This window comes from Ammospiza caudacuta, chromosome 4 (genome assembly GCF_027887145.1).
Source record: "Ammospiza caudacuta isolate bAmmCau1 chromosome 4, bAmmCau1.pri, whole genome shotgun sequence".
Classification (NCBI taxonomy): Eukaryota; Metazoa; Chordata; class Aves; order Passeriformes; family Passerellidae; genus Ammospiza; species Ammospiza caudacuta.
This window is the reverse complement of record NC_080596.1, coordinates 54,946,269-55,018,357: the sequence shown is the minus strand read 5'-3', so window position 1 is coordinate 55,018,357 and position 72,089 is coordinate 54,946,269. Positions and strand designations below refer to the sequence as shown.

The following is a 72,089-nucleotide window of genomic DNA, read 5'->3' as shown; positions in this document are numbered from 1 at the left end:
TTTATGAACCCAAAATAGAGCTAGAAAGATGTTAGGCAGACTTCTCCTTGGGCAGAATTGAAGTACTACAGGTTTTGCATTCCAGAAATTTCACCTAGGTCTCTGAACTTCATGGATTTTAATATTTGTTTTCAAATAGTCTTTAGTTGATATTGAAAAGCACTGTTTTATGTATACCATTAGTGTGATCTACAATATCAGAACTTGTTGTAATCTTGTAGTCACAAGATTTTTTTTTTCACAAACTGACACCATCGTTACTTAGAATTGTTTATACAGTGGGTTGTGAAGTAGGACTAAGAACGTAATTGTCAAGGGCTACTCTCCCACAACTTGCTTTTAGTCTAAGTTAAAGACAAACACAGTGCAAAGCCTCTAGGATGCGCTTCTAATCACTTTTATTTTTCATCAGAGAATAAGATAAAGTCTTGCATTATAAGGAATATTACATTGAAGGTTGATGTCATCTTAAAGCTCCCATACCTTCTCAGTAATGTCTCACAGGCAGCTCCTCACAGCACTGACCCCTTCTTCTAAACACAGCCAACAAACTCCAACTCTCTCCTCACCCAGCTACCCCACTCTTTTGCAGCACTCGTCGTCTTATTGGACACAGCTGTGGCCTGTTAAGGGCAGGCCTGTTCCTAATCTTTGGTGATTGGTACAGCTGCAACTCCTCAGGTGTGAGATTACCTTCTGCACTATCTTTATTTTCTTACATCCTATCCCTCCACAGAAGGTAGCATGTAGACAAGGCAATTCAAAGATTTGACTTGAGCGTGTCAAGCAAGGTTTGCTCATTCAATTAAAATTCTGTTTCAATTTATGCAAGTTCTTTGTGAATCCCCACACTGAAGTACTCTTGGTTGTGGACCAAGACCTCTCTGTCTTCTTGCAGATTTCAGATAAATAGTGAAGTTAGAATAACACAGAAAGTCTTGAAAGGCATCAGTGTAAGGTTGACTATCAAGGAGTTCACACAAGATTCCTGCTTTTACAGGTAATGAGTGATTAGTCAGCAGTATGTTAGCCAGATACGTAGATTTTTGAGTGAGTCTTGGACAAATCATATCAGCAAAGTGGCTGAGAGGAGTAGGTGCAAATTCTGTAATCATGGGCTGATTAGGCAATGGTTCTATCTTTTCTCAGAAGAGAAGCAGTGGGATTTGTACTTCTGCACCGTTAGAAATTCTAAAGTGCTGAAACAGAGCATGTAGTTCTGGTATCACACCCAATTAAGGGACGTATGAATGAACACTTAACTGCCAATTAGCTTGAATATATGCATGGCGTTTTCAGAATGTAAAAGCGTAAAAGCTTCAGATAATCTGACCTGTGGTACTCCTTAATCTGAATAGTCCTGAAATCTGCTCTTATCAGATACAATTACAGCTGCTAGTGTCTGGTTTGTTGCTTTTGCTTGTTTGACCTTCACCCTTCTAATTTCAGCAAGCAGCTGAGATCTGACTTGGACTGTGCTTGTACAGCTGTAGCCAGGTTCACATGATCCCTTGGGTTTTACTGAATGGCTCTGTCTAATAATATGACTGAGTCCTTTAGTCTTTACCCAGATTTTACTGTTTGCATCAGAATTTTATTACCTTCATTCACTTTACTTTTATTGGAATGTATTTGCTCTCGTTTGTTTTGATTGTATTTTAGACTATGTTTGCAAGTGTTATTCATAAACAAACTGAAATAAAGGGTGCCAAACACCTGTGGGGCAACCTTGTGAATTGCTTCTTTCTTTGTATTGTGATAGGACAGGTTCAAGGAAAGGATCAAGAAAGGAAAAATGTGTTTTTACTGGTAGGGAAAATAATGCAGCACAGGGTTTTCAGAACAAAACAGTTTTTGGGTGAAACAGAAGAGAGTACGGGGTGATTACTTCAAGCACAGAAAATCCTTTAATTCACGTTGATTAAATTAAGCTATGCTCACATGTTTCCAGGAACTGCTTAGTGGTTCTCCTCAGGTCTTTATTAATGCAGTAAACATGGATAGTAACAATGACTAAGAAGTAAACAGTGACATTAAGACGTGACACTGTGTTGTGAACTGCAATAAATAATATCTGTCATTGCAGTATAACTTATCTTTGAAAACACCACCTAATTGTTATAACTACCTATTTTTATTATTGATATATTTTACATCTGCTGTAAATTGAGGTGGGTCAGAGGTGAGTTTCTTGACAATGTGCATTGCTGTAATGAAAAAGCTCCAAAAGGTGTTCCATTTCAGGGGGTATTTACAGTGAAATTACTCTTAGAATAGCCTAGGAAGTGAGCTTTGTTAGAAAACCAGGGACTTGTGTGTCTCCCATTTTCTACATTGACAAGATAAAAATCTATAAAAGGGGGCAGGAGGACTTATGTGTATTATATTGTAAAGACAAATCAAATGGAGACAAAAAGTGCTCCTGTGGAAGAGTCCCACAGCTCACTGAGTCTTCATTGAGTAGTACCAGTTCTGAATAAAGGGAAGGACCAAATACTGTATGGATGATAAACTCTTTTAAAACTGATCCCTAGCCATGATTTGTCTAAATGTTATTTTTACTCTGGTTTTGGTAAGGAAGGCTTCTCCATGTGCTGCCTAAAAATGCCTTTATTATGAATCATGCTTGGAAATAGGGCAGTTATCATAGAATTATAGAATAGTTAGAGTAGAAAGGGACTTTAAAGGTCATCTAGTCAGTCCAGCCCTCCTGCAGTAAGCAGGGACATCTCCAACTAGATCAGGTTGCTCCAAGCCCTGTCCAGAGTGACCTTGAATGTTACCACGGATGAGACATTCATAACCTTTCTGGAACCTAACTGTTCCAGTGTTTCAGCACCCTCCTGGTAAAAAATATTTTCCCTATATCTAGACTAAATCTACACTCTTTTGGTTTAAAACCATCACCCCTTGTCTTATCACAACAGGTTCTGCTAAAAAGTCTGTCACCATCATTCTTTTAAGTCCCCTTTAGGTACTGTGAGGCTGTTACAAGGTTACCCTGGAGTCTTCTTCCAGGCTGAATAATCCCAGCTCTCAGCCTTTCCTCACAGGAAAGATGCTCCAGCCCTCTGATCATCATCATGGCCTTTCTCTGGACCGGTTCCAAGAGATCCATGTTCTTCCTGTGCTGTGGCCCCAGAGCTGGCTGCAGCCCTGCAGGTGGGGTCTCACCAGAGCAGAGCAGAGCAGAGGGGCAGAATCCCCTCCCTGCCCTGCTGCCCACGGGGCTCTGGATGCAGCCCAGGACACCTTTGGCTCTCTGGGCTGTGAGTGCCCATGGCTGGGTCATGTCCAGCCTCTCATCCACCAGCATCACCAAATGGTTTTTGCACAGGGCTGCTCTGGATTCGTTCGTTCCCCAGCATATAAATACACACACACACACACACACATATATATATATGATATATATATCATACTATATATTTATATATATATCTCAAGACTATATATTCATTCAGAAATAGTGAGGATTGTCACTGTACATAACATTTAAGCCATTGTGAAAAAGTATATATTTATGAATACATTTTTAATTTACAAACCACTCTATTGACAGAATGATTGCGCTTCATTTGCTTGCAAGTAAAGTAAAAGCAATTTATTGGCAGCTGCAGATTGGTGATTTCACAGGAGAATTTTTAGAAGCCTCCATGATCTACTGCTAGTTTTGAACATTCAGAAACTGAAGTTACAGCAGCCTACTGCATGTCATCTATCCACCTCCTTTCTAGCTGCTCTCAATTATGATGACTTGTCACCATTCACTCCATAATTACATTCTCAAGGTTATTTCCATCTCTGCTCCTGATGTGTCCAAAGCACATACATTTACACCTATTCATTTCTGACAACCAAATCTACTTTTCTCCAATAATATATTTAATATGTGCATTTATCATCCTTTCTGTCCAGAAGATGTCTTTGCTTGCACCATATCACAAAAGCTTCAATTTTCTTTGTCACAGTCAATAATTTCTCAAAAGTCACATTGATAAGTTGCTATGGCAAAAAATTAGGCATTTCACCAGTCAAATGTTTCTACTTCCACGGTGATTTTTTTTCCAGGCTTTTATAAGCAAAGCCAAGAATGGATCAACTATTCTTCAAAATTTTCTAGTTTCTATTGGACAGGTTCTGATTGGGTAAATTTGATCCCAGGTAAACTGAATTTATGAACAGTCTTTATAGCTAGACCACTAATAATGTAGCTAATACACTATTTTTATTAAGTAAGGTTATTTTATTTATGGCATACTCCAGAATACCCTGTGTTTTTCATTAGCCTTTTATTGTCTTTCTAATACTAGGTGGACAACAGATGTGGTTGTGACAGTGCTATGTCATCAGCTGAAGGTCATTTAAAAGAAGTCCATTTCAAACTCAACTTTTCCATTCTGTGAAGTCTTTCTAAGGTATTTTTTTTTGTCCCAGCCAGGCTACAAGGAAATTTGCAGTTGCCTTCATTTTAATAGTAACAGGCAGTAACAAGGCAGATTTGGGGAAATTCTGAGTGAATGGGACTGCTTAGAAGAAATACTACTGGAAAAATTGGGAAAGTTTGGCAGTATATTTAGCCCATGGCAGCTGTTTTCTGGAGGTGAAACAATGAGTTTCTCCCCCTGCCCCATTAAATAAGAACTGTCCTATGACCTATTAAAAAATGAGAACATGTGTGGTACTAACAAGTTCTGATTAAGAGGCTCTTTTGTGAAAAGTATTGATTGTTTTCATGATGCTGCTGTTGCTAATTCTTCCAACAGATAATGTCTGCTGCTCGCAGTAAAGAATGATATGAAATTTTACAAATGAATATGAACTTGGAATTTACCATTATGGCCAAAGAAAGACATTTGATGAATGGATGTGCAGCCTCAGAGCTGTGCTCTAATGACGGGGTCATTTCACGTTGATGGATAGGTTATGTGGTGTATTCAGAGGCTTAAAAAAGGGTTGCATTTGTCAAACACAGGGAAGCATCAAAGTGTGTGTGTGTGACTGTGTGAGCAATAGAATCATTATAGTTTGCCTTTGAACAAAGTCAGGAAATATATTGATCATATAGGTTTATGCACTAGGGGAGCAACTAATGATGATCCAGTCAATGTGTTCTGTGAATGGCTCAAGGGGATAATCATTAAAACATTACACCACTATGCCATTTTGGAACCTAAATATGAAACCTGGAATTTCAAACCCTCATAAAGAACAATTGGCATTTGAATTTATGAAATAGAATTACTTCTTTGGTTTGTGCTGCTTCAGTCACTTCATCCTTACAATTCTACTTCAGTTAATGCACTGGATGTTTGCATCCAGATCATCAGCCAGCGTGACAGTAGCAGCACACTGACAACATAGTGATCCAGCAGCAGGGAATACTGACTATGAGTGGAAGAAAATTTTCCTAAATTCAGGATATGTGGCAGCAGAGATGCTAAATAAGGTTGTTTGAGCCAGTACTTGTGTGGGTGCTTGACAAAGCAGACATTGAATTGGTGTCTGAAGAGAGCACAGAATTTCAAGTATTGAGTAGACAAAGCCAGAAGTAACCTAGACAAAGGATGAGTAAATAGAAAAGTGAGAAAAGTATAGTCTTAACAAAAATGCTTAGTAATATAAAAACTGTGTTAATGACATAGAGATTTTTAGCCAAAAATTCTTGATGATGCAATATAAAAAAGTCCATGATGATGGAGTGATCAATGAAGGTGATACTAATGCCAGCAGAGGGATTACTGTTTGTAAAGTAGACTGGTATGTATCCACCTAGGATTTCACCAGCATCTAATACCACTATTTATAGGCTATCTGAATTTGGCAAGGTAGATCATGTGTACTCTGTATAATATACTGTAACTACACTGTATCAAGCACATAAACACTTGCTTTCTTAAGTATATCTCTGTACTGTGCTTTTTATCTTCCAGACACTGCATACTTATACCTAATCATTTCTATTTTCAGGGAAGCACTTGCTAAAATTTGAAACTTCCTTATCGAAATCCTTTAATAAGCCAGAAAAAGACTTTTAGCCACCATGTGAACATTTAAGTCACTATTTGAGATGTAGTTAGGTTTTGTTTATGAAATGCCATTGACCTATGTTTAATCAATTTTTAAACCTTCAAGATCTGCTCAGCAACCACCTCTAATCCAGAAGAAAACTGGAGTGAACCATTTTTCATCCATTTTCAGTATCATTCAGCTGCCTGAATGCACTGTTAAGCATGAATTTTTTGATTTAAATGAAAAAACATGTTGATAAGTCTATCAGATTCTGAATATAGCAAGAACAGAATAATGTTACTTCTAAGGGAGGAAAGAAATAGATCCTTAAATACCCTAAAGGAAGCTCCTTCATATAGCAGGTACAAAATAACACTAAAAGAAGTGCACAAATGCTGACAAAATCTATGAGCAAAAAAAACCCCAAAGCCTCTATATTTTCCCGAATTTAAGCAAGCTTGCAGTAATATTTTTTCTGTCTTACCAATGCCTTATTTTGGTGTTTGTCTCTCTGTTCCTTTCTAAGAGATTTGTCCACTGACCTGCTGCTGGGTGCAGGAAATGGGACCTCAGGAAAAGGTGTGAATGAGCAGGAGAAATGGAATGAGCAAAGATGAACACATGTAGTAGAAAATCTGCAGCTGGCTGGGCAGTAGGAGTTTCATATAAGCAAACAAAAAATGCAGAGATAGAAGCTGAAATAAGTAGCGCTGAGTGAATTGTAAGTATCTTTTAAATATAATTATTTCTCTGTAAGTACAATTTTGCCAAATTCAAGATGAACTGGAGAAGCCAAATTCTAAGAACAATATAATTAAATGTTCTGTTATATATCTTAAAACAAGTCACACGTACAGTTCTATTTATTTAATAAAAAGGCTCCTTTCAGTTTTGATTTTGGCTCTCCATATGTAACAGCCACTATAATAATCTCTTTGGAAACTAGCTGAACAAACTTGCAAGAAGATTTTAAAAATCAGAGGATACTATTAAATTTCATAGTTAAAATGAATATTCTTGTGGATTTCTTTTGCCCCCTGTCTACATATGAAGGGGACTTTCAAGTCAACTAGAGAGCTACATCAAAGTATATTGGGAGCTTTTATTTCTGTATGCAAATGTACTGTTTGCTGTTCTGATGCTGCATGGTTTGTCTTCTTGCTGAGACCTGGGAAGAACATATGTGTGATAGTGGCTGCAGTCACTAAAACAGTGTAAAGTTTTGAAAAATAGATTAAACAAGCTTAAATTATGGAAATATTTGTTTTCTATTTCATCTCATTAATGGGTTTAAAGATAATTTAGATACATTTATTTGTATGTGCCTTTTATAACAGCTGAATTTGAAAAGTACATGTATAATCAGAAATAACTAGGAAAGTCCAAAAACATGTGTCTTTAAGAGTTGTAAGAGTCACAAACTGCATAATGCTGCTGAGGAAAATAATTACCAACATGTATATGGATGTTGTGGTTTAACCCCAGCCAGCAACAAGTCCCAGGCAGCTGCTCAATCATTCTCTCACAGCTAATGGGAAAGAGAATTGGATGGGTAAAAGTGAGAAAACTCATGGGCTGGGATAAAGACAGTTTACTAGGTAAAGCAAAAGCCTCACACATGAGCAAAGAAAAGGAATCCATTTACTGCTTCCCATGGGCATGCAGGTGTTCAGCCATCCCTAGGAAATCAAGGCTTCACCACGTGTATTTGGGAAGTACAAACACCATCACTCAAAATGTGCCCCCCCTTTCTTGTTCTTCCCCCTGCTTTAAATACTGATGATGTCACTGTACAGTCTGGAAAATCCCTTTGGCCAGTTGGGGTCAGCTGCTCCCCCTGTGTCCTTTCCCAACACCTTGTGCACCTCCAGCCTCCTCACAGAAGGTATCTTGACGCTGTGTAAGGGCTGCTCAGCAGTAACAAAATCAGTTGTATTATCAACCTGTTGTATTATCAACCCTGCTTTCAGGACAAATCCAAAACACAGCCCCATACCAGCCACTGTAGAGAAAATTAACTCTACCCCACCCAAACCCAGCACAATTGATGAGGGGGAAGTTGCAATTTGTTCTGCTGAATGTGTAATATAGAGTACACCTTTTCCTTTTCTACTCTTCTACCGTGTAGTATATTTAATTTATTTTTTGTACATAGAAAATATGCAAGTTCATAATAAAAACTGAGACAAAGACAAAACTCTCATTGAAGTTTTAAGGTACACATTTTTGTCTCCTAACCATCACCACTCTACAGAAGAACAAATGCCCAACTCAGAAATTGAAGAACTACACAGAAAATATGAACTACTCCTCTTTCAATGTTCTTTTAAGTTAGCTTGTTCATTCTTCCAGGTCTTGGGGAATGCAATCAGAGGAATAAAGCAGTTGAAAGAGTTCAGTGTTTGATTGTCTACTTGAAAAAAGCTTAAACATGTTTTCATGCTGGTTGTATCAACTGTTTTTGTTTGGGATTGGTTTGTTTGTTTGCCTGGGTTTTTAATAAGTTGTCTATTACAGATGGGCCCAGATCCAAATGACACCACTTCTGCTCCATCCTGAATTGTGTGTATCAGGTTGCAGATACCAATCTGAATGTCATAAGCTAGAGCAGGGTGGTGTGGAGCTTGTCTTAGGATATGGATTCCCTCAGTCTTTCAACTTGGAATTGTCATGATTTTGACAGGTACAAGCTAATTTTTGCCTAGTCCTTAAATAAACTGGAAACTGTAGACCGTCCTGTTAGAAGGAGCAACTGTCCTTTTATGTTGCTGAAACTGTAAGATGGCCTGTGGCTTTCTAAATTTGAGTTTCTTTTGTTGCTGGTGTTATTCACTGGGAAAGAATGTGGCCCCGTTTCCAGTGAGAGAGGGTATGAAATGTTAAAAAATAGAAGTGATAGGTGGATTTTAAAGGGACTAAAAAAAAAACCCAATGGGGTCAGAATTTACAGGAAAGCAAAAGGCGGCCTTCCCCATTCACCAGCACCCAAACAGCTATCTGTTCATTTCCTAGCAAAATAATTAGATTCTGTCATGTGACAGTTACAAAGAGGCACATAATAAACAAAGAATTTTCTTTAAAAATGGTAGTCTACACAGCTGTTTTTAAATGCACATCACTGACTTGCTGTTCCCTTCCCCCATCTCCTTGGCTTCTTGTTTCAGCATAAGACATCTGGCATACAAGTTATTCAAGTTCAGAAACTAGTTACTGAAATCTAATTAATAAATAAGTGCTAGTGGTTTTAGACCATAACAAGTTCCCTAATTCATTTTTACAAGCAGTTGGAGTAATCCACAGATGTTTGTAACAGATGTCAAGCACAAGGATTGCTGTAACTAGCAGCTTTTGTGTAACAAGTGATGAGCTAAACTGACACTAAGCAGGATACCTGCAAGATATATATTGTAGAATTTTGAAGCCATTGGGTTGTGGTATCAGAAAATTTTGTAAAATATTCATGTCTCAATAGGACATGTATTGTACATATCTGTACTTGAGCATAAGGCCTCTATGAAGCTATTTTGGGAAAGAAATAAAATACATTTTTATATTGTTTTAATTTTACATTAATTGAAGGTCAGTCACTGTGAAGAAAACAGGTCCTTAAATCACATGTGATTGGCAAGCAATTAACTTATGGTAAATGAATTGCATGGGCAATGGAATACAGTCTGTCTTGACAGGTAAAAGCATTTTTTCATTAGAGTAACATTAATAAATGATTGGATCTTGCCTAAGATTCAGGCTTGTACTGAATATTAGATCTACTTAGAAATTCTATCCTGCAACAAGGTCCAATATGTTAACATTTCAAATTTCTGAATCAGAGCAAACAAGACACCTCAAAATTTCCAGTAGAATGAAAGTACTAGTTTTTATTTAGAAGGGTTTTAATTACTTTTTCCCCAAAATTTAGTAATGTGAAATGGACTAATAACTTGATATCACAAAACCCATAAAATACAAAAATACATCAACTAAATTTTACTTATAGTATTACATAGTTGAAAGAAAATAATAACAGGGGTTTTTTTTCTTTTCTTTCAAATTGACATTTTAAATTGTTTGTTTCCAAATGTTTATTTCTGCATCTCAGGATGATGTGTACATTAAGTAAACTTGGGAATTAATATATTTGAGGAAATGCATCTTGTTTGCTCTAAGGAAAATATTTAATTTAGGAGATACAGAATACCTTAAAAGTGATAAAATCCTAATATGAACAAGGTATTTGTAGTTATTACATGCTATCTTGATGAAGGTAAACAGGTAGGAGCATAAGATTATTTTAACCATCTAATACATATAATGAGATATTGTTCTAACTAAATGAAATAAGTTTTTTTTCCTTTCTGCCTCTACCCTAAGTTTTCCTTAGTGAAGACAAAGTCCAACATGGAATTGCTTGGATTCAGTTGCTATCACTTATGCTAGGGATTTGGCTCTTATTTAGATATCCCAGGAGAAGCTCAGCTGCCCAAGAACATAAAATGCTGAGGCGTCACTGCAAATTCTTGAATTATCTTAGTTCTGTCTTAATATAGAATATTTTAGCCCAGTTCAAAATCGGTGACATTTCTTCTGCAGCTGTGCCTGTCCTCTTAATAACTGCCTGAAGGCAGACACCTTGTGGATTGGAAACCTGGAGATTTCCTGTCCTGGGGCAGTTTTGTTCTCACAACTCTGTCTTTAGGAATGAATGGAGGCCATTAATGATACTGTTCCGTGGAAGTGTCCTCTATCTTAATCAGCAGAAAACAACTGTTTTGTAAAAAACAATAAGTAAACTTTCAAATCCTGGTCAAATTCCACTTTAGATAACAGCACCCTGCTGACAAAGCTCCTACCATTTCAGATGGATAGTAACTGCCTATTAACTACTCTGTGTTATTGCATGGCATAGTTAAGCAGCTGTTGCATTTTGTTTGATGAAGATGTATTAAGTGAATCCCTCATGGCTTTGTTGTTTTGTTTTTTTAACAAAACATTTTGGGAATGGTAGAGGTTGCAGAAGCATCAATGATTATTCATTTTGTTCCTGTTAAGTCTAATTCCTGCAGTGATAGACATGAAATCAGTTTTAAAAAAATAACACAGAAATGCAATTTTACTGCTAATCTTGTTCTTAAGCCATTTAAATTTGCAGATCTCTAAGATATCTGATATTAAATTTACCATAGGATAGGATCAATGCAGTTTTTAAAAATAAAGTGGTATTCAACAAATAAAAATATGACAGTTACAATCAAAGTCAGCTTATTACTTTTTATCATATGCCAAGGTGGCATATTAAGGATTGTTTGTTCTCCATTTCTGCAGTTTAAACAGATTAAGGTGGATTTTTGGTATCTATTGAATTTGACATATCAGATTGATAAAAACAGCAGAGCAGAGAACATCCAATACAGGAATCAGATTCACCACAAATCAAATCTGTAGTGTGAGCTTATTCCAGATTCAGAAGGTCCTTGTAGCAGTGAGGATTTTGTCAGCCATATAAGCATGACCTCATTCTTTATGCCTGCAGAGAAGATACAATTCAGTATAATCCTTCAATTCTTGGATAATAGCTTTTATTCTCATTATCTCTCTGCACCTCCTTTCCCAAAATCCAAGCATCTTTATAGTTCATATATTCTGGAGATGTTTAGCATAACAGGCATAATGAGCAAATTTTATTTCTGTTCTGCAATATATCTGAAATACCTCCTTAAAGTGCAGGTACTTTAAATGAAGACTAGTAATATGCTGCTTTAGCATGCGTTTAAACAAGAATTTGAAAATTTGCAATTATTAACCTTCACTGGTAATGTTATAAATTCCTTTGATAGTTTACTGATGGATAGGTGAACCAAAGCACTGATTTGTTAAGTGACTTCTTTAGTATTCATTAATGGTAATACTGGAATAGGTGTGACCTGTTTACTTAAAAATGCAATTCTATTGATATCAGCAGAATTTTTGCTATTGTCTTCAGTGGGGCAAAAACTGCCTTAATGATCTAGATTTCTGCTGCTTCTAAATACTGTTTTTTCCTGTTTAAAATAATGCTGAAATATAATCCTGTATAGAGGGAATTGAGGCATTATTTTAATGTAGATATAATAAATCTGCACTATTTGGAATTAAAAAATTAATGTGTGAAATAACTAAGATTACTGCAGTGATACCTCCCTGTTTCTTCAGTTAACTCTGCAATTGATTGCTATATGGAACAGAAGATCAATATCCTGCAAGTATAGAAGCCAGATAGGGAGTTTCTTAATGGAAATAAAACACCAACATTCACTATGCATTTGATTTAAATCTAGAGATGGGTGGAGAAGAGACAGGTATGTGAGGTACTCTGCACACATTTCTTTTTATAAAACTTCTCCCTCTTTTTTTTTGTCCTTAAGGAATTAAATTTCTACCTTGGAAATCACTCTCTGGCAAAGGGGAAGAGTTACCTTTTGTAGGAACACGAAGTCTAAGATCATGGACAAAGTAATATTAACAGGAGACAGAGACATTCCAAGAAGCCAAGTGAAACATCTTAAATCAGCATTAAGGTAAATTGATTTTTAAAAAAAACAGGGAAGGATAACTTTAATTTTAACACTCTTTAGTTTCTGCAATGGTAAATGAAACCTAAAGCTGGCAATGGAATGTGGAAGGTTCCTTAGGAAGAGGATTACAGCATTGTGGGACTGGATCAACTGTTATGAAAATGGTTTCTGCAGGAACTAGATGAAGTCTCTTTTCATCTCTCCTTTCTGAAGGAAGGAAAAACCTATGATAGTTCAGGGCTTTGATATATTAATGGTCCAAAGCAAAGTTCTGAATAATGATAAAAACTGTACCTTAAGCTCCTGAAAAGATAACTTATTTCAGATTCACCACAGCTGGTATTAATTTTTAATGCACACTTATTCCTCAGGCCTTTTCCTACAGTATTTTTAACATGTTACTGTAAGTAATAACAAGTCTTTAAAACTTGCAAAGTTACATGTCTTTCTTGCCACACCAGTATGCTCTTCAAGCCAAAAGTTTAGCTGCAAATTTTTCTTGCAAATCAAAATCTAATTTTTTTTTTTAGTATAAAGACATTTTGAATGTAGAAGAAAGGAAATCACAATTTGCTGAGTAGATGTAAACTGTTATATAGTCAGAAACATTATAAGGGACTGACATTTCCTTGTTCTATGTCTCCACTCTGGTAATATTACTACTTTAATATGATTTATAACAAAAGCAAAAATATACTAAAGTGTTTTTACTTTAAGAAGACAGCACTAAAGAAACTAAAATGGAAATCTGTTGCTAAAGTATTCAGTGAAGACCAGACTAAACACTTTAGCCAAGCAGCACAGATTACATGTTGTATGTTCAAGCCGCTCCAAGTAAAAACAAGCCAAGTGCAGACATAAGGAGAGGCAAAGGAATGGAAAAAAAAACCCCAACCCAAACCAACAGCATATATAATAGGTGATTATGGTGTTGTTTGAAAAAGTTGTGTGAAAATTTGAAGGACACAAAACTTGAAAGAGCCTCTATTACGTGATTATAATTTTCTAATCAAAAATCTTTCCTATTTAAATCAAATCCCTCCTATTTACAGTGTTAACTGTGACAGTGAGAAATCCGCCAGTGCCCAAATTAGTCTGGTATTTTCATGGTGTCAAATACTGTAATATGTACAACTGGCAAAGAACAACATAGTTTCATGCATCAAGTGCCAGCAGCAACACCCCTCTAGCACTGCAGTTTAATGGAGGCTATCAGACTAGAGCATACTGAAAACCTCTCTCCCTCTTTTTTTGGCAACCTTAAAAATATAAAGACGCAGTCATTACACTGGAATTTACATGACCTATTTTTCCAAACGTATGATTAACACATTACCAGCATCACGCCCTTGAAGAAAAACGATTTTGTTTCTGGTACTTGTCCAGACACTGAACACATGAAGTAAGGAAACAGTTCCCAGGACATGCATGAAACTGTCACTTGACATCACACACACACAAGTTCCAATCAAGGCAAATTTTCCTCCAGATTTTTTGACACATACAATGGCAGCGTATTGAATAATTATTTATTTTGCTTTTGTGAGTCATGGCTAGAGACAGCCTTTTTGAGATTTATGAGCACATCCTCTGGATGACATAGGCTTTATGTATTGTATTAGAAGTGTAAATGTTTGTTCTTGTTTATTTAAATATTGCACACTATGTATCTACAAGATAAGTACTGAAATGGCAAAGTCACAGGCAAATTAGCAATGCCTAAATCGATTTATTTCCCAAAATATTAAATATTTTGAATATGAATTTCAATTTTTTTACATTATTTTATTGAGAAATACATATATTGAGAAATACTACATAAAAACCCTTATTTGCCTCTCTGTTATTGTGCTACTAAATAGCCAGCACTTTGAGATTGTGATCCCTACAAGCTTCAGACAAATTACTCCAAGCAGCCTTCTGCAGTTTTGTTGAGTACCCATGTGTGCATAGTTCACCCTAAAACCAAATTTTATCTTTTGCACTTACATATTCATTATTTGCATTAAAATTAAAAGTTACATCTATAGTGGAAACAGGTGGGTGCTGGTGGCAGAAGGTGGCTATCCAGCAGGCCATTAAGGAACCAGAAGTGGGAGTACCTGTGATGAGACACAAAGATGGCTGTGACTTCTTGGTCTTTCTTGTGAAGCATCTCAGATTAGGTGCTAAATAAGCAGATCTTTAGTAGTCTTCTGAAGGCCACATCTTCCATGTTTCCCTGTTTGAAGGGAAATAAAGGACAAATGAGGCTCAGGGACGCCACTTCCTTTGAATGGGATGAATCACACCATGAAGGATCGATCTGCAGCTTGGGAGACGACCTTACTCCCCTCATGGAGAACCAGGCATAAGCACGTAAGCATGTTCTGACTGTTGGGACAGGAAAGTTGTGACTGTAAGAGGGTCCTGTGGAGCTGGGGCAGTGCTGGATGAAGCCAGGTTTCTTTGCTGCCTTGAGACTCATGCTCACTGTGCCTGCACCAAGGCAGGAGTTGAGTGCAAGGCACCTCACTGCAAGGGGCTCCAGGACCCCCACAGACCTCATTTCCTAGAGGGCTCTAAAGGGTTTAGTATTGCATGCATGGACAAAAGAGTGCAAAAACCTGTTTTATATAACACATGTGCACCAGATAAACGGTAAAAGAAAGTGGATTGGTCTGTCTCTTCCTCCTCTCTTACCCCTGATCCAGACCACTTGGGAACCTGAAACGTTGCTAGTATTGGGAGCATATTAAATTGTGAGCTTGTTAGCCAACACTTCCAAGACTTGAATTTTGTTGTGTGAGTTGGGAGCTTGTTGAACTTAAGATGTAAAAGTTAAGGGCTTGTTAATCAACACTTTTGAGACTAAATAGCTGGCTTGCTGGAGTTAGGATGATGATACAATATGACATAAAAGTTCCCTGACACCTGGATTGGTGTATTTGTGCAGCGTGATGAGAAGTTCTAAAGAGCATTAAGCACCCTACCAAGTGGATTGTGACACTCCATTGGGAGGGAAGATGCTTCTCTCCTTTCACAGGAGTGTCCTGTTTCTGTTCCCTAGGAAGATCACAGTGGGACACCTCCAGCAAATGTCCTCCTGAGGCATTGTGCCCTGATGGGAGGCGGCTGCATGCAGATGGCAGGGAGGTACCTCAAGACAATGGGCACAGGAATCCATCCCCGGAGAACTGGATATACAAGCACCAAGTAGTGGAGACCCTGCCTATTACCTATTGCTGGCATAGGCAGGGAGACAGAGCCGACGAGGATGCCTATGGCAATGTAATGAAGTCCTATTCTCAGACATCAGTAATGGGCAAACTTCATATGTAATTTTCCAACTATATTTTAAAGCCCATTTGGTGACAGTGAAATTTCTCAAATCAATGAACTTCTATAACAACTACAGAAAAGTTCTCCCAGTAAAATCTTCTCACCTTGAGTGTTGTTTGGCGTTGGTTTGTGTTTTTTTTTTTTGTTTTGTTTTAAAAATAATTTTATTTTAGGAGCTCTGCCCCTAAAACCCTTTTGCACTTTGTGTATGAACACGTGTTGATAAATTCAAAACTCTTGTTCACTTAGCTCCTTTCATGGTGACTTCACAACAGTTCTATAATTTAGGGCTACTTAAAATCATTTCAGTTCATCAAGAGCACATCTCTTTTCTTTCATCCTTCCATAATCTTCCACTGTCCATCTCCATCAAGCGTCCATTGCTTGCTGTAGACAATGAAGCCCTCTCCTAGTCAGCTGTTTCTCTTTTCTGTTGCAGCTCGCAGCTTCCACAGCAATCACTGATGACAGACCCCGCCCGACACTCCTCAGCTTCCTTAAAAAATCATTCTCCTCTGCCATTTCCCCTTCAGTATGAGCCTGCAGACCCACGGCGTCATTCCAGACTGTGGGAGATATCCTCAACGTTAAAAATTTTAGTAAAACTGGGCAGCAGCAGCAGCAGAAACGAAACACTCACGCTTTTTGTTACAACTGTGAAACCTGTCACTACACGGCTGAGAGATGTCACCGCGCTAGCTGCCGGCGATCCCCCGCCGTTGCTGAACTCAGCCACGTAGCATCGTACCCAGCAGCGCGGCTCTCACCGCGCAGCTCTGCGGTCCCTCTCACGCAGGTTTCCCAGCCGGCTTGCGGCGCGGAGCGGCCCTCAGCCCTCAGCCGGCCGGGGCGGCACCGCGGGCCCGGGCGGGCAGGGGAAGGGGCGGGGGCGGCGCGGCACCTCCTCCCGGGCTGCGCTTCCCCGGGCGGCCGGGGAGCGGCGCTGTGTCCCCGCGGCGCACGCCCCGCCCGAGCCTCCCCTTCCCGCGGCCGCAGCCCCGCGCCCGCCGCCGGCGGCAGCGAGAGAGCTGAGCCGAGTTGAGCTGAGCCGAGCGAGGTAACGGCCGGCGGGGTCTGGCGGCGGGACCGGGGAGGAGCTTCGCCCTCCCTCCGCTCCCGATAGGGCGCGGAGCTGTTCGCCGCGGTCTCCCGGGGGCGGGAAGCGGGCGGCCCCCGCGACGCGTCCCGTATGGCGGCGGGCCCGGGGGACCCGTCCCCGGCGTTACGGCAGAGGAGTTGCCTGCGGGTGGGAGGGGAGGCAGCGGGGCGGGGGCGGCGCAGCTTGACCGCCCGCCCGCGGCCGCTCTGTGGGCGCGGGTCGTCGCCGGCGAGAAGCGGCCGTGGCAGCGGCAGTGTGGTCGCGGGCGGCCCTTCCGCCGCCGGACTGGGGCCGCCGCTCGGGCCTGCTCTCCCCGGGGCCTTCGTGCGGCCTCGGCGCTCCCCGCCGCTGTGGTGAGCGCCGCGGTGCCGGCGGCCTGCCCTCCTCCGCCCGTCACCGGATTGCGCGGCCTTCTGCATAATCCCGAGTGCTGCTCTGCCGGCAGCTGGGGCCGCTGAAGGAAGGGTCGGGGCCGGCGAGCCGGTGTGAAGGCTTCGGCCGCCCGCCCCGCAGCGAGCAGTGCGGGGTGCCGGTGAACTTCGTGTCGCGAAGATAAATTCACCCCGTTCAAAATGAAATCAAAGGATTCTGAGTACTCTAAGGGCTTGTTCGTTCTTACGGTCGAGAACCGCTGAAATGTCTTTATCGTGAGATTGTTTGTGACCTTTGTAGCATAATATCCCTCCGTGCTTTGGACAGGATTTGCGGTTTTGCTGGTCAAGTACCATAAGGTCACTGGGACTTTGGAGGAGCCTGGCTTCAAAAGCAAGAAAAAAACCCCACCGTATTTACCAGTACTTCTCTTAACTCATGTTACTGGAAGACTGAGGACAGTGTAACTGTTAAGAGAGCCTTATACGCTGTTTTATACAATGCATTGACAAAGTTTAGTCTGCATCTTAGTCCTGTAGGAGAACCTTACAGTGAAAAGTTGAGAGTAACTTCTTTAGAACTCCAAAAACAGTGAAAGTTTTAGATAACCCGTCTCTAGTTGTGATTTGAGAGCCAAAAGCTGAAATACAAACGGAGAAAATTAAAGAAAGGCAGAAAAAGTTAAGCATGGTATGCGTTTGTAAGGTTGAAAGTTTTAACCCTCATTCTTCCCGGCACAGTCACCCTGGCTGCGACGGGGCTTGCGTGTGTCACATGCTTGCAGCACGTGTGTGCAGTTCGGGTTCCTGTAGACTGTGTGAAGAACTGGTGAGGAAAATTTAACAGCATCAAAGCACGTGTTAAAATCCGGTATTTTATTTTTCAATAAATACAGGGTTTTTCTTACTTTCTCTTGGCTTTTGTTTTGTTTTAGCTATGGAGTTGCTCTCTATTTCTTGTTGTCTTGTTTACATTTTTTTTTAAATCCTCTTCCTCTTTTGTATTAGTGTTAATGCATTTCATCTGGGGAAGCCACTGATATAGAGGGAATATAAAAATGTTACATATGGGGCTTTGGGGGATTTTGGGTCTCAGGTGTTGTGCAGTCTCTTGTCTTTTACTCCTGCCTGTGTACTTTGTAGTCTATGCTAAGTGGCTGACACAGTCAAATTACTATTTCAGGAATGTTTGTAGAGCTAAATTTACATGCAGAACAACTCCATTAAAAAAATAATCCTTGACTTCTAAGAGGTTGCTGCCTTAGTTTTTCTTACAGAGGCTCTGCTACTGTAAGAATGCCAGTAGGGCATTAATTAGCTGTCAGTTATATTGCCTGTCAGAACTGAGTAAGGCTGAGTTTTGAATAGTCTCTGGAAGCATGATGTGGGCAAGTTGCAGCTCCAGGACTTCTGGAGTTCTCCTTCCTCTTTCCAAATACCTCTCTGTGATTTGTAGTGGGGCGTTGGAATAAAATCTTAAGCAGTAGTACTGATGTCAGGTGTGGAATTGCAGAAGCATCAACATTACCACAAGATTCTTCTTTGTTTGAGCCTGTAGCATCACTTCAGATATCGGGCATAGGTCACAGTAACACAGCTGGGCTGTGTGGTTTCTGCACTGGGGACAGCCCAGGTAGCCCAAGAGCTCAGCATCCTGGACGGTCTCCCCTCAAAGCCAAATTTGCCATGGGAAACCCTTTCTTCAGCATGCTTTAGAGGGCTGTGAGCTGTATGGGAGAAGGACATAGAAGGGAAGCTATAAAAGGATCAAATATCTCTAAATGTCCCTAGAAGTGGAAAGACATTTTGCAGATACTCTTTACTATTTTCCACACAAAAAACTCCACAAACTCAAAACCAAAAAAACCCAAGCAACAACTTTCTCCTCCTAAACAAGGAGAATAACTGGTTGTTTTTGTTTGTTTTTTTTAGTTTGTCATGCTGCATATCTGCACTCTTCATAATACCAAGGCCATTTGCATTTTTTTCCCCAAATCCTAGTTTTGACCTTCAGCACAAAGCAAAAGGAAGTTCCTTTCAAGCAGGCCTGGTGGTGGAGAACACACTCACAGATGGCTTTCCTCCTCCTACACCACTGCTTTAATCATGTACATCCAGCAGATTTGACTGTACCTCTCTGGGAGTTCTATTTGTGTCCTGAAAGGAAACTGCACAATGTGGGGTTCCGCAGCTTCTGTCACCTGTGAAACACTTGGTGACTTCCACTGCAGGTTGACTTCTCATGACATGGCATGTTCAGAAGAGTTTTTGAGTCCTTCCTAGGAAACATGGCTCTGTTCTTCCTGCAGGTTGTGTTTGCTTCATAAGCATCTGCTTCAGATGAGTTTGTGCTGGTTTTGTACTCTTGAACTTTGTGTGTAGTTGGATGAAGCTTTTGTTTTGTTCTCAAAGGAATAGTTATTTTTTTGCAGCAGCTTCAAAAGAATCTGTCTGACCTGGGACAGACTTAAAAATCTCAAAAATGGAAAAAAATCCTAGCAGAACAGATTGCATAAAGCAGGTGTGTGTAAGTTAGTTAGGAATTAGACCTATTTGTCAGTGTATTGCACTTTGACAGAACTTGATATGACAAAGGAGTCAAACCTTTGTTTGGATATGACAAACCTTTGTTAAAACTGTGGAACAGGACCTTGGAACAACCAGTAGGAATAACAGAGTGGAAGAAGGAGAGGGTAGGAAAGATCCTTGAAGTGTTTCCAGAAGTACTGTCTTTAGCTGGGTATAGATTTTCACATTCAACAATGAAGTGGCTTATTCCCTTGCTGACTGCTGGCAGAAATGGAAGACAGCAAAAGGCTCCCAAACCATCTTTGCTACTCCTACACTCACTGAGAAAAATCTGCTGGAAGGCATTTCCTGTTTTTTTTCTTTCCTTTTTACCTTCTGGTTTTTAGAGGAGTGGCTTTTGTCCAAAAAAGAAAATCATCTTATTTTGTAAATACTAGAAAACAAAATGAATTGCTGTCAGTTTGATTTCATTGGCTGCTTTTCCTCTTGTGCTTGCATTTAAATACTTAATAGTTTTTCTCCACTCAGGAAACCTCAAAAGTGCAAATGAAAAAATGTGGAAATCACCTTTGTTGAAAGGGTGTTCTGTAAAATAATTGAATGGCTTTTCAGCTTTTCCCCTGGTATGGTTTTTCTGAAGCCACTTTCTTGAGGTGAATAACTTTCTATGTCTGCAACATCTCCTTTGTTTTGTAAATTTGGATTCTCATTTAGTTTGTGCTTAAGTGAAGTGCTTTTTGTGTTTTGATAGCAGTTTTTAATTCTGTGGAGCAGTGGAATGAAGTTAGATGTAAAATCTGAGATGGGTATCTCCATTTCTTGTGAAGAGTATTTCGGCCATCAACTTTTCATGTTAGGATTGTGACAGAATACTTGTTTCTAAATCTTTACCTAATTTAGGTGTACATGTTCAGGTTGGTTTTGGTGTTTTTTGTGTGTTTGGGTTTTTTGTTGTTGATGTTTATTCTTTATTTCATTTTGTTTGGTGGTTTTATTGCTGATTGGGTTTTTTCTAAGTTTGTTTGGAAGCACAAGACTTGTGAGGAGTAAGCTCTAGGCTAATATGTAAACTGGAATTGTCAGACTTTGAGTAGACCTAACATCTTTGGTATGTACACAATGGCTTAGGAGTTGGCAGACGCTTTGATGAACCTAAGTGCAGTTCTTTAGCATTAGTAAGGCTTTACAAATAAGTTGTGTAAGTAACATAATCTTGTTTTGATGTGCCAGATTTTACTTGCCTAATTTCCCACATGGTGGAATGAATCTAGTCTTCACCAGCATGGATATGTAAACCTTTTCAAGATGGTTAAGAATTGTGGCGAAGGACCAAGTGGAATGGCAAGTGAGGAAACTTACATTTATTTCTAGCTAATTCTTCTGCTATGTTATTTCATTACCTGATGTAAGTCAGCTTTTTAAAATAAGAAGTCATCTAAAAACTGAAATCAGGTAGATGTTCTTATCCTTAAGAAAACTTATAGTTGAACTCAGCTTGAAGTGTTGGGTATTTATTTTAAGATATTAGCTGTGCTTAATCTACTCAAACCTATTAAGTGCATTGCTCAGTGTTAAAACTGCTTAAAGTGAGCAAAATACAAATTTTAATTATATTCTGATTATTCCTTTGTCAGGAAGAAGCAGCCACTTCTGCTGACATCTGATTTGTATATTAGAAAGTATGGTTTCCTGACAGAAGAGTGCATTATAGTTTTTAACAGCAGATCTTTATTAAATGTGCAATCAATGGTGGTTTTGGAAAGATGAGAAAGGATCCACCGTGGGGCAACTCAGTGAAGCTAAAGATGTAAGTCCTGTGCTATTGCTATTTTTTATGTATTGCAAATAGGAATTCTTTTTCCAGCCCCAGCTCGTCAGTTTATATGTGCATATGTTTATTTGTTTTTTTTTTTAAAAAGCCAGAAGGTTTGTGTGGACATTACATGATAAATATTTTATATAGTTTGAAATTAAGAAATTGTTCTAAAACCCCAAAAGTAAACCAGACTGAAAAGCTGTCACCAGCACCACCCAGCCAAAACCAAATCAACCTCTTTTATATGTATGAAGTTAACTACCTTAAAGTATTCAGAGAAATTTAAAAATATATACAAATTGGGCAGCTTTGTTCATATTGTTTGACTCTTCTGTTGTGTCAAGGCTAGACAACTTCTTCCTTAAAAAATGAAGAGAAGTAATACTGATAAATTATTTTCCATTTGAACTTGGTCACAGTTAAACCAGAAGTGTGTCATGCTGCTTAATGCTTTTAGTAAACATTCAGTAGTGGTTAGAAAACTTCTCTGATCTGTTTGCTTAAAAAACAAGGCCTTGTAATGAGCTCGAAAAACTTTACTGCTGATGGTTTCCTAATGCAATCTTTTTGATTCAAAAAGTAGTTTAGTATTTTTCTTCCTCTATTCCATGTGTTCTGCCTGCTCTTGAATACTACCTGTTTGCTTTTCTTATACTTGAGATGTTGTGTGTAATAGAAATTGTAGTCAGAGTATGTTTTTCAGCAGCATGTTCTTACAGGATTGATCATTATAAAAGAGCTAGATTTAAACACTGGCAACACTTAAAGTGTTCTGCTTAAAGTCTATTGCTGCACAGTAATGTCAAGGTGCATGAATAACTTTCTCCCTTGCAGGATCTTTCCTTTGTCAGTGAACCTCTTTCACTGAGGAACAATCACATTTTTTACCACAGGCACCATTGTTTAAATTAGGACAACCTTTTCTACTGGCTAGAAGATGAATCAATTAGATACAGAAGTTTGAAAAACAAGACCTGCTGTAACTTTTTTGTGATTGTTGAATACTCCTTCATGACAGTGAAGAATGGTGTAAGGATGGCTAATCAGAGAGGTGAACCAAAAAAAGTGTGATGAAAAAACCAGCTGCAGTTGTCCCAGCTCAGTCTGGCCAATTAGTATTTTCTGTGGTTTCTCCTTTATTTTTGGAAGTCTGCTTCTTCCTTTTCCTGTGTATTGTTTTCCTTGTCCTGCATTTCAGACTTCCTTGACCTTGTTATTGTTTCAGACATCCGTCTGGTTTGTCTCTCTAAAGTCCATATAGACATAATAGAAACTCCTGGGATCTTAGAGTTGTCTGTTTTGCTTCCATAACTTTCTATGACTTGAGAACATAGCAGTCAACATTCTGCTAAATGTTCAATCTCTTGGTTGTTGGAAGAGATTGACGCAGGATAATGGATCAGTGCTGTTTGAATCTGGCACTAATTTGGCCTTGTCATTTGTGTGCCAGTGATCCAGGGAGGGAAGGACTGAGTGAAAGTGGAAGTGCTGCCATTGATTTGTCTGCACATGTTAAATTAATTGGTCATCATTGGCAAAATACCTGTTTTATATAAAAACAGGTATTTTATGGCCTACTCAGTAATTGTTATTGGTAAATAGTGAGTCTTTGCTGTAATTCCAAATTTCTGAGCCTTACTAAGGTTTGCTTCTGAATAATTATTTGTAAAAAATATAAATTAGTTTATTATGATCATCACAAGAACTCAACAGAGCTTTGATACTGAAATAAATAAAAAAGGGAGACCATGCTGTACTTTGTGCTTGTATTTCTATTAATAAATGCTTTCCTTTTCTATACAAGATTAATGCAGTAAGTGCAGTTATTACAGATGCTGTAATGTAACTAGATGTGTTCAAAGGCTTCATGGCAGAAGTGTGGGGGTGGGCAGAAGCCTCTTCTTGCTTTATGGTTTATAGAGTTGTAAAGTGTTTTTAACAATTAAAAAGAAGCTCCATCCAGGCTGAGGCACTTCTGGATATCACTTGGTTCAACCCAGCAATCACATTTAGCAGGAGTGCCTGAAGCATATTACCCAAGCCCTGAAACAGCCTGGTTCAAGCAGGGATGTTTGGTCAGGTTTTGAGAATATGTGAGGTTGTGGACTCCACAACCTCTCTGCCAGTGTTTGAACACTGAGGAATTCCTGTTTTTTCTTAAAATGTCATGGATAGGGGCAAGTCAAGAAAGACTTGAAAGATTTGGTAACATGTTACGTCTTCCAGTACTTTCATAAGAGGAGTAGTTTCTGAATGTTAACTGAATGTAGATGTTCCATAATGTTAACTGTTCCTCAGTAGCAGAGGAATATTTGTGAACTGGCCACCTGGCATTGCAAACTTTACTTTCCTGCATTTCTCTTTTAAGCTACATTCTATTTGTTCTTTCTTCCAGATGCAGATTGCGTGTCTAGTTACCTGGAAAATAAGGCTGCTCTAGCTGTCAGCCATTTGAAAAGCAAAAAGGCAGACATCTAGAAAATGCTTTCCTGTATGCTTATGTATATTTTTAATCTTTTAGCTACTTAAATAGAAGACATGGAAATGTGATTATGTATTTTATTAAAGTTTTTCTGTTTTTTTTTTAATTCCAGGTCTGTAACTTCTGTTCAGTCTATCCCAGTTAGGAGAGCTTTTTTTGTGATTTTTAAGCTTGGTGCTGTCAGCCCTGTGTGAACAAACCAGAACAAAAAGCACACTGCGTCTTAGAAAACAAAATGCCACGGAAGAGGAAAACTGGTGGGAGTCCTTCTCAGAGGAATGGCAATTCTGACAGAGCTGCTGTTGCTGTATCCCAGGGGGACCCAAGCCACTTAGTGGCACAAGCAATGCGTTATGTCAATAAGGAAGAGCTCCTCAACAGCATGTCAGAGATGTTTTCTGACCTAGATCCTAGTGTGGTTTATATGGTTCTGTCTGAATGTGACTTCAAAGGTAAATAATATACAGCTGACATTACAGTTTTGTTTCATGTGCAGATAGCTCTTAAGTGGTGCAACTCCTGAAAAGTTAGTGTGGGTGTTGCAATCATATTTGTGAGTTTTAACTTTTTGTAAGTAGGTGAGTAATAATGTTTTGAAATTTTACAACCATGTAAGATTCTCCAATTTTAACAGTGTTTCTGTGAGCCTGATAAATGGAGCAGTGTGCTCCATAAATAGAGGTACTGTTTGGAGTGGGTTGTTCTGTGACACAGAGCAGGCACTGGTGGAATTGTGAGGAGAATCTGGTTTTGCCAGTTAGTTTCTGTGCCATATTCTACAAAATGCTTAAGCTGTTTCTGTACTAGGGGTATTTTATGTTCTAGATCACAATTTTTTGATGGTGTGCCATATGTGGTCCTGGCAGCATTTGCTTTTCCTTAAATACTTGAACTGAGCTTTTGTTTTACATTTATTTTGCACTGTTATCTTGTCGTGTTCACTGAGGATTAGTTTCTGCACGATAAATTCTGTTTGCCATGTTTAGTTCTCTGCACCCTTGCTGGAACTAAAGCAGAGAACTGGTTTCTTTCCCTACATTCTGCTGACCTACATACCCAACTCTCCTGGCAGACTATTTTCATATTTATGCCCAGTCCCTCCCATTCTTCTGTGGTTTTAAAATTCCTCTATATGCAAGGTCATTTGCTTATGATAAAAGTACTGCATGAGGTGCAGGGGAATCAGCCACATATGGAGCATTTTAATCAATTTGCATTCATATGATCAGATGTGATTAACTGAGATTATTGTAAGAATATGTGCAAAGAAAGCAGATTTTGACATTTTTTTGTATGTATGAAAACTAGGTAACGATTAAAAGGACTGTTTTTATTACCTAAATTGTACAGAGTTTAAAATTTAGGAACAAGTGGGAGAGTGCTGTTATAATTGTTGTTCATTTAAAAATTGAATTTGATGGAATTACTGATTCATGCTTCAAACTCTTAATAAGATTCAACCTTTACCATAATGCAGTTTTATCAAAAGCTTATTGGAGAATGCAGTCAACACGTAGAATTCATAGCCTTGTACTGTAAACAGTAGTTTAAAAAGGAAAGGTTAGCATATTTGAGTGCTAATAAGTTTTCATACAGTACAGAAGCTGGAAGGATGACAAAGATTTTGCTTAATGAGTGCAGACAGTCATACTTAAATGAGCTTAAAGTTTTTGCTGCTCTTTCAGGAAAACAAGCTTAGCTTTAGGGCTCAGATGATGTTTGTGCCTGCTTTTCATTTTGTTCATGTTGATCACTGGCACCCTCTACTCAATTTAGTGGCTTTACAAAGAATTAATGCAGATCCTGGATTTTTCAGGGTATATTAGATAGGACATTTTAAAGTGGGCCATAGTGAATGTACTTTGCATACTTCTAGCTCTTTCATCCTTTGTAGAGTTTTTTGTTCATTTTACACTATTTCAGCTACATGAGATAGATTAGAAATAATTATCCATTTAAACATCCAGCTCTGATATTTTTTCCAGTTAAAATTTGTAATTTTTAGACATATTTCCATAGCAATTTTTAAGTTTATTAGGTTGTTATTTTTCAGTATGTCCGTATTGAATTCTGCCTTTACTTCTAATGAGAAATGAGTCAAGGGAATTTCAGAAGCTATCTTTAAAGGTGAATTACTGAACTGTCTTTTGGTTCTTTAGTTGTAATAAATGCTTCCTCAGGCAAAAAACTGCATGTGCATCAGCTTGGGTTTGTTTAGTTGACCATGCTTTATTCTGTTTATTTCACCCAACAGTAGAAGATGCTATGGATCATCTTCTAGAGCTCTCCACCCATGCCAAAGGAGTAGCATCTTCAAAAACCTTGAGTTTTGATTTAGCAGCATTATCATTACCTCTTGTTAATCAGCAAAGATCTACTGCAAATGAAGGAATGGGGGAAGGTACTGCAGCACATAGTTATTCTGGAGCAGCAATAGAAAAGGTACTGTCACCTGGTGTGCAGCTGACTGGAGAACTGGATTCCCTACTAGAAAATGCCTTTCAGAGTTACAGCTTGAGTGAGGAATTGCCTAATTCTGCAAATGACCAAATAGCACATGAGCACCCTGTGGAACAGGGTGGTCTTAACAAATTTCCTGAGTGGGAAAAACCTGATTCGGTTTGCAATGTCCTACCTTTTCCAGAGCAAGCAGAGACAAATAATGAGGTTTTAGAAAACTTCTGCTGTTCCCAGCCACCAGTGAGTCAGCTGAGCATCCAGACAAGCTCACCATCTGCATCAGACAGTTTTGCAGAGATACTGGAAGATTCTGATATGTTGGAAATACACCAGAATGTTCAACATGCTGTGGCTTCAGAAGTATATAAACTATCAAATGGAGAAATATCGTGTGAAAATTCTGATCAGACACAAGATACTGTTTTGGATCAAAGTAGTGTGAGTGCTGCTTCTTGTGGGTCCTCCCAAAGACCTATGGAACTAGGAGTAGCTGTTTCTGGAGATCCTAATTCAAGGTGCCTGGAACAACATGAAGATGCAGTGACTGCCTTTAGCAGTTACCAGAGTGCTTCTCTTCCAGAGGCGTGTATCTCTCCTGAAACATCCAGTTTCAAAACACAAAAACTTGCAGATGCTCAGCAAATTCAGCAGGGTTATAACTTAAATTTTCCTACACCATCAGCTCAGTCTCAACAACACTGGAATCTCATGGCTCCTGTGTTTTATCCATCCAGTGGAAGTCACAGTTTTGTAATTCCTGTGGCTTCCAATCCAGGGCAGTGGAGACCTATTTCTGACTGTAGAACTTCGGAAAAAGGACCCTTTCTTTCCTCCCCAGTGGTTTCAAATGCCTGGGATGGCAGCTCTTCTCTGAAGGTATGGGGAAATCAAGATAGAAACTCAAAATTGAACTTCCCGCAAGCACAGCAACCACGTGTTTGTCACATGATGAGAAAAAAGATGCAACTAATAGGTCAAGTACTTGTTCTTCTCAGAGGTGTTCCAGGATCAGGAAAATCATATTTGGCAAGGTAGAACATTTATATTGTGAGCTTCTAAAAAACATTGCTTTATCATGTACAGGATTTGGCATAGGCAGAGACAGTTGTAATTAGTAATGTGTAAACCCTAATTGCAAGCTACACAGTACACGCAGTATGATAGGTAATAATAATTGCTGAAAGCAGAGTTGCTTGCAGGTCCTTTCCTAGTGGAAATTGAAATAGGAATGATGAGCTTTAACTTCTATCACTGAGCAAAGGAGTTTGTCAGCAGAGCATCATTGCTGTAGTGTTAGGTCTGCTGTATTCTTACAGCCCCAGTTTATTTGGAGTGTTTTCATCGAATAACACTAATAGAAATATGCCAGCTCTTTACAGGCAGAAATTCCCCTTTCACTGTGTAACTTTTATTGTATAAGTAGTATATGTTAAGCTTCTTGGGGGGAATTTTTGATTCCTTCTCTTACTTTCTGAAAGCCTAGATTGAACTAAGACTCCTTTTGACTGACACCTGAAACATGTGATGCAATTAAGACAGGATATTTGTCAGTGTGAAGGTATGTCACTACATGTCGATGGAAAAATACCTCCCTTGATGTTTTGAAATGAGAGACATGTAGGGAAACTGTATCAGCTCTCTCCCCTAGATAATCCTCAGCCTTTGGAAAAAACAAGGGAGGGAAATTATTATAGATCATATTTGCTTGGAGGTTGATTTTTTTCCTCCTCTTACTTACATTTGCTGCTTCTGTTCCAAATAATTTTAGTTTTGTGCAAGAGTGTAAAAAAAAGTATGTATGGTAGTAGACATTGCAGCTTGGGAGAAGAAGGGGAAAAAGCTGTTTATTTCTTGATCTTTCACAGGAATTTGCTTGAGGATAACCCAGGTGGAATCATTCTTAGTACTGATGATTACTTTTACAAACATGGACAATACCATTATGATCCTGATTGCTTAGGGGAAGCACATGAGTGGAACAGGAAAAGAGGTGAGACATAAATAAGGGATTAGCTTGCTCACACTTCTGAGCTTGTGTGCTGTTTAAAAATCTGCCTGGCTTGTTATGTGACATTTACCCCATTGTAGAAGTATTTTTTAATATGTGCAGAAAAAGAGTATGAGCACAAACTCAGAAGTCATCTATTTATTGTGTGTTTTGCAATTAAAAATGCCACTGTCTTTGTCAAGAGTATGTTTTGTCCTCAGATTTTATAATGGTATATATTTTGGGTAGTGTCCCATTTCTAGAGATATTACCTACACCATCTCCCAGAACTATTTTCTTCTGAGATGATCCATAATATACATATACAGTATGTAATGAATACACAAATAATACACAGATATCTTCTCCCTCTTGGTTATCTTTTTTTTCTCTTGTACACAAAATTGTTGTCAAATTTAAACTAAATTATAAGAGCAAGACAGAATAAATTATTTTTCCCCATTTCATAATTGGGTGGGGTTTTTTTGACAGTGACCTGTGCTAAACTCACCATAGAACAAGTCTTTTTAAGCTTTTACTTGCTAAATTTGAACCATGATCCCTTTTCTGCTGTCTACTAGTGGAGAAATTAAATATTAAATGTGGGATTCAGCAAGAACTGTGATTGTTCAGACACATTGTAACATGGCTACAGAAACATGGTGCTGTGTCTCAAAGTTAGTGGTTCTATACATTCTATACATTTCATTAATGTGTGTTTAAATTACAATAATTCTTTTGGTTTTTCATATTTTATACAGTTTACAGAGTGGACTAATCTTAAGACTGTTATAAAGCCAAGAATTTTGTATGCAACAAAGAAGTCCACTTTAAGGTGATCATGTAGTTTTTTTAGTTTAATTTACTGATTGATTAGTCATCTTGATGCATTTTACATCTGCATTTTCATTCCTTGATTATCATACATATGTTAATTCAAAAGCTAATGCCATATCTCAGTAGTTTTTACATGTGAGGGGGGATTTCTGAAATAAAGGGCCTTGAAACAGATCAAGCTATGGCAAGAGTTCTTTACACAGTGGTTAATCATTATGGATTATCTACATAAAAATAGAACAAACTTAGCGAATGAGTATTAATATGTTCACCCTATTGTAATGAAATTAACTGTATTACCTTGTTTTGTACATGTGTATTTTTCAGCCAAAGAAGCGTTTGAAAAGCGAATCTCTCCTATAATAATTGACAACACAAACATACAAGCATGGGAGATGAAGCCTTATGTTGCTTTGGTTAGTATTGCAATTTGACCAATGTGAAAAGAGATTATTGTCTAGCATGGCAACAACGTATGTTTTAAAATGGGAGTGTCTTTCACAGTCTAGCTTCTATTCCACAAGGAAGTCTGGAGTAAAAGTGCCAGTGTTGCATGGACTCATTGCTCAGTGTCATGTGGTGTATGAGCATTAACCTGGCCCAGTCACCAAAAGCCGAAGCCAAGTGCTTTGCTCTTGGGGCCAAAAGTACATGTTGAAGAAATTGGATTTTGTTCCTCTTTTGTATGATCAGTAAAATTGGAAGCTGCTTTAGAAATCAACAGTAATGAATGAGTGATGTCTGATGCTTTGTAAAACTTGAAAACTCAGTTCCATCCTAAATATAGAGGCAAATACCAGTTGGAGGCTGGAGTTACCAAATATTGCTAGCTTGCTTGTAGTTATGCAGATTTACTTAATATTTGTTGTTGAAGTGATCCCACCTTTTCACATAATAGTTTTTAAATGGATATCAACACTTTTAGAGTTGCGAGTGTATTTTGCTATTGATCATTAACCGTGTTGGTAGTTAGAACAACATTATTTTATCAAATTGGTTCTGATTAACTGAAATAATACAGTGCAAAAAAGTATTGTAATATAGGTCTGGGATTTCTCCTTGCCTGTTACAGAAACACAGCAGAGAGTATATATATATATATATATATATATATATATATAAAATATACAATATACATATAATTGACAGCTTTTGAGCAGATACCTTGCATATGCTGCATGTGCTAATAGATTAATGAACAGTGAGACTTTGACACACATAATTTTTGTTAATAAAATACTTATTTTATTATCCTTGCATTTATTAGCAACTGTCAGATTAGCAGTTCTTTTATAAGTTATGTCTTTATTTTGCTGCTTGCTGAAATCAAGATGCAACAAGAGTTCTTGCAGAAGTGCAGTGTTTGGTACAGTGATAAGAATTTTTTCTGAAAACAGGAATGGGGGGAAACAGCACAGTACTTGCAGTGTTTCTCCTGATTAGACTGTAGGCTCATTTTCTGTCATGATGAGACTGAACTATATAGAAACCATTTACTTGCAGCTTGGTCAAGTTTCCCATGTGGCAGGAAGGCTGTCCACAGTAGCTGTGCTAATATAACTCAATTGCTTGTTTTGGAGCTGGTTCACATCTGGTCAGCTCTGAATGTAAGCTGTGCACTTTCCTCTGTCTTGGAGAGGCTGTGTAGAAATGTGTGTGCTGTATCTGGAAAGAGATGATGTTTTGCAGTGTTGTCTCAGAAGACACATCATGGCACATTTAATTTTATGGCAAGAGATACAGAAACGTTTTTTAAAAAATCTCAGTTTATATAAACTGAAGTGCCACACTGAACAAAAATGTTTATTCCAAATGTTTTATTCCATAGGTATGCAAGCTATGCATATAGTGTGCTTTGTCATAGAAATAAGAAATGGATGATGTGGCATGTTCTGTTTTATATTATATCTCTTTATTCAGGCTCAGCAGTTCAAATACAAAGTAATGTTCCGAGAACCAGACACTTGGTGGAAGTTTAAACCAAAAGAACTGGAAAGGTAAGAATGTAAGGAAAATAACATACTGGACAGTACGAGCTATGATTGCTGCTTACCTCTTCTTTAGCAGGACTTTATATTACTTAGGGCTGAAATCAGCAAGACATGAACCTTACGTAAGTGAATAATAAAATGTAAGAAAATATAATGAGAAAATTGGCTAGATGCCAGGTTCAAATGTTGTGTGAGCAAAGTGAAGGCCTGTGTCCCTCTGGGGAGGGACTGCAGCTCTTTAATGTCCTTTTTATGGCTTGGATGCTGGGACAGAGTGCACTCTTAGCAGATTCACAGGTGATATGGAACTGAGCAAGAGTAGTTTATTCAACCTTAAGCAGAGATAATTGAAGAAGAATAGTTGTGTTGTTTTCAGCTACCTTTTGAAACATTATAGAGAAGACTAAAAAGAGTTGTGCAGGGATAGGACAAACTAAACATGATCAAGTTGTAACTCCAGATTACATTAAAAAAAAAGCCCAACATTTACTTTAAAGGTGGTTAGGTACTGAAAGAGTTTGCCCATAGAGTTTATAGACTTTCAGTCATTTCGGTTATTCAATATCAGCCAAAAAGCTCTGGGCAACCTGATCTAGCTGTACTTCCTCTGAGTAGGAGACTGAAGTATAGGAATTCCAGAGGTCCCTTCCAACAGAAGTTCTTTTCTGATTTTATGGTATCTGTTGTCATCTGAATTTGCATGATTAGCTTAAGGTTGGCTGCTTTTAAAGTGAGGTAAGATAGATTATTTTCCTTTTTAAAATAAAAGTTAAACTTTTTCTTCTGTATTTTCAATTTGTCTTTTACTATCCTTGACAAGATTCACTTGTTCTAGGTGGCACTGCAGCAGAACACAATGCTAATTGGTGCTTAACAGAGTTAGTGAAAATTTCTGGCCAAAGGGTGTCCAGAATAATAGATGAATACGTTTTCTTCAAGGCTCAACGAGTTCTTTGTTTAGCAAAACCAAGGAAAGAAGACTGAATTCAGAAGTCTTCTGTACCCAGTTTGGTATCCTGCATCACTGTCAGGATCTGATATAGTGTGTTTTCTGAAACTTACTTGAGGAAGATGCATTATTAGTACAGTTTTAGATTTTGGTATTATGCAAAACATCCAACTAACTGCAGTACGGGGAGACCAGATGGGGTGGAAAAGTGGAGCAGCAATTTGTCTGATGTGTCCTGTTTGCAATGCCTTAGTGCACTGATACAGAAAGAATTGCTGTCTCACAGCTTTTGATCTGGCTCCCTGAATTCTTTGGTTAGTCTTGCTGTAAATCTATTACATTTTTCTCCTTTGTCATTGTAATACAGAAGTTTGAAATGACTTTATATTTGTTTATTTTCAATTCATAGGAGAAACATTCATGGTGTATCTAAAGAAAAGATCAAAAGAATGTTGGAACGCTATGAACGCTGCCTTACTGTGAGATCAATATTGGATTCTTCAGTTCCAGACAAATCAGAAGCTGCTGGTTGGAGTGAAGATCCTTGTCAGGAGGGAAGCCAGAGGTTAGATTCTTTCACTAGCTTTATAGCATCAAATAAAAGACTAAAAATGTAGCCTTTTAGCTTCTTAGCAACAAAACCTGGGTAATAATGTCAAATGGTGAATGTGTTTAAAAAGACAGTTAAGTAACACGAAAAATCCCTGCATAGTTTTTTTAATTTTTAAGAATTTCAGGATTGTCAGAAATGAGTAGTCAAGGGATCTAGTCAACTTTCCAATGCTTTTGAAAGCCTCCCATTATAGCAGTGTTACTTTTCAAGAAGCCAGTCTTGACTGACTTGCTGTTATCTTAGAAATGTGTTGTTGGATGTATGCTATAGATAAAAAGCACTAAAAATCTCTAAATTGTTTTTTAGAAAAATGTTGTCCCAAATAAGAGCAAATGACAATTTCCAAGTTTGTATGTTGATATTAGATTATATCTTGGTGATGGAAGGTGTATTCTCTGTGCAGTGGTAACAGGTTTTACTTGCTCTTCAGTATACTTGATTTAAACTTGCCTAGGTTTCCATTGGCTGTATCCAGGACTGTTCTGCAGTTGCCAGTCTGGATTGTGCTGTGTATTGTAGTGTACAGTGTCCTGCTCAGGAATGGCAATCCCCAGCTCAGTGCCCCCACTGACACACTCACTGCTCATTTGCTCCCCCTTCCTCTTCCCATTCCTGCTCCAGCATTGATGTAGGTGGTATAAAATAACCTCCATGTTCTGGCCAAAACTAGGACACACACAGGAAATCAGATTTGATTTCAATTATTATTTCACTTGGATTTTGCATGTGTGATGTATTTGAAATGATAATTAATGGAATGTAGTTGATTGTAAAAAATGATTTGACAAGAAATGGCACATTCTCTCCTAGTTAATGTCTAGACTGTCTTTAGCATTAAGCCAAGAGGAGAGAGCAACAGTCATTAGATAAAAGTATATTTACCAGACTTGCTGATCTGAATGAGGAAGTGTCTGGCAGCAAAGTGCTTTGATACAAAACTGAATGCTGGAAATGGGATGGGAGGGCGATTGACTCCTGAGAAAGTGTTCTTAGCCCTGTGCTCTAGTAAGAAGAGCACAAAAGAAAGTTACTTAAGAAACTACTTACTAAAGAAAATTCATCTCTGCTTAGCTCCTTTTTTGTCGAGGAGTGTTGGAGTTACAGCTTGTTATAAATTTGTTTTCCTTCTACTAGAAGTCTAACTAGGTTAAACTCTCTATGCTATCTCTAACTGGAGTTAAAAATGTGGACAATGTTTTAAGAAGGTTTGAAATGGGTCTATATTTCATTCCAATTTGTCTTACAGAAAAAGAGAGGCACATTCTGATGTAAAGGAAGAAGAATGTTTTGCTTCTGAGGTGGAGCCTATTGAATTAGCTGAGGTTGATAAAACTTCTCCCAGTATTTCTCTAACATTAGAAAGTAGTTGTGACCCCGAGCATTTTCAGAAAGAGGAAAAAGAAATGGAAAATATCTCAGTGGAACACAATTCTGAGGACAGCACTGTTCAAGATGACTTGGAAATTAATTTATCAGATTGCATCAAAAGAGAGCTGCCCTTGGAGAAGAAGGAAGAAAAGGGATTAAAACCAGAAGAAAATACTGAAGCAGAAATAGATGAGGTTGATGTGATTCCAGCTGAAGAGACTATGAACTTACACACAGGTGGAGCTGAGGAACACAGTGATAACAACAGTCTCAAAGTTCAAACTGCAGTTGAACAATTGGGCAGAATGTGTATGGAACCAAAATCAACACAAACGAGTAACACAATGGAATCAAGCAGTTCGGCTTTTGACACATCAGGAAAACCAGAACCACTGAACTTTCTGGGTGACTGGCCCATGGAACAAACAATGGGACAGAGAGTCAAAAGATCTAGAAGACTAGAAAAATCTCCTCTGAAGAGTGATAAGGAAGGTGAAACTCCCAGTCAGCAGCATTCTGAGATAGGTAAAGAGCAAGTGGACTTGCCTAAGACATGTACTGTTGAGAAAGGACACGAGCATGAAAGTCTACCCTGTAGCTGTTACTCTGTTAGTTCAGATAAAGTTACACCAGAATTGCAAATGTTAGAATATTGGCCTGTCTCACCCTTGTTAGAACAGAGACAGCAAAGGTCAAGGAGAATGAGAAAGACAAATTTAAATCAGTGTGATGAAGACAGAAATACTGAAGACGACACTAATATGAATGCTCTTGAGACTGTGCATGTGGTTCATGGGTCACCTGTTTGCACTGACGAGCAACCAGATTCAAGGAGTTTGCCTGTACACCAAGAGGAAATAGTAGGTAGTGAAACAGTAAGTGAGGAAAAATCCCAGCAAAGTAAGAGAACAAGGAAACATCACAAATTAGCCCTTACTTTTACAAACAGCAGCTTGCCACATCCCAGAGAAGAGGACCATTTGTCTAAACTTAACCTGGCAGAAGAGAAACAGGAAACAGACTTATATAGGCAAAAAAATAGCTATTCACAGACTGAATCACAGGACTTTGCTCTCCTGTGGAGATTAGAAAAGAAAATGCTTTTTCCCGAGACAGCAAAAATACTGTATGGGAGGTTAGATGGCTTCAAACCCAAAGACATAGATAATGTCTCAGATTCTCAGGAAAAAATACCCTATCGAGTTACGTATGATAAAAGTACTTTTGTGGAGGAAAGTGAGCTTATCAATATTGATGAGTCTGAAAAACTAGATATACTCTGTAAGCTCTTTGAGTCTGTTTCATTTGAAGCTCTGAAAGATCTGTATGAAAGATGTAACAAAGACATAGACTGGGCCACAGGTGTGCTGTTAGACTCTGATGAAAAGTTACGTAAAGCTGTTGATACTGAGAGCTTTCAGGTAAGCGAAGCTGAGCCAGTGGCCACAGACCTTGATTTCAAGGCAAGTATAAACTATGACGAGAATCTCAAAGACTGCAAACAAGCCCCACAAGTACTTGGGGCTGGTGATACCTTTGAGACTTTAGAAGGCAAGGACTCACCACTCAGCATTGCAGAAAGTAGGGCTGCCAAGACACCCGTGACAAGTGCTGATGTTTGTGACTCATTCACTGCTACCTCATTGGAAAATTCAGTGGAAGTGAAAAATTCTGTGGATTCAGCCCCTAGAACTAACACAAGCAGCTCAGCAGCAGGTGTCATGGAGCTGTCTGTTTTAGGAAAGCAGAAGGGAGGGAGTGAGAGTCCTCTTGAAGAAACTGTAAATAAGCCATCACTTTTACAACTTGATGCAGCTTTGCCTCATGATCCTAACACAACTTCTACCAATTTGAAATCTGAATTAAACAATGAAAGTGACAGTAACCCTTCAGAAAGCAATGCCAAAAATTCCAAAGGGACTGGTTTGTTACTGGAAATGGATCGTGCACCTCTGGTTGGTCCTAGCAGCAATAAAGAACTGGAGATGGATAAAGAAACTCAGGAGAATTGCAGGGAGATATGTGGTAAAGAAGAAATTGACACTCCAAGCTTGGCTGCAACTAAAGCCAAGAGACAAAACCCTATACCAGCATCACATGCAGCCTTCAGTATAGATTGCCTAGAACTAACATTGCCTCCTGAATTGGCACTCCAGCTGAAAGAGATATTTGGACCTGTTGGCATTGATGCAGGTAAGATGTAATTATATACATGTTTTTATGAAAAAAAAAAAATTACTTGGGTAGTAAACCTTTCTTTCTTTGCCTGTGCTTTTTTCTCTTCATGCTTGATTTTTAGGGAGTAGATTCCTGTAACTCCTCATGATACTGGCGGTTGATGTTAATGCAGAAATAAACTGAACTAAGCATGGCATAAAATATAAGTGCAGTAGTGCTACCTTCTGCATTTGTCTTTTTGTACATGCACATACTTCAAAGTAAAAATATATTTGCTTATTTGCATTCTGAGCAACAGGCCTTTCAGCTTATATTCAAACTCTGAAGAGATATTTAGATGATAAGGAATATGCAAATTGTGGCTGATTAGGAAAGAAGAAAGGGAAAAAAAACCTTTAGGCATCACATAAGTTGGGGAACAAGAAGATGGATGGTTAAGGGAGATGAAGTTGGCTGTGTCCTTAAAAAGATGACAACAGATCAGTCTGCTGGCAGATTATGGTTAAGGAAGTCATAAGCAGCTTGAACATGCATCTCACAAGTTAAAGAGTAATAGAAAAAGGAAAAAAGAAAATAGGAGGAATATAAGATTGATGTTTTTCTCTCTTTTTTCCCCACACTTTTCCCCTTTTTTTCTCCTTTCCGTCTTTCATCTTATCTTGAAGATTGCTTTATGTGAAACCCTGGATACCTGATTTATTGGTGGGTTTGATTACTGGCCTCTTTGCCTTACGTGCCTACCTCCTTAAAAAAAAGTTTGCTTTTTATAGCAGAAGAGTGTTTTATTGTGTCTGAAGTATGCTCAAAATTTTTATTTGACGCATACATACTTCTTGCTTTTTTATTTTTGAAAGGGTGAGAAATACCCTTTTTAGGAAAAAGAGCTTTTGTTATGATACCATGATAATTTCTGCTGTTTCCTTTAGAGTTTGGGGGGATGCTTGGAGTTTGTCTCTCTGAGTTTGTGTGCTGGAAAGGAGGGATGTGACTGCTGTTGGGCTGTGGTGGGTATGTTGTACAGAAAAGCAGTTGCCATGTGGATTGCAATGGAACAGGGGGAATCACAGTTTTGTGGATGAAACTGATTTCAATTAACAATGGCTTTGTAAAAGAAGGGTCTGCTAGAAAAACTGAAAAGAGAAGTAAAAATACCACTGTCCAGGTAGTCATAGTTCAACAACATACAGTTAATGTTGACTTGTTTCTTTCCTCGCCTTTCAGAGTTTTTGAACACCTGAAAACAATTTCTGTGGAATGTGCTTTTTTGTTTAGATGGTTTTTTTAGGCATGACCAGTTTATGTAGAATATCCAAAGTTAAAATTAATAAGTCTAGGATACTGTACTTTAATTGCTTACATAAGTTTTTATAGAATGCTTTTAATGAATATATTCTCTTTGTTCCTCAAGGGTCACTAACTGTTGAGGATTGTGTGGTTCATATTGATCTGAATTTGGCAAAAGTGATTCATGAAAAATGGAAAGAATCTATTCTGGTCAGTAGATTTCTTGCTTATGATGCATTGTGGCATGCCTGTATTTTGTCAGACCATTTGTCTTGGTCTAAAGGTATTATCTTTGTAAGAACAATGATAAAATATAATAGTAGTTTGTAAAACCTGTGGAGTGTATCAGTATGTCATAATCATTGGAGCTATTGAAAAATGTTTTAAGGGATGTCATGAGTGCCTCATCATGAAAACAAGATTCTTAAAAAAGAAGGATCATAGTGCACAATTTCACTACAAAATTGATGAAGAATTCCACTGGCCAAAAATCCTTATTGGTTTTTTGACCTGTAAATACAATTCTTTGATTAACTATTCTCTATACAAAACATCTCCGCGTGCAATAATTGAGATGAGTTCTCTAACTTATGTTCCTTTACAGCTCTGTGAAACTTGGAATGCCTTTTGGCAAAATTTTTATTTGGGTTATGTAATTAAGCCTATGAAGTCTTAGCAGTGGGGCATGTTTCTCTGGTTTGATGTGTTTTTAGCAAGATAATTTTAGCTTACAAATTTCACTTCAGAATTATTTTTCCTAGATATATTTTTTAAAATACCGAATCTTTGAGAAGTATTGCAAGACCTTATTTTGAAATTGCTTTAATTAGAAGCTCACACTTGCAAAGTTTTCCTGCAAAATTCATAACTTACAACATTCACGATTTTACTATTTTTATTTAGAAGCGTCAGAGGAGAGATGAATCTTCTAAGTCGTCTGCAGAAGGTATGTCATGTATTGCTTTTAATTGTAAAAGTACTTAATGTTCATTATAAAAGCATTTAATTATTTGAAACTTAAGGTAGCAAATGCTCCATCCATTAAAAATAATGACTTTATTTATTAGACTAAATTGTATTGCCTTTGGATCCATTTACCAATTTCTTACGATGTGTGGGGGAGGGGAGAGCAGTTAATTAAGAGCAGAATCACTAGTTCCAGATAAAGCCTATAATTTTATGTCGTTCAGAAAACTTGGAGAAGCTCTGGTTGAAGCAGACAGCCTTTTGGTAGGAATTATCTGTGGCAAGAAAAGGAGCAGTCAGAGAATTACTAGCAGAGTAAGATTTCTGCAGGCGAGGAAGGGAGGTCAGGAATACAACAATGACAAGTTGCTGATCAGAGGTGATTTTAGCAGGAAGATGGATACCTTGTTTAAAAAGTGTTAACATCTCTTGCAGTCCAGTTTTCATTCAGGTCCCAGAAGAAATGTCCCTCTATGGCAGAACCCCACTGCAGACTTGGACTGCAATGTGGGTGCAAACTAGTGACCAAACAATGCTGTTGCCATTAACTTGTGGAAGTAGAAAACGAGATTGTTAAGCATCTGTCCTTAAGTTGTGGAAGAAAGGCAGGTAAACATACTAGTCAGTGATTCTTTTATAAAAGCAAACAAGCCCCACCTAATGTATGTGCAAGGTGATTTACAGCTTTAAGAAACGTCTTAGCACTTGAGAATTTGGTGAGGAAGTCTGGTGGTTTTCTTTTATTTCACAAAATAGATAAAGATGATCAGACAGTCTTTGGAAAATTGAAGTGGAGAAGGTGAAAGCCATGTGTTGGTTTTTGTTTTAGCATTAATAATCTTGTTTTAACAAAACTCAAACTGTGTAGATTGAAAAACTTGTCTTAATTATTTTGTCATTGCATGTATATATAACCAAGTAAGTGTTTTGTCACCCTACTTTTATTGTTTTTGAATGTCCTACAGTGTTTCAGCAGATAGATACAGATGACTCAGAAGTGCTGTTATCTCAGAATGCAGACAGCAAAATACAGAAGAAGAAATCGAGCTTGGCTGCAGACGCATCTAATAATGTACAGACAAAAACCCCAGCAACATCAGATGTTTTTCCATTTATGGATCATTGGAATGCTCAGATTCAGAAAGTTTCTCTCAGGCAAATAATTTCTGAAGAAATAGCGATGCAGGAGAGAGAGGACCTGGTATGGATAGCACAATTTTTTAAACGTGGATTAGATTCATTTCTGTTAGTGAAATAGGGTGTCTTACTCGGTGACTCATCCCTATGTTGCTGATTACAGCTTGAATTTGTGACAAAAATGCATGCCAATTAGTATTGTTGATAACTGTGATACAGAAGTTTTGCTTGAGGTAGATGGTTCTGTTTGAAAAATACAGTCTCATTTAGAATATAATATTTTGGTTGTTTTCACACAGATCATGCTGCATTTTACTATCCAAGCTAGCATTTGTGTTTGGTTGAATTATTTTTTGGTTGCTCAGCTAAAACCAAAGATCAGTATAATCTTCCATGCTTTGCATTGTGACAGCAGTATCAAAAAAAAAAGTTCTTAGTTGGCTCCATGCCTTGTCTAGAAGTGTACTGAATTGGCTGTAATGTTTTGTTTGTTTGTTTGGTGTTTTTTTTTTTTTTTTTGTTAGGAGAACCCACAATATTCCTAACAGATGGGTCATTAAAATAAGTAGTTGAGGTTAATCTGCAACAAGTTTCTGTACCCACTTCTAAAGTAACTCTTTAATAGATTTTTACTAGTTCTTTGTTTTCCACACAGAATTCTTGTACCCTGCCTGTTTGGCTTGTGCCTGATACTGCCCTCTACTGCCCCACTGATGTTCAGAACAGGTGTTCTTATTTGTAATGGTCTCTGATAAGCAGCTGTCCTAAAGTAGAGGAGTTCTGAAGTGGTGTAGGAAGTTGTATGAATTAGCCTGTACTTGGAAAATGGCTTGTGGATTCTTTCTTTGAACTGCATGTATGTGAACTACTGATAACAACAAATGTCACGTCCACAGCTTTACTTTCAGTTTGAATTCATGGAGCTTGGCTTTATCTTGATCACTTTTTTTCTTTTTTAAAAAAATCTGAATATTGGAATGATCATTCCAATTGATTCTAGATTATAATTATGTCACCTTCTCAGATGACAACTAAGAATATTTATTATAGACACAGCTTCTGATACATCAAACCAAAATTGTTTATGCTGCTTAATAATGAGGTATTGTTTCAACCCCAGGCCCTCAGTATAAAGAGGAGGACTTTGCACAAGCTTAGCACTGGACTGAATGGACTGGCAGGGAATAAATTCCAAAACCTAAATCCCTCCTAAAAATCCTCATTTTACTTTGTCCAAATTATGGGGGACCTCCAGCTGCATTACTTCAAAAGACTGCAGAGTGCTGCAGTGGTGTATGATACAACTCACCTGTCCTTACTTTATGCTGATCAGTGTGGCAGGCTGGTATGGCACATTGTCATTGCTGTGAGTGCATACCAACTGAGTAGATACTTCTAAAATGGTAACAAATAATGGCAAAGTTGGATTGGCTCCACCTTTACTGTATTTTTTTTCTAATGAAGAACTTTTAATATATTTCTTTTGTTTTCTGGGTAGAATCGTGTTCCTTCTACAGCCAGAAAAGACTGTGCTGCTAAACTAAAGGAGAAGCAACTTTTTGAGATGTTTCCAACTATTAATCAGAATTTCTTAATGGATGTCTTCAGGGACAACAAGTAAGAAATCCTATTACTTCTTTGTAAAAGTGGTACTCAGTTACAGTCATAAATATTGAGAGTTAAGATGCTACTAAAGAATGGTTTTTTGCAAAGTAGTGCTTTTTGTTACTCTAAATAAAGGCAAAAAGGGTATAAAACTCAGTTTAGACACATTTCTTTTTAGGGCAGAATAGACAGTTTCTTTCACTGGGAGAAGAGTGTCTCTTGCTGTTGACCACTGTCTGACTGTCAGTGGAACTGCTTATTTTCTTGAGAGCTGGGGTTTAAATCTAGTGGGAGAAATGAGTGGGTGTGGTAATAGTAGGATTGCAGGAAATGGCATCTGCCCAAGAGGAAAACACAATCATCACCTGGTGTTACCTATGAGTACTTTCCTGGTTACTGCAGCTGCTCTGAGGGAATGAACCATCTCTCTATGCCTTCCTGCTGACATTCTCTCTCTCTTCTGCATTATGTTTCTGGGATATATGTCTACCTTCTTAAATCCAAGTGTCTGTGAAGTTTCTACCTTCTTAAATCCAAGTTTCTTTTTTTTTTCAAGAGAAACATCTTTTTTCATCCTTGGCCATTTGAATGTCTGTCTCTACATATGGGTTTGCATACCTACTTGTCAGTCATGCTGCTTGTCCAGGTTGTTATAAAAATCTTTCCTGTTTAAAATATATCCTTCATCCACTTTTATAATTCAAACATTTCACCATCTTATTTTTCACGTTCAAAATTGTCCTCATAGTGTTGCCTTTCCCAAAATCTGTCTTTACTTTTGATCAGTCTGTTCTTGTTAGCTTACTAAAGAGCAAGAATAAAGAAGAAAAACAGCTTATTAGAAAGCTGTTGGCAACTGATGTCTTACTTAATTAAATTTGATAACAAAGTTTGACTAAAAATACAAGGATTTACCCTCATTAGGGTTTCAGAAAACTGAGCTAGTTTTAAATTAGTTTGAACTATCTAACCTTTACCAGAGAAGATTTAAGATGAACTATCTTACTCAGCCCAAAGAGCAGCATTTATTAATATCTTTTTTATTAAGGTAGGATGCAATTTATTTCAGTTATGTAATTTTCCTTTTAATGTTCAAGTGCCCCTCAGTTATGTTTCAATCGACCAAGACTGCATGTGTGTTGATGCCAGTAATTCCCTACAAGGAGTTTGCAAGCCTTTCTTTAATGAGCTGGAATATTCCATTCCTCTGTTTATTTTCATTGTAATCTAGTTCTGTAACAATATCAATGTTTGTTATAATGAATTTAGATAACTATAGCAGCTACTAATATATATTTGTAAAGTTACGGACTTTATTTATCCTTTACAGCTACTCTTTAGAACAAACTGAACAGTTTCTGAACTGTGTTCTGGAGGCAGATCCTGTACAAACAGTTATAGCTCAAGAAACTGCTCAGCAAAATGAAATTGTTTCTTCCTACAATGCTGCAAAGAACCGTGAGAAGAAGGTATTTATATTTTTTTTAACCATAGTTATAAACATAGCCAAAACGATGCTAATGGAAACACCCTACAATGCACCTGTAACTTCAACAATATGAATTCCTACAGGCAAAAAAAAGTAAGGAAGAGGATGATCCTTTATGTGAAATGTTTCAAGACTTTGAGTATCCACAGTATGATGATTTAAGAGCAGAAGCTTTTTGTCACCAGCAAAAGAGACAGGAATGTTTGAAAAAGGCTGGAGAGGCCTATTGCATGGGTATGAAGCCTGTGGCAGCATTTTATGCACATCAGGTAAACAAAAATATTGTGCTTTTTGTCTGAACTTAGGGAGGTGTTTAAACCCTGAGTTGGAAGTGATAAGGAAAACATCATGCCTGCTAGAGGTGATGGATTTGGTCACTGTTCCCTGTTCCCTGTGTATTATATTGACAATCACAAGTAAATTTGCTTCCACTAGTAATGATACTGGCCCAGGAAGCTAATGTAACCAAATCTAGTGTGAGACCTCATGAAAGGTGATATCTAGTGCTTAGTCACACATGCTCCTTTGTCTTAGATCTCTTTCACATCCCATCATGTCCTTGTAAACACCAAGATTTGTGTCCAAGTGATCTGGCTAGGTTCACTGGAGTGTGACATGGACTGCAACAAACATAATGTTTTTGAATCCTCTGTATATGTTGGTGCTGAACTGTTCTTAGACACATCTTCTGTACTTTATAGGAGTCAGGTGTTAAGATGTCATCTTTTGCCACTGAATCTTGTTTGCTTCATCCTCCCTATATCTTGGGCAAGATTGCTGCCTGCTGTCTTCACTTCTTCATTCTGACTATCTTTATGGCTACAGTCTGTCTTGGGTTGGGATAAATGAGGTGTGTATGTCATGCTTTTCATGATACATCTGGTTATGGACTGTAGATCTGCTGCTGATCAGTCTTTCATGCTCTGACCTTGGAGCACTAGCTCTTTGGTCTTGATTCAGGCACATTTCTTAGTATGCACCAGTTTGAGTACTGCTGATCAGTGCTGTTGATCCTACTCTTGCTTTTAAGTCTAATCTCATCTTGTAATCAAAGTTCCTCTACATTGGCTTCTTAGTGCCTTCACAGGCACTAAGCATGTCCCTTGACATCATGCTTAAAAAATGTGTTACAAGTATCTTCAAAGGTTGTAGTTTTCCCCGATCTAATAGTATATAAAAATTCAGTAAGAATTCACAGTATAGAAGCATTTAATTCTAAACTTGGAATTGTATTATGACAGAACAAAAATGTAATAATAAATCACTTGAATTTGCTTATTCAAAAAGCTTTCATGCAAGTGGTGTAACTAAATGTTTAGATTGTTACTGTGCATGTAGGAAGTACAGATTATCAATTTTTATAATAAACTTTTTATGGTTTTTATGTGTTTTATCCTGTTTAATATATTCTTGAAGTTTTGAGACAAAGATGTTCAGGATTTTAAATAGAAGTGTAATTTCAGGTCCTTACTTTGGTTCTTATCCATAAGAACAAATACAATCTATTGTAAATCTATTGAAATTTATTTATTATATACTTTCCTTTAGGTAATAAAAAGGGAAACTAGTCTACCTTTATTAATAAAAAATACTTTATTCCTGGTGGCCTTTGTCTTGGGAATCCTTTGCAAGTGGGTTACAGAGCTGCTGTCTTGGGTCTGACACTAACACACTTCGAGTGATCCATTTTAAGAAAGTGTAAGACAGATTTTCACTTTTGTTCTCTTGAGCCTTTATCAGTGCAATACCTGGAGTTCCTTCCATTCCTTTTTAGACTGTGCCTACAGATCTTCAAGGACATAATTTGATGCTTTGATCTCTCAGATACTACCATTGCAAGGTTCATGGGAAGGAGTTGGTACTTGTTCACTCTGTAGTAAGGTGACTAACTGTACTGGTCCTTGCCCTCATTCCAGAAGAGACTTACTGACCTTGTCAGTCATAAAATATGTCAAAAAGTATTGGGAGAGATGATAGATGATGATATTATTATAGTTGTTGTTACTGTTACTATTATTATTGTTATTATTTACCCTTGGCTTGTCTGAAATTTCGGGAATGCGTTCGGAAGAATTAACCTCAAATACAACAGTCAGCAGCTTTTCCTAATCTGTTCGGCAGTTTCTCTGATATTTTCATCATAATTTTAGCAAAATACTTGCAGGAAATAAAAAATCTATTGTTAGGAAAATAAATTTGCAACTCATTATGGAGTGTAACTTGTTAGCTTATGTACAGACCTTATGATTTTGTGCCTTTTCTGCCTTTTTTTCCCTCCTTTTAAGGCTTTTGTTATAATGTCTTCTTTGTGCCAGCTTTGAGTAGTTTCTCACAAACAGATTTAATGAAATCTTCCTGTGAGTAGGTCTCACTGAGCATCTTGCAGAAGTTCTGCTAGAATTATAAATTTTATTAGTTCAAACTTGAACTAAAAGCACCCTGCCAGTGCTGTCATTTTGAAACCACTGAGCAGTGTGGAGCTAAAATTATTTCTTGGTGTGTAATAGTCATTGTGCTTATGAATAAAGGGTCGCCTTCATGAGCAGAAGATGAAAGAAGCTAACCATGCTGCTGCTGTGCAAATCTTTGAGAGAGTAAATACTTCCTTGCTGCCTATGAATGTGTTGGATTTGCATGGTCTCCATGTGGATGAAGCCGTGAATCAATTGTCCAGAGTACTCCAGGAGAAAAGGGAAGGTAGGGTTTAGGTAATAATTCTTACCCCTAAAAATTATTCTCATGATGAGAAGAAATCATGATGCATGGCAATATTAGAGGGAATGAATGTGCTTTAATAACATACATGTTAAAAACAACTAGGCTTTGTGTTGTCTTGTTTTCAAAGTACCCCAGTGGAATTGTTTTTCTTTAACATGACAATGATTTTTGTTGTTCCTGTCTCGCCCCCCTCCCCCTGCTTCTTGGTAAATCTTCTTCCTTGTGTTTTATCCCTTTTGATTACTATTATTGAATACTTGGTCTGTCCTTCATGACATTTTTTACTGAGATGATGATGCAACCATATGTATTCCCATTGCATTGCTTTGTCACAACTATGTTGCTTTTATAATCTTAAAAGAAAAATTACTGTGTTGGAATTGTAACAACAGTGATGATATGGTCTTCAACTTCTACATGAAAGTGTGAGATCTGAGCTACCTTTCAGAAACTTCTGTTATCAGTTTGTTGGCAGCAATGCTTGAGATCAGAATGCTGCTGCTTCCAGAAATGTCATTTTATGCAGTTTTGCTTGAGAGCTCATTTTTTCTCATAGTGGAGAGTTCAAGTACTTCATGAGTGTCCATGCTGTAAAAAGATCACTTTTCTGCATTACCATTTACCCTCTAAATTTAAGCACATTGGGAATGCTTCTGTAATAAATATTTCTTACACAAGATACTGCCACACAAACAGGATTTTTTGAAGGAGTTGCTCCTCAGAGTATAAATAAAAGTGTTCAGTGAGGCTTTAGATAACCCTTGTCTTTCAATGTGCACCAGAGATAATTAAATTCCATTATCTGGTCAATTCCTACAATGACATTTGTGCAATTTAAACTGTAACCTAGTGCTTTTTCGAACTAAATTTCCAGAACTGTACTTAAATCAGCAATGCTGAAATTGATAGTAGGGGCTCTCTGTTCAGTCTATTTACCTAAAGCTGAAAAAAAAAAGTAGTTAATTTCACTGTATGTACATGGGAAAAGGAACAATACTGGGAACTTTCTTTTGCTGCCACAATTAACAGTAAATAAATATAAAACCTAAATAAAGTTACTGTGTGGGGGAGAGTAGTTGAAAAAACACGTAATGTGAACTGGTAATTCCAAACTGGCAAATCTAGTTGTGAGAATCCAGTTTAATTTTTTTTCCTCTTTTTCAAACTCTTCATCAATTTAGGTTGCTGTTATCTCTGGGAAGAGAGCAATTTCTTTCATTATCATGGCTAAGGGCCCTAATAAAACTCATGGAATGTGTTGATCTGTTGAATTCCATGCTCCAACACAGCAGAAGATAGTCCAAATAATGTGGCATAAGTGTCAAAAGCTGGATTTATATTTTCTTTCTTCTTAATTTCTTTATTCAATAAAATGTTATTTCTTTATTCACATTAATTTAAGATAAAACATGAAGGAGCACCACTTAAAAATTCAGTGAATGACATTCGCCTCTTTTAATTTTGTAATTTAAATTTATATCACAGAATGTAAATTCCAGTTGAATATTAGATGACAGTAAAGCTTCTATGAAATTGGAGGGATTTTGTGATCATTACATTATGCATTTTGCAAGCAGTCTAGATTTCAAGTTTGACTTTTTCAAAATGGGGGAAAATGGCTATTTGTATCTAAAATATGCATATCATCATGGGAAAACAAAGCTCCAAATGAGTAGTGAGAGTTTCCAGAGGAATGCATGGAAGGCTTGTACTGCATGCCAAGTCTCTGCTGAGGAGAACTTGAAGTGTTGCAATTCCTGCTGTTGCAGAGTACCAGCAGAGTGGTGGCAAACCATATCTCAGTGTTATCACGGGAAGAGGAAGCCATAGTCAGGGAGGAGTTGCTCGCATCAGACCAGCAGCTATCCGATACCTCACAAGCCACAACTTCAGGTGAGTTTAGATTTTTGTTACTGATAATTTTTTTTTTCTTGAACCACATTTAAATAACTGAAAATTGAAGTTTAGTTTTAGAATGCTGTTAAACTACTGCACAGATTAGGGCACGTCTGCTGTTTCAGATTAAATTAACTCAGTTGTTTCACAAATCTGATGCAGTTGTGTAGTAGCTGTTAAATGTTAATTCCTTTCCTCTGAGATAGTTTAATTCCATATTTCCACTCAAGATTGCTAGTTTTACTGTGAAAAACTGTTAATCCTGCTTTTTATTTGTTGCAATACTTGCATTTGTGTTCAGTGTATGAGGGATAGCAATTTAGTAAGTCTGGGCTCGCACCAATGTGTTGGCTGATTTTTATATAGAGCAGTGTAGGAAGGTGAGACTCAAAACCAGCAATGGCTTCCCATTTCTTTCTTGGCTTCTACAAAATAGAAGGATGAAAATCCATTTCAAAAGAAGAGGAAATGGAAGGGGAACAGGAATAGAAGAGCAGAATTAATAACCAAGAATATTCAGCAGCTTTTTCTTTGCTCGGATCTTCATCTTAGTTTCTGCTTTTTCAAGGTCTTCATATCTCCAGACACTGAAAAATCCTTCTTCAGTGTCACATCTGCTGATCACATAATGCTGATTTCCTGACTCTCACATGCACAATATACTTGACTGAGGACCTTAGCACTTTCCATATGTTTGATGAGAATTGAAGGTGATGCATTGCATATAGTTTACATGTTGAAGCGTCTTTTTTTCTTGTTTCATAGGTTCACAGAAATAAAACCAGGCTGCCTGAAAGTCATGCTGAATTGAGGAGTTGTGGAAAGAGGAATATAGAAACTGAGGTGTCAGATGACTGCCGGGTAACAGAAAAAACCCCATGTTTTGAACAGCTGCACTGGTATTTTTCAGTCCGTTTTAAAGGATGATATTTTATTAAACTGATCTCAATTTACAGCAAGTGGATTTGTCAGTATGTTTCCAATAATTTTTTTCTGTGGAGTAGAACTTTTTTTGAACCTGCAAAAGGAAGATACTTAAAAGGTTTTGAAGTCTCAGAAATGCAGATTTAAGAATTTTGCTGAGAAATATATGATGTTTTTAACAGAAGTTAAGATACAATTTTTAATCTAACTATCTTCTTAGCATACCTAATCTGCCTTTTGACCCTTGCTCGTCTTGATTGCTGTGGCTTCTGTACTTCTAAAACATATTATCTTATACAAAGTTATTTTGTAATTCAGAACTTTGCTAAACCCTTCAGAATAGCAAAGGAGAGGCAGAAACTGAGCAACTACTGGTATTTCAAATCCAGTTACATCTGAGTGCTGAGTATTTCCAGGTTTCTTTAAAAATCTTGTGTCTTTTTAGTGGTTATGTTGAGTTCACCAGTTCTGTTATCCTGACTTCCCTCAAAACTTCTCCAAATTCTGAAGGAGGTTGCATATAAGGCCAGCTGTGTGTTTGGTAATTTGGCAGATTTAGTGTGATCTCTTAAAGGAAAACCACAATGCTGTTATTCAGTCTCTTTTGGAGATCCACCTACTGGATTAAAATTGTTTCTTTCTTTGTAGCTTTTTAAATTCAGCAAATGCAGTATTGTTTTACTTTACAAGTGTCTAATAATGATGTCTTCATTCTCTGTGTATTGTTTGGTGATTTCCTTTTAGAAAATATGATAATGAGACATTTTAAATATATTTTTAACATCAAAGTGAATACTAATATTGCAGAAGTAATTGCCTAACTGGAAGATCTGGGAGTACAAAAGTTACTCTGATTTTGATGGCATTGCATCAGCGTCTAGAAATACCTGTGTAAAAACCAAAACAACATAAAAAGACCCCAAGCAAAACCCTTCAGAAATGAAATATAAACGTCTCTACTTTTGCACGTGTTTCCAGTACACAATCAGAACACTTTTTTAATAGAAGTATCTTGTAGAATACATCGCTATTTTTATTTATCTTTGCCTCCTGAAGGGCATATGAATTTTTGTTGTACAGCTTTTTCAGAACAGGTGTCAGTTGTGTATTAGGAATAATATTAATAGATTAAGGATAAATGTGAGGAATTTTTAAATTTTTAACCACTTTGCAGTAAATTTTATCGAGGAACTACATACACATAGAGTTTGTATATGAATCCATATGTGTGTGCAAATTCTTCAATTTGCATACATGAGGACTAATAAACAAAGAACTTCTGTGAGAAAAGCTGTCCACAGAAATAGGTTTCACTTGAAAACGTGTCTGTGTAAGTTGCTGACAGGCTGAAAGACATGATGTTTCCTGAATATGTCTGTATTTACTCTAATATATACACAGTGACTATGATGCATGGTAGACTTAAAAATGAGTTTGTCGTGCTTCAAGAGATACAGTTATCTTTTCCTGGTGATTTCAGGTGGAAGAATAGCTTGAGTAATACTTAATCAAAGAGATTCTTTCTATAATAGACTGCCATAATAAGTTTTATATTTTTTGTGGGTACTTAGATCATCTGAATTATGTCCTTTCTGTGTTTCCTTCTCTCTGCCTTGCTCTGGAAATCAGTGAGTGAAATACAAAAGATCTGTGGTCCCCTTACAGCACTAAGAGAGCTTTTTCTGCCACTGCATGATGTCCTGTGTGAAGTCCACACTCCATCCTCTGTGACAGTGCCTAAAATGGATTGAGATGCTGTTTCGGCACTTGGCCTCATGACAACAGTTCAGACTATCAGCTGTACAGAGTTGCAAATGCTAGAATTATCTCAGCAGAGCCAGAATCTTTGTTTTGGACCAAGGGACTTCCTTCTGTTCCTGAACAGGTTTTCCTTAGTGCTGCTGTTTATACCAAATGGAGTTGCAGCTCTCTGGGACAGCTCTTTGCAGTACAGTCCCTGTTGGTTGGCCTGGGTGGCTGCTGTGTGTTGAGCTGCTTGGGTGCCCAAGCCCTACAGAGATGTGCCTGTAAACAAGGAAGTGCCAACACTTCTGGTTGTTTTGGGAGGCAGCCTGATTCACTCAGCATATTTACACCATTCCTGACATGGACAAAGACAGCTTAGATTTTAGTTCAAAAGACAAGCAGAAAAAGTTTTCGTCTTGCCCATCTGTTCATCATAATCTAGTTGACAACTTTACCCTGGAGATGAGAAGCACAGCTTTTTGCCTTCTTCTGGCTTAGCAAGTGGATGATAATGATTGCAGTTGACTCTCACTTCCCCAGAACATGCTCTGACCAACATGCTCAGGAATATTTTTGAAATTGCCACTTCCTAAGCCTCTTTCAAAATTACCACTGCACGCAAAAAGTGCAAGCTTAAGGGGACAAAAGAGATTAAAGAATTAAAAGTGCATAAACAGTCTCTGGGAGTGGGCTAAGACTTTCAAGAAAGGTACTGTTCCTGGTGAGCTTCAGTGTCCTTTCAGACTGTTTTTTCATCCTTTAGTCCTATTTGGATAAATAAATGTTCAGGGTAAAATCAGCTCTACCCAGTGCTAGGAGAATTTTTCTTCAGTCTGTCAAAATCAGCAGAGAAATACACAGCTCAAGAGCAGTTTTGAATACTCTTCTCTCTTCCTCTCTTCATTGGCTTTCATTGGGGTGCAGGTTGAGGTTCATGAACATTCTCTGAATGCCCTGCCTGGGGTAAATTGGTCATTCACCTACATGTGTTGTTTGATTACCAGCTGAACTTTGATGGAGATGATGGCTTAAAATCGTAGCACTGGCAAAACCAATCTTGCCTCTATCAGCTTCAGCTGCTCAAAATGAGGCATTGCAGTTCTGACTCAGAGAAAATGTAATGATCCTCTGAGGGATCTCAAGCACTTGCTTAAAAGCTGTGCTGAGCTGGATACAGAATAGGTCTGAAGATGAGTGCACGGAGTAAAAGTAAGTAGAGTTTTATCAGTAAGGATCTCCATGCCTTCAGCTACTTGCTAATATTCCATAAAAACAACACTGAAGTTCTTGTATTTCTCTGAATTATTTTATAATGTATTCTGGGATGAATTCTTTGAAATATAGTTATTTCAAAATGGTATTTCAAAGTAGGTTATATTTTAGAAGTTCCAACCATTCTGATGTCTCTTGCGGTGAGAATCCATGAGAAACCAGAGGTATCGTGTAAATTCTGTATCATCTTACAATTAAAATAGCAGTATTGCCACCAGCACTCTGAAATAATGTACAACTGTTTCTGTAGCACTTTCTGTTCTTCAACAGCATGTGATGGTGATGAATGGTAGCCTTTAATATGTGACTTTTTGTGTCTTCTTTTACAAAACATTTTAATAGTTATGCCAAGTTTTAATTTAGGAAAATTACCATTTTTTAATATACAAAATTAATACTTGTGCTAACATTGATGAGTGATCCTAAAGTGAAAAAAAAAAGGCCAGAGGTGCAATGAAGAAAGTTGTCTGAAGTAATGTGACTGTTGAAAACCATTTCAGTTGATTGTGAAAGTAGTATGGCAAAAATATTTCAGGATACCTTGACAATACTTAATGATTTTGGCTTTTGCTTTTAATATCATGTGGTACATCCCCCCTCAAAACCCAACCAAAGCCCAACTATTCATGCTATTTCAGCTAAATAACCTTTGCAGAGGATTAAATGAGCAGATGTGAATACACATGTGAAAACACCTAGTATTGCAGCTACCAGTTGTAAAAGCTGTTAGGACCAGTACATTGGAAGATACAAATTTCTATTTTTAAATTAAAACAAAAAATGATTTTTTTTATTTGTATAAAGTTGTACTTTTGCTGTTAACTATAATTTTGTTTTTTACTGAAATAGTTTTGTAATTTGCATTTAAAATTTCTAATATGAAATGGAATTTACAGAATATAGTTTAATAAAGGATTTTTGTCACAAGTATAGCCTTCTGTCTTTCCTTGGAAAACTATGTTGCAGCTTGTATCAAATTTTTTCAAATAGTAGTCTTGGAGTTCTGCATGAAAGCCACTTGCTTGGCTTCAGGATACCATCTGTAGGGAGATGAAGCAACCATCTGCAGGCATAAAAAGGAACAGATTTGTGGCCTGGATTTCAGTGCTGTGAGTGCGAGCTGAATGCTCAAATTACTGAGAACGAGGGTCATGGTTTCAGATTTTTTTTTGACCTGAAGTAGCTGAAGAGATGCTATTCCAGGCTGGCTTACTCATGGGAGAGTGACAGCAGCAGTGTACACCAAGGGGAGGAGTGTTCTGACCACTGCAGCAGTGGGGCTTTGGGGAAGGGAAGTGTTCTGCAGAGGCCTCATTTAGCAGGAGCCTGTGGATCAGAGGCAGTGAGAGTGGATCCTGAGAGAGCCCAGCGCTGTACCGTGGTAGATACAGAGCTAGCAAGCCTGGCTTTTCCCATGCCTGCCCCGTTCTGGTCAGGTGCAGGTATTGTCCTGGAAGTGTGGCATGACACCAAAGTGCTGACTGGAGTCTAACCTGTTTTATTAGCTCAGTTTGATGAAACTTGCTGTGACCCCAGATGACTCCTGCAGAATCATTCCTATGGCTTTATTGCCTTGCAGCTTGGTTGACTGCAGAAACAAGTCAGGCTTGTGCATTTCCACAGCAAAGCACTAACTCAACTCATAAGCTGTTCAAGAGAGCAGGGAAAACAGGTTTTGGGAAGATGTGGAAGCTTGGCAGATGCTGGTTTAAATGTGACGTGGCTGATCCTGAGCCGCGGTTCTTAGACCACAGCATTGGTAAATGTCTCACTGGTTCTGTGCTCTTTACTTACAGGACTCCCTGCTCTGGCAGTGTGGCTGAAGGTCTAGCTTGGGCATTAGTCTCAAATTGATGTTTTAAAGTAGAGGTACTGCTCCTGGACTTGCCTTCTGTCTTGAAGGAGCTTAACTCCTAACCTTGCATTCCATCCTGACTCACCAGTTTCTGTTTCAGTTCATGCCCTTTTCTTCCTGTGTGCTGGGATAGTCTTGAGCACCTCACTGCTTCCAGATGGGAGCTTGTTCTTCCAAAGAAACCCTGTGCACTTCTGAGAGTCTGTCTCCCTATTTAAATAAGAGTAATAGGGTATTGTAGTCTGTTCTTACTTAGGGAAGTGATTTGAACTTTAGGACTGAAAACTGTACTGTGGTAAAATAAAAATATTGCTAGAGACAAACAGTTTGTGAGCTCAAATTATTAAAGCATAATTAAATGTGTCTGCTGGTGGAATGTGTCAGGTAGCCTGACAATAGGTGGTGCCCTTGCCAATGGCATAGAGTGATGGTGGCCGCACTTCTTACTGTGCCCCTACCAGAGCAGAGTTGTTTCTCTGTATGACAGGTGCTAAAGGATGTTATTACACATCACGTGCTGTTCATTGCTTCCTCAGAGGGAGATACTGTATTTGGACTATTATTTTGGTGAATTTTTTTCTTCTTTATAGATGGGTGGGATAGAGTTGGTTTTCAAAATACACTTGCTGCTCTGGGCTAGAGATGGGCAAGACAGGTTCATTTTTGCGCACAGGTTTGAAGATGGTAGTGTCAGGGTTTCTCCATCAGCTGCCCTGGGTTAGTTTTGCAGGTTGGATGCTTGGACAGATCAGTCTGTTTGGAAACCAACATAAAGGCATTGTTCTGTTTGGTGAAGTTCTGTGCCACTGTGGATATTACTGGTGGCACAGTCTTCTTGAATACCATGATAGGGGAGGTCCCCCGTGATGTTGCTTGACTTTGCATCGTGGGGCCTGGCTGGGCTAGCAGTGGTTTCTCATTAGTTGCCACTAATTTGTAAGCAACTGCATGGATCAGTGTTTCTTTTGTATTATCTTGAGAAACAGCACTCTCCTTAATAGACATCTGTGGCTACTCATACACACTGGCCAGGAGAGCAAGCAGTGGAAATCCTCTGCCAGAGCCATAGATTTCATCAGGTTGGTCTGTAAATGAAGAAATGGCAGCCCTGTGAAGCTGGTGTGTGCGAGCTCTCTATAACAGTGTTTGCTCCATGTCAGCTAACTCACAAGGCATTGCCTTGGATTCTGGTCTCAAAATCAGAGTAAAAGTAGGCTTCTTCACCTGTGTGCCCTTCTTGCCTTTCCAGATTATCTCCTTTTACTGTCTTGCAGTGCCATATAGACAGGTTTGAGCATTTATCAGGGTAGCCATGTAAAGTAGCTACTTTAATATGCTGTAGACAGCAGAAGATCCTTGGAGGGATGATGCACTCTGGCAGGCAGGGGGGCTTCCCTTTGGGAGCAGGTCAGGGCACCTATGTCAGGCTTCTGTTCGGAGTCTTCTTTTGGGGTAACATCTCCATGTCTATGGACTAGAAAGGAGAAACTAGCTGGTGAGGCAGAGAGCCTGAGACTGAGCAGTGTAACTATCCCCGTCTCTTTCGAAGCAGGAGCAAGTGGGAAAAGCACATTCAAAACAAAACCAGCTGCTGCCTTCATACTGCTGTTTCCCAAGGGGAGCCCCGGTGGCCTCTCCCATAGCGGGGCAAGAGGCCTGGTTTGTTTTCTTTCCTGACAAGCCGAATGTAGTCAGCAGCACCAGCGGGGCATGGCCAGGCCGCGGGTGCGGGGCTGGGGCTGGAGCAGGCACTGTGGAGCAGGGATCAGGGTGTCTGCTCTCTCCGTGGGTGCCGGGCCCTGAGCCGGGAGCCGCCCGGAGCCGCCGCTGCCCGGGCTGCGGGAGTAGGGAAGGGGGAGCCCCGGGACGGCTGCGGCGGGGCTGCTGAGGGAAGAGGCTCCCTCCGCCACCTCCCTGCTGTGACCGGCGCAGCCCGGCGGCTCCCGGGCGGAGCCAAAGGAGGAGCCAGCCTTTGCTGGGCCGGGCAGCCGCGCCAGGAGCGCCTCGGCGGCTCTGGGGCCTGGGCCTCAGGACAGCCCCAGGTGAGCGGTGGTTTCACAGAGGAAGCAACCGGCCCCCCCCCATGCTTACAGCAAAGCCACTGGCGTTAGTTTTACATTAGATCCAGGTGGGGGAAGGAAGTGTGAATGTCCCCCCGGGAGAGAGAAATGGCAAAAGTCAGAGAGTTTAGAGAAACAGACGTGGGTTTGCATGTTCTGCACATTCTCCCTTCGAAAATTTAAGAAAAGAATTTTAAAATTAGGCTCTTTTAAAACAAGCACACATTTAGTGTGTTGTTTATATCTCTGGTGCTGGACATAAGCAGCACATAATTATTTTTTTTATAAAAATCATCTAGAACAAGAGAAAGGCTTGTAGGGTTAAATACAGCTGGTATCAAGATTTACTTCCAGAGCATTGCACACACCATACCCTCTGAGGCAGACCAAAATCAGAGCTGAGCAAATCTGAGAACAAAAAGGAAATCAGGCAGGGGGGACAGGAGCAGCTTCTGCCAGTCAGAGAGGTCTGCTCTAAGCCCCATGTCTGCCCCATGAGGTGGCAAATGCCCTCCCAGAGTGCCAAAAAAAAAAAAAAAACAAAAAAACAAAAAACAAAACAAAACAAAACAAAACAAAAAAAAAACACAAAACAAAACAAAAAACCAAAAAAAAACAAACAAAAAAAAAACCCAACAAAAACCAAACAAAAAAAACCACAGCTAGGCAAACACAGAAAGAATCTTGTTCCTTCAATAACGCAGATGAGTATTTTGGAAATAGTACCTGATATGGGGAAAGAAGATTGAATTAGTTATTAGACACTGGAACAGGTTGCCAGGGAGGCTGTTGGACACCTCAAGACTGGCATTGTTCAAAGTCAGGTTGGATAAGGCCTGGGGCAAGCTGGTCTAATGGGAGGTGTCCCTGTCCATGGCCTGGGAGGCTGGGACTGGATGACCTTAAAAGTCCATTCCAACCCTTAAACATTCTGTGATTATATTATGTGACTGCTTTTATGCTAGGCTTTCTCAGAATGAGAGACGGGGGAGTTAAGTAACCCTCAGTGCAGTTCCTAAGCGCGCTTCACTTTCAAGAAAGGGGATGTAGGTTTTCATGTCACTCTGGAGGAAGTGATCTTCCAGTATATTGCCCACCAGTTCCACGCCGACGTCACAGGAGGAATTTAGGACACCAGATTCTGTGTATTCCAAGAAAACATTCAGTATGTAAATGTTAGTTTTGTCACAACCCATGTTGCTGTCAACCTGATCTCAAGAGAACTATCCCAGAGAAATAACTAATTAGTAACCTCTACACAGTGGGGAAACATGAAAGTAATAAAGAATAGTTCTGTAGTTGAGATAACAGAAGGCTGTGGTCTCAGAAAGTGGGGAAATCTCTGCCTGCCTTCCCTCAGAAGTATATGGGGTTAATGCATGGAGCTGCATCAGTCTTGAAAAGAGGCTGGATGAATGGAGATGACCGCACTCAAGTGCCAAACCCAAGTTTGATCAACTCAGGGTTTTCTGTTTGCACAACTCATGGTTTTCTGTTTTGGTCCTGAGAGGTCTGTGCTGCTCAGGCATGACCAGGTCTGAGTTGCTTTGTGCCTTGTACCCATCTCAGCGCTGCACCCAGAAACTGGGAAGCTCAGGGCCAAATCCTGCAGAGCAGGAGTAGCTGGAAGGCTGCTCTGTGGCCCCTGAAGCATAGGGCAAGCCTGTCACTGAAGAGGAAGAGGCAATGGCATGGGAAGGGGCTTAGGAGCTGAATTGAAAGTTGAACTTTAGAACTCAGGAAGGAGTCAAGAGAGTCCACAGGGAGGGGGTGGCATTTCAAGCATGTTCCTTCATTTAGACTTCTCTGGAGGGCTTTGACTCACCTTCTGAAGCCTCTGGTTCTGCCCACACAATGTGTCAGGAGCCTGCCTTATGCTAGATTTTGGGTTCTGCTTTATCAGGCTTCAGTTTGTGCCCCCTCACTAACAAAGCTGAGGGGTATGTAACCCACAATGTTAGGTTCCTGAGGAGCCAAAGCCCAAGCTCATGAAGGTGTAGTAAATAACGTGTGAGACTTTTACCAAAATCCGCATAGGAAGTGCTTGTGAGACTGCGTTTTCATTTCCTCTTTCAGATTGAGTGCTCTCGCAATGCGTGATGCAGAAGTCACTGTGACTGCTCTCCTTCAGAGGCTCCCTCAGCAATGCTCTCTGCCATGTTGTGAGGAAGCCTCCCTTGTGCTGAGGTATCTGTTCCTGGGAAGGGAATGACTTCACCTCCAGGCTGAAATGTGTCTGGGCGACCTACCTGATTTCCCCTATACTGCCCAGGAATTCAGGAAAACAAATGGGCACATCCCGGTTTTCCCAACACACAGCTGGCATCTTGATCACATAGATTTTTCCTGCCTCCCTTTGAAAATGATACCAAAAAAGAATTAGGCTCTTTTTTTACAAAATAGGTGTATTTCTTCTTGTGTTTTGTTTATATGTCTGTTGCAGTGATCATCTGGGACAGAAGAAAGGCTTGTAGGGTTAAAGAGTGTCATGGTTTACTTCCTGAGCATTGCACTTACCACATTATCCGATGCAGACCAAAATCTGAGCTGAGTGAATCTGAGAACTAAAAGGAAATCAGGCAGGGGGGACAGGAACAGCATCCTTCCTTAATCTCAACCCCCTTCCTAACACCAGCACCTTCCTTTTTTCTCCAAGAGGGACAAAAAGCAGTGGATTAAGAAGAAATGTGACTTTTCTTGTAGATTGACCCATGTCAAGACCCTGGGTAATGTTATTTTACATAATTTCTTATAAACCCTTAGTTATTTGTGGTTTGAGACTTTATTTTTGCTGTCACCCTACTTCTCAATGCAAAAATAAATTACAAGCCTTTGCTCCACCCCCATAAATATTTTCTGCAACAAGTTGTTTGTTTCTGAAAGTCACAGATAATGACTCATAATGAGTTTTTGAAAAAGGGAAGCAATGTATTTTTTAATGTATTTGCTATTCTCTCACAGCCAGATGTTCCCCTTCATTGCACAGCATGAGGAGGTGGAAAGGAGCCAAAAAACTGCAGTAAGAAAGAAAAAAACTCCCAAAAGCCAATCCAACAAACAACCAAGGATCAAGAGGAACAGGTCAGGTGTCAATTTTACATCTAACTTTGTAATTACCTACATGTGCATGGAGCTGAGGCTCTTTTGTTGGAGTTCCAGGTCTCTTAGAAGTTAAATAATGGATCAAATGCATGAAGCATGTGTGTTACTGAGGAAGATCTCAAATAAATAAAATTCAACTATTTTTGGGAAGTTACTGGGTCAAGATAATTCAGGAAATGTAGTGGAGGGAAATGGATGGAAATCAAGACATGTTAGAATGCATCTCTTACTCTACAGTTTTGGTTTTTTGCTGAGTTCACTCAGTTCAAAAGTTGTTTATGAAGTATTTTACAGATGGATGCACTATTTCCAAAATGCAAACTACTTAGCCAGATGGCTTCACATCTGGATTAATCTCAGCATGAAATAGAGAAGAGTAGTTGCGTTTTTAAGTATCTGCTCTCTGTAGCAGACCTAAAATTGGTGATGATCACCAAAGACATTTATATCAGTATAATTTGCAAATAGTATTTATTTCTCTACTTCTGACAGTTCTGAATATTTCTGATGGAAACATTTCAGAATATTTGGGTGTCTGATTTGCTTTATCACAGTTGCAATGGAAACTTACTGCCTGATTGCTTAGGCTGCTGTTGGGAAACCCAAACCTAGTTAAAAACCAGATGAATAGATGTTTAATGTGAAAATGAGGAAACACAAGTTCTCACATAAACTGGTGAAGCGCTGAAGCCCCTTATTCAAAATCTTGTCTCAAACTAAAAGGAAGATTGAAGATTTTAAGAAGATAGGATTCCCAAAGTGCCTTCTGTGAGCCTTCCTTAACTTCATCACTGTTGATAATCGACTGAATTAATTTCATTTTGTAGGGAAAAGAGACAAATTGATTCTCCAGCCTAAGCATGTTTACATAGGCTATATTCTTTTTATTTTTTGGCACAAACTGCCTTTCATCTACACATAAATTGTCTTTTTGTTTCCTTTTTGCTTTATCTTGTAAATTATTCTGTTGGTTTTTAATCTTTCTTGGAAGCAGTATGACTGTATCTTGGAATGCATGGTACTGTCATAATGTTAATGTGGACCGATTCATTAGCTGTCTTCAGAAAGTTTCCATCCTGCAATGAACATAAAATGCATGGCATTAGATCTTGATCAGGCAGTCTGTTGCTACTGTTTCATGGTTAGACATGGTTAGAGATAATTTCACTGAGCCCAAAATACTTGCTGAAAAGGACTTGCTTTCCACTTCTGTGCCTCTGGGTTTCAAGGCTGCTTGGGAAGCCAGTGCTTGTGCCCCTGCCTGAGGACCAGATGTTCCACTGCACTGGTCATCCGGGCCCTTCGCCTCCAGCTCAGGGGCAGCTCTCCTGCTGTGCCAGTGCGCTTGGGCTGCTTCAGGAGAATGGCACAGGAGTGCCCTCCCTGCAGTCTTATTGCCTGATCAGACAAAGTGGAGAACCTCTTGTGCTGATGGATTCTGAAGTGTAGACAATAGACACCTGAAATCCTGAAACTACCGCCACAGTTTTGCTTTCAGTGTTGTGGTAGTTGTGGCAGTAGCTGGAAGTGGTGCGGCTCTGCCCAGCTCAATTTGTCTGTGCTGGGAAAGGTGGGAGTCTCAATGTCTGTGGTGCCTTCACCTGCTCAGCCTCCTTTTGCTGGTAGAAGAGAGGACATATAGGCTGGTAAAATGATACTACTGATCAATCCTGACCAGAACTTCAGAGGCATCCTCACTGAATTACAACAGAACCATGCACACCAATGTTGAATCAGCCCAAAGTGCCTTGGGTTTTTGCACAAAGTCAGTTAGTTAAACGTGCACACTCTCCTCTGTAAAGGCAGGGCCATATTCCAGGGAGGGCCATATTCCAGGTAGCAGAAAAATCCTGAATGTCATTCTGCTACTGCTGTGTGAATAGCTCGTAGCCATGCTGGGCAGTTGTTGAACTGCTCCTTTTCTCCTCACACGTACTGAGCTGCTGGGCTGGGCTGTGACATTAGCCCCTGTAGCAGGGAGGAGGCAGCTGCAGGAGCAGCAGAATACAAAGAGAAAGCTTTCTGCAGCCTGGAGGGTTTGCCTCCCTCCCCCATCTACAAGGTTTTTACATCTGCTCCTGTAGTCACCAAAGACAGAAAGATATAGCAACCCACAACAAACCCACAGAGGCAGAGCTGTGAAGCTCTCCCCAGAAAGCTGACTTACGCTAAACCTCTCCACTCCTTCTCGTCACTCTGCATCTGGCTCTGCTGTGACTGCTGCCTCCAGATGAACTACACCCAGTTGCCAGGACTACATTGGCCTGTAAGCGCAGGTGTCTCTGGTTACCTTTAGAGCTTTTGGATTTTTTGTCTTCTCAATTATATAATTGTTCTAATTTGCTAAAAAAGAAGTCTATCTGAAAAAGCCAGGAACACAGAACACCACTCTTCTTTTTTTCTTCCCTTATCTCGTCTAGGATAGTTGACTTCTTTAACGTTCATTTCCAACAGCCTCTTTCAGCTTCCTGCCTCTGGTGAGTTCATTGCAATTTTTTTTTCCTAAGAGTCTTAATGTGAATTGATATTCTGAATCAAATTAAATATATTTTGGTTTACTTTTGTTAATTACTTTTATTAATAAGTTTGTGAAATTGGTTCACATAATCAGTTTTACTTTTCTGCTAAATACCATCTGTTAAACGCTTGGTGTTGAGATATACAATAACACACTGGCCTACATCTTGCATTTTCTGTATTTTATTTGTTCCAGAGTTTTTTTCCACCTCAGCGTAAAAAGGCCTTATATAAAGTAGAAAAAGGCGTGTGAAAAATTTCTTCCATGTTAACTGATATAGGAAAAAAGAAAAAATGGGAGTTACTCTCAAGATGGTAGATCTGATTCTGACACTCCTTTCTGTTGTATGAACTATGAATGTAGGAGTGATAGACTATGTATTATACAAATTATGTATAAATCTGCAACATTTCAAATGATGGTCTTCTTCCCCATTTGTGAAGTACATCATGCTTCTGAGGAAACTGTTCTGTTTCATCTTAAATGTTCCCAAACAAATTTAGGTGAAGATTTTATTGTGAGAATTTGAAAAACATGTTCTTAGGAGTGGAGTGAGATTCAAAGTATTTTTAATTTGACAGCTTATCTGTGGTTGGCTCTGGCTCCAGCAGCTGCCTGGCCCTGCTGGGTTTAACAAATGCCTGTGCCACCTTCTGAGATGGAGGATTTCCATCTAAATGGCCACATCTGTAACTCTGTGTTCAGGTCACTCCCGTGGCTTCTTCTCTGCTTTCTGATCCGGCTGTGGGATGTTTAGGATGTGGAGTCCCCTTACAGAGCAGTATGTGTGTATATGCATGTGTGCACATCTGTGCACACCCATTTCCAGATTCTCCTCACAGACCCTGCATCTTCTGATGCTCTAGTGTGATGGAATGGTCTTGTCACATTGCCAATGAGATGCAGTTAATCTGAAAGGTGAATGAGGATAAAGCACATTGAGGCTGGAACCATCTCTCTGACACAAGTCCATGCAAAAAATCTGAATGTGGATTTAAGATTTTATAACTTCTCATTTCAGCTGTGTTTCCACCTTTGGATGGGCAGGAGTTGAACTGTGGCATCTGGCAGAAGCCAGCTTTAACGTGGGATTTATCCTGAATAAAATACTTGCAGAAGGAAAAGGTAGGGTAAATGAGATAACTTAGTTATTAACAGTCATATATGTCAGCAAATTTTGGTGTCTGTTGCTGTTGGCATAAGGTGGGATTGTGCTGCTTCATATTCCACATTTTCAACCCCACCATTTGTGTCAGTGTTTGTGGTTTTCCAGTAGGAAGAACCATATGTGTATACTTACTTGACTTTAGAATGGGATTTGATATAGTTTTTCTGATATAGTCTGAAGATCTGTAATACAAATGGAGTCAGTTCTACCAGAGAAAGTGGGTACAGACTTCACGTGAATACTGTTTGAGATTTGGGCAGTAACTGCAGGGTCAAAAAGCCACATGTGCACTTGCTTCCTGCTGAAGTTAGAGAATAGGTCTTAGTGAGGCATAATACCAAGTTTTACATTCCCCAGATAGGGTGCTGCAAGCCAGGAAAATCTGTAGGTTTGTAGTTATAGAGAATCGGTGTTTTTATAAGTAATCTGTACTTACTAAATTCCAGAGTAAAGAATTAAATGTAAAAATGGATTTGATTTTCATGTATAGCAAGATTCACAGGCCATCAGCAGAGCAACATGGCTGTAAATTACTGTAATTTAATCCCATTTTAAGGTAATTTTACTGTGCCAAAGCAGTGGGAAATAATCTCCTGGCAGAAGAGCATCAGACCTCCAAATGGAGAGACTGGTGCTAAAGTCACATTGCTGGTAACAGCTGCTAGTGCCAGTGATGTTAGGAAGTAATTTCTTGTACAGTAAGGGGCAAGCCATATAAATCCTGAGAGAAGTGAGGGGGTGATCTGCAGCACACCCAGAGCACAGGAAGTGAGCAGCCAACGTGGCGGCAGTCATGGGCTGGCCTGTTTTGTAGAGCAATGGGTCTGTACCAGCGGAAGCTCCTGAGGAGCTTTTCTCGGTGATGCTTTCTGATAACCAGCCAGGAGAACACCAGGTCAGGGAGATGAAATTCTGCTGTTCCTCCTCTTGCTTTCACTGTGCAGTTCTAGATGTATAATAGCAGGTGAGTTAGGCACTTTAATGTAAAAGATTTTCTGTGAAAATTACCTCTTAACCCCCCATTTTCTTTGTGAAATTTTGGTGCTGTGATTCTATAGTTTTCAGTAGAAACAGTAGAATATTTCTTAGGGAAATATCACTGAATGCACCATTCAAGTGATTAATTCGATTGACATTGACCATAAAATGAAAAATTGGAGATTTTTCTATAGTATTGTTTGAAAAGAGATAAAATAAGTTACTGTAAAACTTGCCTTTTTCAAAGTCTTGGTGTAACATTTGAGACATCAAACCACACAACTCTACATCATTCCCAAATTAAGTTCTCATATTTTTGGCTAGTGGTGTGTGGTTTTATTAAATCTACAGTTTTCAAATGTTTCCATGCTATGACACAACTTACAGCTGAAAAATATTTTGAGATAACCCCAGCACAACAATTAAGAAAGGAAGTTGGCTGCAGCTGTCTCAAGCCCACTATTAAAGCATTATAGCCTTAAGATGCTGGGCAGGATCACACAAACACAACAAAGCAATGTAACAACAAAATTTGTGGGCTGTAGCGTACCATTAGCTCTTCTCCACAAAACCAAGTAGAGTTTCCTATTTGCTTAGCAGGATTTAGTTGTCCTTCAATTTTTACATCAGTGAAGAACTGGAGAACCGTTCCAATCCACCAGATGGATCAGTGTACAGTGGAAGGGGAGGTTTTGGAGCCTGCAAAACCTCTGTAATGCAGAGTGTGAGTACTGGAAGTCATGGCTACAAACCTTGGTGTATCAGGTCTGAATGAGCAAAGTGGCAGGGAGCGATAGTCCCAGCAGTCCCAGTCTGTCACTGCTGACAGGGTGGCTGGAGGATGGGGCAGCATGGTCTGAGCACTTTGTGCGCACATGCACGTCCTGCAGAGCGGGTGTGCGAGAGGCTTGTGCCCAGCCTGGCTTGTGGCCGTGCCCTGTGTTTATCACAGACCCTTTATCGCTCCCCCCTGCCCAGTTCCTGCTGCTGTGTCAGCGCTGTGTTGCTTTTGCACGAGCTATTACATTTGCTCTTTGGTTACAGAAGCCAAGGAGAAGTGTAAATTGCTAAGGGATGAGGGTGGGGCTGAACTCGGCATGCTTCTCTTTACCTGACAAAACATATGAACCTGCTGGAAACCACACGAGGATTCTGCTATGGCTTGGGGATTTCTCTACGGGGAGCCATAGTGACCTGTCATGTAGGAAAGACCCAGCATGTGCTGGAAAGGGAGCAAACACCTCTCCTGGCAGAAGCTGGCACAGTGGGCTGTGGTTACATACTGTGCATGATGCTGCTTCTCACACACAAGCGTGAGTACCAGTAACTGACACTTGCCAGCTTGAGGTTGTTGTACCATCTGGTGATACCACTTCTCCTCATGAGTGACAGTGTGTTGCTTTTGAAGGTTAGACTGATTTATGTCAAAATACAGGTATAACTGTCTCTCCTAATATAAAAGCATGAGACTAAGACCCCTGTGTAGCTGGGGGTCTCTTTTAGTTGTTTCCTGTGCCATGGTTATTGAAAGAATATTAAATATTTCAAACGTGCAAGAAAACTGTTCTTTCCTTTCATTGATAGGCATGCCAGTGGACACACAGTCTTCAGCTTGCCTCTTTTATTTACATCAAAAGACTGTGCTTAAAAATCAGTAAAGACTTTGGACTTTGAAGTTATTGAGCTACTGATGTACCCAAATATCTATTAATTAACTTATCTATTAATTATCTATACAATTAGATAATTCGATAATTAGATCGTCTGTGAGCTTTTGTTTTTCTCATGATAAAAAATATATTATGAAACAGCTGTCATAAAACCCCTTCATGTAATTTCTTTGTTTTCCATCGATTTAAATGTGAGTTTTTAAATTCCCATCTCTTTCAGTGGAGGTTTAATTCTGGATGAAAAGCTGTTGGGTAAAGTATCTCAGAGTTTGAATCAAGTCCATCAGGATTCAAAAATAAAGCATGGGAAATGTTCTCATAATGTTCAAACATCTCTCTCCTAAAATATCTCTCATTTCATATGTGTGATCATTTTCATTCAAAATATGTAAAAATCAAGAAAATCAAGGAAAACTTTCTATGCTTCCCACTGAAGAACTCTGCAATAAGATTTACCGTAGCATGGGGATTTGCATGATCTTTAAACCAGCTGAAAGCCGAGTGGATGTCAGCTATAAATATGTGAAATGGCTTCTCAAAATACTCAGAATGAGTGAATGAGTGAGAAGGATTTATGCTGAAGAATGAGTGAGAAGGATTTATGTATTACATTTGGTTGTAGAGTCTTTTCTCCTCTTAACCTATTCCATATGACCTGCTGCTGTCTGCAGTATCATATGTTTTATATAAAGGTGGCAAGAGAACAAGATTGTAATGGAATCAGAGGAAAGTAAAGGAAAACAGACACTAAAATATATACTCTGCTCTGGTATATGGTTGGTGTAAGATATAAATCAATATAAAATCTGAGCTATCAGGTATAACTTGTGCTAATTCCAGAAAAAAAAATTTAAAAATAAAAGAAAGCTTGTTCCTTTGAAATTGGGCTTTAATCATAACTATGCATGGAAGGTAGGCAGTTTGAGAAGGCAAGTGTGCATGCCCATTTTTAAATCTAATTTTATCTGCTTAAATTAAGGAATTCTAGAGAGGCTGCATGGTAAGAAAAAAAAAAAGGTCCTGCTTGTATAATGGATATGTATTATTTCTTATTTTATCTGTGTGCTGGATATAGTGCATGAATACTAAGTCATGGCATAGATTGTGGAAGACAACTCCTTTTAAAAAATGTGTTGAAAAAATCAAAAAGATAAAAATCATAAATCAACAAATGCAGGACAAGTTATGATAATTGTATGTTTTATATCACACCTAATACTTGAAAAGTATTTGAAATTATTTCAAAGCAATGTCTTCACATTTTTAACATTTTTATGTACATGTGTGCACACACAAAATTTAAGAACGATATTAAAGATGGCAGTTTCCCCGCTATGTGAAATCTGGACTATGATTTTAAACACTCTGATGTATACAGAGACAAGAAAAAGGTTTTTGTTGCTGGCAATCCTAAGGGGAAAAGCTAAAATTATCAAGGAGTTTCTGTTTTATAAAATAAATACCAAACCAAATTATTGTTGCTTATTTTGCTAGCTTTGCTCACGAACGTCCGAAGTTTGATGTTCATCACAGCAAAAGGAATGGTGACATGCAGTAAATATGAGTTCTTCCTGAATTAAAAACAAATCATTATGTTTTAGCAAGAGGTCCTTATTGTGTATTGTTTGATCAACATTATTACTACTCAAAACACCTGTACATCTAACACTTTATTCTTCTCACAAAATATACAAAAATAATCTTCCATGGAACACTGGCTAAATCTGTTCTAACATTTCCCTTCTCCATCTTTGTCTCCCACTGAAATCAAACTTGTGCAAACACATAACTTAATGAACATGGAGAACCTCCTTCTTCTCCCGCTGATATTAGGGGGAGAAGATCTAGGCTTGAGAATCTCCTTATTTTACGATAGATATTTTATAAAATCAGAGCAAAGTTAAACCTGAAGAGACTTCTGAAAGTAAAGTTGGCGATCTTGCGAGGGATCCTTTGAGGAAAATGGAGAAATGGAAGGGCAATTTTTAAAGATGTTTTAACATTGAGGAGCATGTTATGTCACTTGTAGCATTCATGTATTAGCTTGTAGCTATAGTGTTACTGTTGATTACTTTGTAGCATTTAAGGGAGCCAGTCAAGAAGATCGAGTAGTGTGCAAACAAGGGAGAGGGGCGCGGTCATACCACAGGTTAGAGCCAAAACACACAGAAGTCAGCCTTCTCCACTGCACTGGGCTTGGCACAGGCTTGAAAGACGGGAAGCCCTTTTGACTGCAAATGCAGGTGTGAATATGGAGATGCCAGTTTGTTTTAAGAATTTACCATGTCACACATCTGCAGGATTTAATATAAATCCATGCATCTCCTTAACAACATATTGTAAAGGTGTGTCTAATAAATTTAATGGCTGCATACACAGCAGAAATATAACAGTTTACAATGGGTGACTGTGTAAATTTATATGTAAAATTCTATCAATTAGATACCTAGATTATTGCAAATCCCCATCTCTGCTCATGGAGATTGTGCGTGGAGGTAAATGTGCATACAAATACATATGTACCTCTATGTGGACCATGACCATTTCAATAATGCATCCATTTGATGCAAAATATGTATATAGCTTTTTAAATGATGTTAAGTTATCTTGCCCACAACACGTTTCCTACAGCAATCTGTAGCAATGTCTTTTGCAATGAATTAATACCAAAGTGTCCATATATATATGTATAGGGACATGCACATGTCCATGCACATATAGATTTGATTTTTTGTACATGACTGTATTGATTCATCACTGAAATACTTAGATTTTAAATATGCATAGATTTATTTTCAATATTTTTGTGTATCTATATATGTGCATATACATTTCTATGCATCCAGTCTTGCAAATAATCCATCATTCTCTGAGAAATTATGAATGAATATTTAAAAGTAAGAAATGTTAGTTGTATATGAAAGAGAAATGGATACCTGTGTCTGCAGATGATAAAAATAAAGAACAAGCAGAAATAGGGGTAGGGTCAGGCTCACTGGAAAGAAAACATAATAATTGTTGAAGGTTTTAAATGAAAGAGTACTTCAACAGCCGTAAAAATTTGGGGAGATTTTTAAGAGTTAAATCTATTTTAAAAATCCTACAAAAATATGTTATCAAAATATGTTGACAAATCAAAAATATGCTTTTTTTATTTGTCTCAAACTTCAAGAAATTTAACTGTGTTGAAAGAGGATGTGGCATAAAAAATTTGAAGTGGTTTGAGGCCCAAACATTTCTACATGTCAATAATTCTACACACACAGTAGTCTAATTAAGGTCAATTACTTAAATATAATGTGTTTTATATTATCAAGGCTTCAGTTTGGCTACAATGCAGTTAGAGCTGCTGAAAATTTGCTTTTGACCTGTAAGTCATTTAGGTAGAAAAAGTATTCATAAAAGCTCTTATCCAAGCTTCTAAGTACCCTTTCAATTCTTTAAAATCACATATCTATGAAATGTGTGATAGCACTGGGGTTAGCACATAGCACTTTATCAGTGTTCATCTGCAAGTGTGTCTGTATCCCCATCTGGATCCAGGAGCGGTTCTGTGTCAGTGTGAATATATATATGTATCTATATCTATATCTATCTATCTATCTATCTATCTAATTTTTAAAATATATTTATATATTTATGTGTGTGTGTGTGTGTACAGAAACAGAGACTGTGAGGGACAGCAGACAGACAGATGGCTGATGAACTTCTGTGCTCGAACGTACACGTGTGTGACATTTGCTCACCAGCTGCTCCATGTACAGCTGCATCTGTAGTGAAACTCAAAAATTTCTTCTCTGTTTAAGCACAGAGGAGAAAAATTAACACAGAGGAGGGTAGGAAAGAGAGGTGACATATATCAAGTATCCTGCAGAAGGAGAAGGCTAGGCTGACCTAACTTGAGGCATGACATGCCGCTCCATTTCTGGTGACTTTGAGGGTATTGGATCAGGCTGAGAATGGATTATGAGCTGGTCCTCTCTGAAGGGATTATTTTCCTACACTTGATTGACCCCAATTTCAGCTTGTAGAGAACATCTATACTGAAAATGGATCCCTTTTGAAAATGACCCATAATACCATGAATGCCACATAGTTTGTCATTTACCATGCCATAAACATGGAGAAAAATTACTTCAAACTAATGGCTTGAATCTTTAAGTGGGTACTTAGCATTGTCAGATCTCATTGAGTTCTATTCAGAGATTTAGGATCTCGGATGAATACATGAGTCTTACAGGCTTTTTGTTAATTTTTGGAGTGGTTCTAATAGTTTGTGTTCCTGTGTAATTTGTAAATTGCTGAATCAAGGTGTGATTAGCCACAGAAACAGGGTTCTTAAAGATAAAAGAAATATTTCCTTTGTTTAATTCTATAATTAGGATGAGAGTTAAATTCTTTTTCTCAGCAACTATAGTGAATTGAATAGATCTTTAGATATGTTATTATCTATTGCTTATGTATTATTATAGGTACTATTACTAAAGAAATTAAATTTTATGAAATATAAGATAGCTCATTAAGTGGTTTTATATGTATGTGCAATGTGTAAGCATGTGTTTCAATACATGTATTTTGTTACACAAAAACTTTCATCCCTTTACTAGGACTTCATGTCTCATTTAATCTTGTAAATAACACCGGTCTGTGTTCATTGTTGTTTTATATCAAGACTTCACATTCTCCATATGAGGGAATTTGCTTTAAATCTGATAACTTGAGTTCCCTTGCTAATAATAAAGTTGACAAGATTACTGAATATTTTATCATAAATCTTTCTCTTCATTTGCAGTGGTTAAAACTGCCAGAGAAAGAAACAGAGGTATTTTCAGGTGTTGACTTGATCCAGAAGTGATTTTTTGCAAAGGTTTCTAAAAAAGTGGTTCTCTAGTTTCTCAAAATTTCATAAATTAGAAATTAAACCCAAAATTCAGTTTTGTTTTGTTTTTTTTTTTTAACAAATAAAGTACTGAAATTTGAAAACAGGAACAGATTTCACTTTTGTGAACAAGAGAGTGAAAGAAAAATTTCCAAGCTTTTAAGTCCACAATTTTTTTAATTCTGGAAGGAGATTGTTTTTGAGATGACAGGACATCCTGGCTTTGAAAATATGGTGTCATTGCATGTTGCTTGCTTTTCTAACTTTAGAAAGGCATTGAAGAAATTATTGTACTTAAGGATAAAATATCTGTATAAAAGCTCTCACCCAAGCTTCTAACTATCCTTTCAATTCTTTAAAATATAAAATATAAAAGCACCTTGAAAGATAATCTGGCAGTTAATCTGTCAGTATTGCAAATAACAGCTGAATTATTCTGCTAGTGAGTGACCTGCCACCTTACTCTTGGGCCAAAGAATAGTGATGACCCCTGTGGTAGCCACCTTAGGAAGTGAATGAGTTCAATGGAGATTTTTTGGTGGAGTAGTTTGGGGAAAAGATGCAGCATCTTGCAAAGGTACAGGCTGTGAGCCAGTGGTGCCGCCTCTGAATGCCACTATGGACTTACATGCTGACACTCTCTGAGGTAGATGGAGGCTGATTGGCAAGACAGGGCTAGAGATCAAAATTGTCTTGAAAGGAATTAAGAAAACAGGAGGCAGCTAATGTAGATGTCAGAGAATCAGCTGTGAATGCATGACAGTGCAGCAAGGATGTGTTTACTTGCAGTCTCCAGACAGACTGCAGCTGATGGATTAGTTTTCAGAAGACCTGTGCTGTGGAAGCAATCTGGAGGATTGTATCTGAATGGAGCAAGTACACCTCATCCACAGAGCAGAAAAGCAGGCAGTGTGACCTTGACAACCTGGTGATCTAGCAGAGTGTCCAAACTGGAGTCACAACAGCCACAGTTTCTGTGTCACAAGGGGCTGCATCTTCTGGGTGCTGTCACTAACCAGGCAGCAGCGTCTCTGCCCTGTGTTGATTCCTGCCAGCCTTCCTCCTCCTCCTTCTGCTTGCAGGAGTTTTCTCAGGCCCTGTCCATGCCCTAGAGTGCCCACTGTGCCCATGGAGGTTAAGATGTAAAGCTGGACACTCTTCTGGTCAGTGAGGGTAGTCTTTGTGCCTCCTTCCTCTCCTTGAGAGCATTTAGCTAAGGGATGTGAGGAGAGTTCTTACATATCTGTGGTGCAATTGCAAGGAGCAGTGGTTACAGTCAGCACATTGGAGAAGAACTGTAGGCACTGTTTTGCAGACCCCACCTCTGTGTGAGGTGGGATTTAAAAGAGTAGAGTAGGTAGGCAAAGACAGTATGTACATTCAAGTATTGCACAGCTGATGGAAGTCTCTCCTGTGGTTTCAACCTCTTCTATTAGTCTAAATATTTTAATTTCCTTGCCATGTCAAGTCTCTTCAAGAACTAGCATAGACAGTGCTCAAACTGAAAAATTAATCTGCTGTTATCCTGACATAAACAGGACCTCTGCTGAGATGTAACTGAGGTAGGGAGTGGATAATGGCAATAATAGTTAGCATGTTAACTGCTTTAACTCTCCAAAGCACTTTGTGACTGATCCAAAAAGTTGGTTGTTTGCTTGCATGGTTTGTTTATGTATGAGCTAATTCCATTGAAATTCCAGCCTACCTGAGTGTGCACTATCAGGATCTAAGAGAGGTTTTGAAATTGGAGTACCTGACTTTTTATTTTCCCCTATCATAAGATGCTGTCCATCCCCTGGAGATGTTTAGCCATGGCAAGTCATACTCACAATGATCTTATAGTAGATACCAGAGATATTCTTCTCATAAATGAAAATTCCATTTGGTCCAGCTGATAAACTTACCCCTTTTGATGTATTAGTCCTTTTTTTCTTTGTTGCTAGAGCTCTTTCAACAAATACCAGATTAGTTTTTCATGGGATGTATATTCACTTGAATCCTCTACCTACAAAGAGCTCGGTGCTGCTGTGCTCTGCTTTTCATCCCATCCCATTGCAGGCTGGCAACCCCACTCACCTTCTCCATATGGTATTCAGCCATGAGCAAGTGTGAGGCATTTTACCTGCGTGAGATTGCTGAGGTGCAGCTCAGACACTGCCCAAGGGCAACTGTTGTAGGGCTTCTTGTGCTCACACCACCAGTGAAGTCCGAGATCTCTGTAACCACGCACGAGTGCCTGTATTCCAAAGACAGAGGGA

At 38.7% G+C, this 72,089-nt stretch overlaps 2 protein-coding genes across 2 annotated transcripts in view; both read left to right on the top strand.

Moving 5' to 3' along the window:
- The first annotated feature begins 21,142 nt into the window (after positions 1 to 21,142).
- On the top strand, positions 21,143 to 52,509 carry N4BP2 (NEDD4 binding protein 2). The gene is made up of 18 exons (XM_058803698.1): positions 21,143 to 21,228; positions 21,518 to 21,690; positions 24,294 to 24,633; positions 26,436 to 27,672; positions 28,507 to 28,631; positions 29,793 to 29,881; positions 31,386 to 31,462; positions 32,815 to 32,970; positions 34,265 to 36,579; positions 37,973 to 38,058; positions 38,752 to 38,794; positions 39,780 to 40,015; positions 41,450 to 41,568; positions 42,887 to 43,025; positions 43,129 to 43,314; positions 45,574 to 45,742; positions 47,533 to 47,656; positions 48,425 to 52,509. The coding sequence occupies exons 3-18, from the start codon at positions 24,417 to 24,419 to the stop codon at positions 48,468 to 48,470; spliced, it is 5,364 nt and encodes a 1,787-aa protein (XP_058659681.1). The 5' UTR covers positions 21,143 to 21,228; positions 21,518 to 21,690; positions 24,294 to 24,416; the 3' UTR covers positions 48,471 to 52,509.
- Positions 52,510 to 62,175: 9,666 nt separating this feature from the next.
- Positions 62,176 to 72,089, top strand: part of RHOH (ras homolog family member H) — a 13,724-nt gene continuing 3,810 nt past the window's right edge. The window contains exon 1 of the mRNA XM_058804145.1: positions 62,176 to 62,261. The gene's annotated coding sequence lies outside the window, so the exon portion shown is untranslated. The remainder of the gene's footprint in view (positions 62,262 to 72,089) is intronic.

Coding starts and splice junctions, on each gene's coding strand:
- N4BP2 (XM_058803698.1), top strand. CDS start 24,417: ATGCCACGGAAGAGGAAAACTGGTGGGAGTCCTTCTCAGAGGAATGGC. Junction 24,634..26,435: donor GTCTGAATGTGACTTCAAAG/GTAAATAATATA, acceptor TTCACCCAACAG/TAGAAGATGCTATGGATCAT. Junction 28,632..29,792: donor TGAGTGGAACAGGAAAAGAG/GTGAGACATAAA, acceptor TGTATTTTTCAG/CCAAAGAAGCGTTTGAAAAG.